Below are 71,585 nucleotides of genomic sequence, written 5' to 3' on the forward strand. Positions count from 1 at the left end.
ATCTTGCCAGTGGCTAACTTGCCTGAGGCATAGGCAAGTCCTTCTAGGGAAAAACAAAAAATCTTCTGTACTGACCTTCAGGCTTTTGTGCAGCTTTCTGTAATCAACAGACGTTTTCTTTTGGGAACTAGCTGGGAATTCCCTTCCTCCTGCTACACTGGTAATGCCAGATCTAGCAGAGCTGAAGCTTTTTGCTTAATAAAACTGGACTTTGCCCCATGGTCCTGACCCTTGCCTAGTTCCAGCCTTTCCTATGAAACTGCTATTTACTTCCCCACCCCTTCACCCCCCCCTCCCCCCCCCCCCCGAAAAAAAAAAGGTATCTGGAAGCAGTGGGTCTCTAGGATTCTCACCTTTGTGTAAGAGTTAAAAACCCAAAAGGCTTGGGCAGAGCAGCTGGAGACTTCAACACCATTAATTCATAAGTACTGCTGTTCTTGCATGCCTATGTGCTGAGGAGAGTTTTGACAGAAACCTGCTCAAAAGGGATTCAGATGCCTCAGCCTCTGTGTGTCCCATACGTGTTGCCTAGGAAGATAGGCCCATATGGAAATGGTGGAGGGTAGTAGTGGTAGAGCAAAGAATAACCAAGTGCTGTGGAATACAGAAATGGTAATCACTGAAATAAAAAAGTATGATTCTTAATAAATTCCCTCTGTTCTTACCACCAGGTAACCTGGCAGAAGGCACAATTTAAGCAAAAACAAACACCAAAACCACACATGTATATATACTTTAAAAGAAATAGAGTGAAGAGAGAGGGAAGAAATCAGTTAGAAATAGGTTTTCATTATTAGTCAAATATTTAACTCTAGCTCAATAAAATAGTAAGACGAGCTTGTCATTATTTGCCTTTATTAATGAGTCAGATATCTTTAATTCAATACAGCATTCCTGATGGCATCAAGAAATTCTGCGTGGAAGCCCCTGATCTACATTCAGTGTTGTATTCAAATGAGCTGAGCTGGTGAAAATGTTCGCACTGTAGGTTGTTTAATATTCCCAAGGTGTGTGCAGGTTCAGGGTCTTACTCAGATGGTGTCAGGATCAAACAGCAGCTTTTGGGACTTGCCAGTAGGTTTCAGGTCAGGCAGGGTCATGGAAGGCCATGAGAGGAGCTGCAGTCACAGTCTCGAAACAAAGCTTTTCTGTGCCTGCTGTTGAGGACGATGGGACAGAACAACTGGAAGACATTGGCTAGAAGATCTCTGGAGCTGTGGTGGTTCCCAGAGCACTCCTTGGTGTTCCTCAATGCCACCTCCTCAACAACACTGGGGCCACTGAAGGACACCACTGGTACGTCAGGATCCCGTTCCTTCTTGGTGAAGCTCCAGCAGAAGCCCTGGCTGACCACCCAACCATGTTTCAGGACTCAGATAAAGTGGCTGGGCACATGTGTGGGGCTTGGCAGGATTGCCAGCACTGTGCTGAGTGAGGGTTGATAAGGGAGGTCAGCCCAACCAGTGGAAGGCTGAGCCAGGCAGCCTGGCTCCTGCTCCCCTCTCAGCCACATCTGAAAGAGATTTGCAGAGACCTCAGGATGAGGCTTTGAGACTCTCTCCTCTCCAAAAATATTAGAAAGACATGAAAAATTAGAGATCCCAGTGTCAATAAAGCATATGACAATTGCAGTGGGGTTTTGGCTACCCTAATTTCTTTAATTAAATTGCAGTAAGCAAGCAAGCTGGTAAGCAGTTTTCACTGTGATGTAAGTGCATAGCTGAGTGAATTGGACCAAGGTGCCACATGTTAGTCATTATGGGATTTTGTCTGCACAACATCAGTCTTGCACAGATCTGCTTATGAAATCATACCTTTCCCATTAAACACAGTTTGAGTTTTGAAAGGGAATTCAAATTGCCTTGGCATGAGCCTTTGTATTGGGCTAAGAAAACCTGGAAGAGATGGCCCCACTTTAGGTAACAAAAAAAAAAGATAATAAACCTGACTTCTCTTTTGTGATGCATTGAAAAGTCCCTGCCTAAGGACTGTGGATTGATGGAGTGGCCTGAAGTGGGAAGAATATTTAAAAAGATGTCAACATGCCAATAAATGTGTGTGCCAGAAATAAATACATTATATGTTAGTCCGTCAGAGCAAGCTAAAGAAAGGTGTTCTTTTATGGAGAGAGACAGGCTGGTAGCTCACATCATTAAGGAAAAAAAATGATCAAAGCAGAAATGAGCTCAAGTTTCCAAATGTCATCTCACCTTCAGAGTTCATTACCTCAACCAGTCAAAGGCCGGATATTTGACGGATAAGATCCAGGGGGGATCTCAACTCTACATAGAAATTTGGGTGTACATTTTTCTTTAACTGTCCACTGCTCTCCCTACATGGGCAACCTGAAGCCCTGGATTAGAAGTGGCCTTTAGGAATTAGTCGCAACATTTTTCCCTGGCCCAACAAGAAGAATAGCAAAATCCTAAAGCAAAATGAAAAGAAAGTGGATCAAGGTCATAGATTTCATTCTCCAGCTTGAAAGCATGAAGATCCAGACTAATGACAAGCAGATGGAAAGTTAGGCACTGGTCTAAGTTGGCTGCCTTGTGCAATAGCAGTAGGGCTTTGTCTATGTTTCTGGTGGAGGTATGCTGTCTGGAGAGGAAAAAAAACATCACATCTCACAGAAAGCTAAGCCAAGAAATTTTTTGGTTTAGATAGTGTTTTATCAGCCTAGCAATGCTGTTAGTGGAGATAATATAGCTCTGCTGGCAAGAAAAATCCTAAATTGGTACATGCAAATGTCTGATGTGATGTCTCCAGTGGCATGGTCTTACCAGGAGCAGTTATGTCATGTCAACAAGCATGGGGATGAGCCTCTAGCTGAGGATGTGCCTGAGGAGCTGGGGCAGGAGGTGGGAGGACCTGCATTGTACCTGTCTCTAGCTCTGTTCCCTGGTACTAACACAGGCACTGGGGCAAGGGATGGGGTCTTTTATCTGATTTGGCATAGACAAAACCCTCAGTTAGGGTAAGTCCTAATGCTTGTTGGCATATGAATCATATCCTGGAAAGCTCTCTGGCACACCAGCACAGGAAGTGGACAACTGTCAGCAGTTTATGGTAGGTGTTTGTGTAACCTCCACTCAAATTTCAGGTTCTCAGAGTTCCAGTGAGTACATTTGAGGTTCATTTGTCACACAAAAAGAAAAAAAAATAATTGGAGAACTACCAAAAAAATCCTCATGTGGAAATATCTCCTGTCTTAGGAAATAAACACATCCCAGTCCTGTGGCAGTGCCCGTCTGGCAGCAAGCTCACATTACTTATGATATGTTGCATACACCAAATAGCAGGGAACAAGCCCCCTCCTTTATTCTCACAGTCTAGCATGGCGGTGTCTGCCTTGCAGCTGTTCAGAGCATATATATCAACACATCTCAGCATCCCAGTGCAAATGGAGGTGCTGGAGATGCAACACTGGAGAGAGAAGCTGTGACAGAGAAGTCCTGATTTTACCCTTAAACAGTGCAGAACCATCTTCTTCCTTTCACAGGCTGATTTCCTTCTCTTTAAATGCAAATTTGGTTATAGTTCTTCATAAGGTTTTTATCCTTACAGCACCAGCTGCCCTTCTGCCTCTGCACCAATTCTTCCCTGTCACCATCCTGGACCAAGTGTAAGGAGGACCAGCTGCTGCATTGCCACCAGGCAGGATTATATGGACAGTGAGGGGAAAAATGCCAAGAAACTTCAACACCTCTGGGAAGTCCGGTCTTGAGCATCCCAAGCATATGTTCCTCTTCTCCTGTCTTTATTTTCCCTGGTGAAAGGCTCAGTTATACCTCCCAGCTCTGTCCTAGGCTGGGGACAGAGCAGAAAATCTCCAAAGTGCAAACAGTTTTTGCAAAAGTCAACTATTTTTAAAATTATGGAATATTTGTAGGAAAAAAAAAAAAAAAAGTCTTGCACAGACTGCTGAATCACACAGTCCCACAGGGAAAAGCCTAGGAATGTGGCCCCTCAAGGCCATGGGCCATGGTACCCAGAGCCATGGCCACTGTGCCAGGAAGACCTGGGGAAGATGCAGGTCTGGAGGACCAGGATAAAAACCCAACCAGAAAGCCTGGAAATGAGACTTTACCAGTGTTCATCCTGGCTTTAATTAAGCTCATTGTCATTTTGATCAACTCCTGCTCTCCTCTCTCTCTGTGTCTTTCTGCCCTGAAAGTCTGTTCAGCAGGCTGTTCCCATCTCTCAGTTCAAATTTTAATTAAACTCATTCAGCAGCTTTGAATGACTAATGACCTCTTATCAGGTATTGTGCTACAAATAACAGGCAAATGACCTTCCCTCCCACTCGTCATTAATACACCATTATATTTTTATACTGTCTGCCCTGCTAAGACCCCTTTTGCTCTAAAATAACATCAGAATAGAGAAACTCCTTGAAACACATTATAGTTAGGTGCAAAGGGCACAAAGAGGTTAATGGATGAAGATGCACCTTTACAGACACAGCTTGAAAAATCTGGCTATGAAGGGGTCTACCTTATAATCCAATTTTCAGCAAATTAAAAGCAAGTTCTATTGAACTTCTAATACCAAGGTCTGTCTGATGGGTATTTCTGTCATCACTGGACAGCAAGATTCGGATGCTGGCTGGGCGAGTGTGACTCAGGTTTGGGTATCACTCAATCATCTGGAGTTAATCAATAAGGCAGTAGGAAAGAAACATTTCTACTGGAGCTACAGAAAAGGTAAGCATTTAGGATACAAAGAAATAAGTAACATTTCCATTTTGCCTGTGTTCCTAGCTCTCTCCTTTAGCTGCTGAGAGTTTTGATAAAGGAGGAAACTCTCTGTGATCACTGTCCTGAGCAGCCCCAGGCCCCATGTGAGGAAGAAAAATTGCTGAGAGGAGCAGAAGTCGTTGGTGGGTCTTGTTCTTTTGTCAGAAAAAAAGAGATAGTGAGAAGTAAGAAGAATTAAAAACCAGAAAACACAGTTTCTTTTCCCAGTGGCAGTTCTCCTTTTGGGGATTGGGTTGGGGGTGGCACCTGGATGTGCTACCTCCGGGTAAGTTGCTTCCCTGAGCTTCACTGCAGTGCTTTGGTTGCTTGAAGCAATAAAATTTGTCTTCCTTCTGTGCTTCTTCACATCCACTGATGCCAGAGACTAATGCTTTATGAAGTTTCAATGAGTGTCCAAGGCGTGAGCTGAGAGCACAGGAGTCCTCTTCCAGACCTCCTCCAGGCTCCCACCACTGCAGTGGTGGTGGTGAAGTTGTTGAAGAAGTCTGGTTTTTGTCTTATTGAAGTTCTCTTATAAACAAACAAAAAAAAAAACAAAAACCAAAACCAAAAAAGGTGACTTCATAGCATAAATCCTCCCCCATAAATGACACCAGCAACTACTTTCACAAAAGCAAATAAGTATTGGTCTGGGAGGGTCTTAAGATGATTCCTGATATATGTTTATGCAACCTGCTCATAAAACTCAAAGACTTCCAGCTTTCTATAGATAACCTGGCCTAATGTGTGATTTCATTCACAGTTGGAAAGGATATGTTTTTCCCATGAATGCCTGCTACTAAACTCTGTCACTAAACATTGAGCTCCTTCCTTTTTGGCCTCCCCTTGGTAGCTATAGAGAACAATTGACCCTGCTGCCCTCTTCATAATAACCTCTTGCATATTTGAAGACTATAATCAAGTTCCCATTTGTCTTCTCTAGAATACTTTGTTAAATTTGGGAAGTATCACAGCTATTGTTTGCCCACATTCATTTTGTAAGACATCCCATTCCTGGCTAGTAGGAAGGGTAACACTCACCCGGCCTGAAATGTATGGGAGCCCATGGTGCCTGTGGGGTGTAGGCAGAGCAGAATCCCATCGCTGACAAGGGAAACAACAGGCACAGTCCTGAGCCTGCCTCACCTCTGCTTGGCACGCCAAGCAGAGGGTGTTTTGGAGCAGGCAGTGATGATCAATATACACAAGGGAAATGCCTCTGTGTTGCCCGATGACTGCACGATGCCCTGAAGGGGAAGGCTTGATGGCTTGTTTTACAGTTTTTAAGAAGCTATCATCCCCTGCCTCTGTGCAGGAACTGCTCTCTCTGTGGCATCTACCTCTTTGGAAGCCAAGTAAAACTGATCAGGAGCATGAACTGCTGAGTTTTCTAGCCCAGCTGAGCCTCTAGAGGAAGAGGTTCCCTTAATTGCTTGAAATCCATCACCTTTCTCTCTTTCTCTGACGGTGGTGTACCTTGCTCTTGGAAAAATAAAGAAAATAATAATAATAATAATAAAAGCATATCTGATTTTCCTTCTCTTCCCTGAGCCTTTCTGTGTCTTCTCAGCTCACCCCAGCTCCAGAAGCAGCCTTGGTGCTGGCTCTTCAGGGGATAGAAAAAGCTCTGGGGCTCCTATGACCAAATTTCAGTTGCACCAATACTTTCAAAACCGTTAATGCTGTCATTATGCAGGAGATGCAATGCAGGGTAACATCCCAGGGTGCAATGCAAGGTATGCAGGGCTAAGTGATGAAGTGATAGCTAGACTTTTCATGGAATCATAGAACGGTTTGGGTCAAAAGTGACATTAAAGGTCATCCAGTTCCAACCTTTCTGTCACTAGACTCACACTAGACCAGGTTGCTCAAAGGCCCATCCAACCTGGCCTTGAGCACTCCCAGGAATGGGACATCCACAACATACATTTGGGCAATTAGAAACCTTGTATCATGAAAAGATTAATGCAACCGTCTCTGTGCAGCCCTGCCGGGAGCAGCCTGCCGTTCAACATTGTAGCATCCCCACCTTGTGGTGCGGCGCTGGACTGCCTTCATGCTGCCCAGCCGTGCCAAACAAAGCGTCCCCCAGACCTTCAGGGATACTAGGCCATCAGCCTTCAGCCTCAAACCCTGACTGCATGTTCATTGCAAGCACATACATTAGCATGTGCTCTCCCTCTTCTTCTAGACAGGCTTTAAAGGGTATGAAAAAAATTCCTGGATAAACAAGGATAGGTTTGGTGGATTTTGTTGTTTTTTGTTGTTGTTGTTGTTGTTGTTTTTGTTTGTTTTTTTTTAATGTGATGTTGCTTCCATCTTTCCTTCTGGAAAGATGAAACTTGTGGTTCTGATGCATAAATATGTACTATGGAAATTCAAAATACTGCTAAAGACTTCCCAAAAGTTTTACACAGCTGGCCAGTACCACCTTTTTCCCAAGAAAGCGTCTCAGAGGTGATCTGTAAGCTTTACTGAAAGCATATTTTGCAAATAAAAAAGGCATAGCCATTTGTGATTCCTCAGTTAGTGCTGTGAGTAGTCACTGGTCTTCAGAAAAAAAACAGATACTTCTAAACTCCACTGATTCACTCAGATGAGTGAAATAATCCATCATCCATGATGAGGTGATACATCTCTTTTAGGGGTAACAATTCAGAGTAAACCAGACATTTTTCTCAAAGACCTGGATGTTCTTCAGCCTCTGAGAGCATCTGCAGGAGGATAACTTGAGAACAATCTCTCTCCTCCCAGATCTGATGCTGCGAGCTCTCAGCATGGCACAGCAGCACAGATGGAAACCTGGAACCTTCCAGTCCTATGTGGGGATGAAGCAGCTTCAGTCCTTGTTCTTTGAGGGAAGGTGACGGAATATTGCATCTTGTAAGGAAAAAGAAATAGAAAATCAAAATTGTGTTATTTCTGCACACACTGACTGTGACAGGTCCAGGTAGATGTCTGGTACCCAAGGGCTGCACTGCATTTTCTCCAGTGCTTTTCAGCATTCTTTGGATAATTCAGTAATGATCAGCACTCTTTGGACAGCAATGATTTATAAAATCTTAAAGCCATTGGTGACTTTGACTAGCCCAGAACCCCTTTCTTGTGTTTCTTCTTTGTGTATCAAAGAGTGAAGACTATTTACATCTACTTAGTGGAGGAACCGATGGCTAGCAGGAGCAAGTGGTGACCTCCTCCCAACCACTTCCTTCTGTGCAAAGAGATGATGATCTGCAGGGTCTCTCTTAAAAAGCTTCTCCCTGGGCACACTAACTTTGCAACCTGCTGATGAGCTAATGTCAAACAGAGCCCTGGAAAATGCAGGGAGTGAGAACAGCAACGCAGCCCAGAGCTGTGGGCTGGATAAATCATGGGCACACTGTCCGGGATGGGAGTTGCAGGGCTGCAGAGCCATAAAGGCTGAGCTTGCTCTATAAGCCTCTTGCCGGGTTGCTCCGGAGCTAGCTGACAGAGCTCTGCCTTACAAGCTCAGTCTTCAAAGCATTCCTCTCTTTACTGTCGAACACACCAAATGTCTCCCACAGCTGTTTAGTTGGTTTGCAAGCCTTGTTAAGTACTGGGTTTATCATAGCTTTCCTAAGGAATGCATGCTCCCAACAAGTAGCTGAAAGATATTATCTGGTTCAGGCAGCTGAGGACTTCAGGCTCCTTAGATCAGCAAAGGCTTATTGGAGACTAGCTGGGAGTGTATAACTAGTTTATTGATCCAGATGAATGCTGGGCAGATTGATTTGTTTAATTGAACCTGATTTTCCTTTGGGCTATGTTCTGCTGGGAAGAGAGGTGTGAGGATTGATTCTCAGCATTATCACCCTCATGGTGGTGGAAAAGCACTAAGTAACGCTTGGGAAGCCATAAAGGTAGTCATAGCCTTTCAGACATGAGGCCCTTAATCAGTATGTTTATACATCACCGTAAAGAAATACCCATCACCTAAGGCTTGCCCACTTTCAGCTGCCAGAGCCCCCTGCACAGACAGATCTAATGTTATCTGCACCTTGCATCCCCTCTGTGGTATAAGCCAGAAAAATATCCCTTCAGTGGCCATGGCTGCATCCATACCAGGGCTTGTTTTCCTGTGCAGCAATATCAAGCCATGCCCATCCTTGTGATGCACGGTGAGAGGCCTGCAGCCTGGTTTGAGAGTCATACCCAAATGCAGCCTGCTTCCCTGTGGATTAAACCTCACCCAAACTACTGGCTATTAAAGTTCCCTCAGAAGCAACTCTAAGCTTTTTTTTGAAGTTCACTTTAAACGTCTCTCAAAGCCCTAATGGGTAATGTGAAGCTGAGATATATAATGACCACAATAACCTTATAAAGCACACAGACAGACAGCCAAAGTACTTGAGTACTGAGGAGTAGTGAAGCAGTGAGTAAAAAAAAACACTGCTTAAGAGCCTGCCTCTCTCATTTGCTTATTCAGCTGATTGATGAGACCATAAGCTCCCCATCTGCAAGCTCTCTGGGCTCTTCCTAAGCTGGGTTTGTCCATGACACACAGTTAATAATATTATTTTCTCTCTTGTCTCTGGGGAAAGCAGTGCTGTCTGAGTGAGAGCAAAGGGAAGCCCCTCCGGTCACCAGCTGCAGCCAGGGCACAGCACAGAAGCAGAGTAAAACAGGGGAGGTGAAATATTAGGGAGAAACATGCCAAGGTGGGGTTTCCCTCCTTTTGCAGGCGAGTGCTGTGTGCCCTTGGATGAAGGATACAGGATAGAAACTAAGTAGTAATTTAAAATCTTTTACTGGAGGATGATAAAATTACAGTCCAATATGATATGAAGGCATGGAAAAGAAGAACAATAAACTAGGAAATTCTACAAAACAGATCTTGAGACAATAATTCAGCCCTGCTTTGAAAGTGATATGAAGTTGCATCACTGATGACAGTGACAATACAAAGCTCAAATTATTTTCAAACCCCTGTTTTCAGTGTTGTCTTAATATTTCAAGTGTGAAATTCAGGATCAGAGATACACATTTGCATAAACTGAAACAAATATTTTTTAAAAGATAGCCTGAAGAAGTGAGTGGCAATCCAAACTAAGACCATACTGAACATATGGAAAAAGAAAGAATTCAGCTGAAAGGAGGAAGTGTGAGAGTGCAAGGGGCAGGGGGACACACTCCATTTCCAGCAAAGAAAAAAGGTTTAAGAAAAGAAAAGCAAAAAAGGTTTAAAAATACAATATCTGATCATGCTTTTTCTCCTTTGAGGTGCCCTTGACATGAATGTTGCTGAATGTCAAATTGACACCACCAGTTCAGGTGTCTTTTGTTTTCCCTGGGAAGCTGCTGTTTCACTGGCAGTATGAAGAGGGGCATCACCCCTGACCAGACCCTGTCCCCAGCCCTGCCAAACTGAATGGACACCTTCCTGAAAGAGTGGTTGAGAAGCTGGAGGCATCTTGGCTTGCCCTGGGGTCACATTACAGGCATCAAAATTTTCTTATGAGGTTAAAAATTATTTTTCTTCCTTGGTATTTGCTGGTGTTAAGTCCCAGCTTGGACCACCTTAAATGAAAGAGGGTTGCCGTGGCTTTTTTTTTTTATGTATCGATCAAAATAAGAGGAATTGAACTGGCTGCAATAACTATTGCACTTTTCACTTGATCCTAAACTTAACTATGGTTACAGAAAAATTTAGCCATTCTTTCAGTGGTCCTACCAAGCAATATTCTTGGCATAAAGGTGAACTATGTTCAGAGAGTCAACTCCGTTGATCGTGCCCCAGCTTCTGCCTCTGAAGACCATGGACCAAATTCTTCCTTGACGTAAGAGTTAGAGAAAGAATCAGCTTGATATGATGAGTCAAAAGTTTATCCAGCGTCAGCATGGGTTGACAGTTTCATTTCAACAAAACCAGATTATTTTGGATATCTATTAAACTAGACCGACTGGTATTCCCATTCCCATGTATATACACACATACCAAACAATAGTCTCCTTAACAACACACAGATGAATTCCTTAGCTTATGAATCTGCCAGAAAGCACATAATTTTCCCCATCAAGGAATGTTGCTTGGCACATCTTTAATATATCACTTACACAGCCCTCAATCAACCTAAATGATTCATCTAGCAACATCTCTTAGGCAAGGCTTTACGTGATTGAATGGTTTATCTTCACTGAAAAAGCGCACACCATTCAGTCCCACGTATCAACTATAAAAGTTATTAATAACCTGGAATTATTTAGATAAGAGCCATGAGACCAGCTTTAGCTTGGGTGATTGCAGCTGGCTGGATTTGAGCTTCATCAGTAAAAATGAGCCAGAATTTGCTCCCGTGGGAACAGATCAGAGGCTCACAGGCTCAACACCAACCCATGCATCATATTTTATGTTGTGTTTTACAGTTTATCAGCCTTCAGATTAAGATTTATTGATGTTGCCTTGCTGTTTAGTGGTCGTAATTCATGACGTGCTCTTTGCGTTACAGTACTGCTGTTGCACCGATGCCTGTGACAGAGATGCTGGATCTCGATGTGGACATTGTACCAAAATACAGCCCCATGCAGGAAAACTGCCCCAAGCAGCAACACACAGACACCACCTTATCTGTGCCTCTGTTAGGCTGCTCATCCTTTCTACATGGTGGTTCACATCAGTAAGAAGACAGAAGACAGATATCTTCGTCCACTACTGTGATCAGGTCCATAGCTGCCATTACCAAGACCATGTTATATGCTTGAACAGCTCTTGGATGGAGACATTGACAATTAGTTTGAGGAGAGTACACAGCAAGCTGTTTGAGCCAGCACGGCCAACACATTGTCCAGAGCACCTGGGAAGTAATTTGTCATCCCCGATATCTTCTCTTCCCCAGGGCTGGATGAATTACATAGTGTTCCTTGGACCCCAGACAGGCAAAATGGGGTTACAGCGCCATGTGATTTCAGCTACATTTCCCAGCCTAGCATCCTGATGTTGGGCTCAGACATGGTAACTTGGCTCCTTTCCTGCTTGAAAATATTTGTTTGGATGTTCTGAGGCTTTCTTGAGGCTGTGGATCCCCACCATAGGGTGTTACATGGCTTTAGGTAAGAAATCTCCATAAAACTGTAAGCAATGTGTCTTCTGCAGTAAATCTTTTTTCTTAGGCAATAGTGAAGCAGTCACATTACGTTTCCTCACATTGCAGCCCACCTGTTGCAAGGAAAGTGCCAAGAAAATTATACACCAGTGGGAAAGTATGGATTTCATGGATGGCTTGGGCTCAGCAAGAGTCTGTGTGGCTATGGGATACACATTTAACATCACCTCCCATCTATGAAGCTTTCTTTTTGCAATCAGAAGGGAATCCATAGCTGTATGGAAACAAGTGATTGGCCAGCTCAGACACCATAGTTGGAGCTGCTATCTCCCCATCGAAAGGAAGGAAAACTAACTGGGTGTTGGACAAACAGCTCCTGCATTGCGTGGCACAGTGGCAATCCTTGGAGTGCCTTGAGGCTTGATGAACAGCCTTCGTTTCCCTGCCTGAACCCGGCAGCTCCCTTCTGTGCTGTGTGGCCATGAGTGAGGAGCTGGCTGGCAGTGCTGAATGTGCTCCGGGGTGCAGGACTGCCTGTGCATGCTGGTACAAGCCATCCTGGTAGGTAAAATGATGGGTTTGCTGTCTAACCAAGAGGTTTACAAGAAAAGATCTGTTGACACCGAGTGGTTTAAATGCTCTTTCTTTATCTACTGAACAACTACCACTAATTCATTACTTCTGAAAAGATTTTAAAAGCCCAGCAGCTCCCTGTTCTCTGCAGTGTGGGAGCACTTTGATTTTGCATGACCACCTGTACAGCCAACATGGGAGTGGATGGGACCTTCATGGTCCTGCTATTTGCTTCCTACCATCCTCTTTAGAAAATGGTTCATCTTTCACACCCCAGTGGGGATATGTCCTACCCACTTCAGCTGAGAATTTGCTCCTGCAAGTCTCTGCTGCAAAGGCTGGAGATGACCCTCCTGCTTACAGCACAGGGATGCAGCTTCTGCCTCTGCACCAACACTGCCTTTGCCCTGCTTCTCACAAAAGTACTTTTGGTTTATGTTTTCTTTGGAGAACTATCACCAGAGGAGCTAATGAAAAAAAAACCCTGCGGTGTTGCATTAGTTGCTAAGGCAGCAGTGCTGGGTGTTGTATAGGGAGCAAACACTGATCTCCTGCAATGACATCAGCCTGGGAGGGCTGACACCGGTGACACTTCTGCAGAGTGTTTTCTCTCCTGCAGGACTGATGCTTACACCCATTCCCTAGCCTGAGCTGTATGTGAGAGAGGAATCCCACAAAGCAAAAAATACACATCGATAGGTAAAATAGATGATAGATAGATAGATAGATAGAGAGAGAGAGAGAGAGATAGATAGATAGATGATAGATAGATAGATAGATAGATAGATAGATAGATAGATAGATAGATAGATAGATAGATAGATAGATAGATAAATTTAATTCGGGGTTCAAACAGCAACCAGCTTGTGGAGCAGCTTGGTTATCCAGCACAGCAGGAGGAGCAGCGTCTTGGGGTGTGGAGCAGCTCAGCTGTGATAGCTGGCGAGAGCCGCAAGATGTCTCTAGAAACCAGCATTTGGACTAAAAAGGCATTAATAATCCCGGGAAAGGGGGCGGGCTGTTTCCATCCGTAGTGAGCGCTGAGCCCCAGCGGTGTGCGCTCCAGCGAGCCGGGGCTTGGAGCACTGGGGCTGTGACAGCCCCACTCACTGAAGCCCCCTCCCCATCACCATTTACTTCAGGTGAGAATTTGGCCCTTGAGGCGGTACCCATGGCGTTTCCTCAGTGCACAGATGAGAATTGCGGATCAGTAACTCACAGTAGGGTTAAAAGCTATATTGACTTCTGAAGTCACGGAACTAACAGCAAGGAGTGCACGGTTAAAGAATAATCACAGTGCAGCAGGAAATAGTAAAAACAGGAGAAGTCGTCTCTTTGAGCCCTTCTGCCATATGTTCCCTGCACACCACAGCGGTGTCAGCCAGCTTTGAGTCCCTCAGGGTCCATGGCCACTGTGGGGTGCAGCACAGCAGTGCCTGAAGTGAGTCAGGGTCTTGGCATTGGCCACCTCAGCCCAGAGCAATTGCGCATAACCACTTTCTCCCTTAGGCTCCTGCTCCTGCTGCAGGTCACTCCTGAGAGAACTAAAGGAGATATTTTCAGGTTCTAAAATGTTCCCTGTAGGCAGCATAGGCCTGGGTTTACAACCTCCAAATGTGCTAATTCCTATGGATTTCATTACCTGCACAGTCACCCCCAGGGACTGATGAGTACTGAAAAATCCTGCTGTGGCACACCCACAGACAGACTTTATGGGAATGAACTGTCTGTCCCTGACACAGGGAAAAATCCTGCTGAACATGACTCAGAGCTCAGCAGAGTGCCTGCACATCCTGATCCTGCATCCATGTCAGTCACTCAGGGAACTCCTCTCCCTTTCACCAGCTCCTCTTGGCTTCCTAGTAAACAACTAGAGAATTGCAGGGTGGAAAAGGCCCATATAAGTGTAAAGTTGTTATTAAGAAATCGGCAAAGCACAGTAACTAGTGACTCACAAAGTTTAATGTGAGAAAACAAAGCTATCCTTCAATGAACCACATAGAGAGACAGCAATTACTGTAAACTGAAAAACCTCTGTAACATCCAACTGCAAATGTGTGGCAAATAAAATCCATTGCCCACCAGGCTCAGTGATTCCAAGCATCGTTTGTTTTAGGATTTGTTTTCCTTCTCACAAATCATAAGACAGTCATTTAAATTAATAATAAGCAAGTTATGGGGATAATGGTATTTTTAATGAGCTGTTTCTGGTTGGGGGGTTGTCTTCACAGAAGCCCATCTACTGCATTGCAAATGCCAGTGTTTAGCATGAAGGCTATGTGTCAAAAAGCCCATTAGTCTAATTCTGCCTGAACAAAAGGACTAAACTTTGTTCTTGCAGTGTGTTTAGGAAAACTCAACAAGGACTGAGCTATCTTTACATCACTTGACTTGAGGCACATGCATTCGGAAAGAGCAGGATGAAAAAAAAAAAGATGTAGTTGGTGTCTGTAGCATGATTGGAGGAAGGATGGCTATCGCTGCACAACCAGCCCAGCAAAGCCTGCCTTGCAGCAGTTGAAGGTCCTCCTTGGCCTTGCAAGAACAAGTTTAGAGTCTTTTTTTCCACAGAGACCAGCAGATTTCTGCCTAGTGCAACTTTCTGCAGACTGAGAAAAGAAGATGCTGGATGCTGGGGTGACCTGAGAGTGCCATGTGGGTGACAGGGTCAGACCCTCTGCAGCACCCAGGCAGCTCTATCAGGGGAATCACAATGGACATGGTGGCTTGGTGGCACCTGATCAACTGTGCTTCAGGCCTGTACGTGAAGGGCATCCTCAGTGTCTGTGCCCTGAGCCTCCCCACATCCACAGATCTGGTGCTGGGGAAGGGAGGTAAGGCTCCCCAGATTTTTTCCATGTAGACTATGAACACGGGAACTTTTAAATCCCTGCTTCCCAGTGAACCAGATGGGAAATTATATATACATATATAAAAGAAGTTGCTGGGATAGTTTTTGCTTTTGTTACACAGATAGGGAGCTTAGAGTTCTTACCAGTACAACTGTGTAGTAATGAGACAATTTGAGGCTGATACTGTGAACAGTCACCAAGATCTAGTGGGACATTTCTTGATGAGATTCAGCTTGACTTCTACCTCCTCTTTTGTCCGAGATGACTATTCTTTTTGGTCAGAAAGTATCAATTTTGCCCTAAAACACGCAGTAACTAAGAAGACCTATTCCTGAATTGCTGAATTGCTTTCCCCAAAGAACCAAAATCCCACAGCACATTTAATTTTCTGCATGGATTAAAAAAAAATAATAATAAAAAAAATAAAAATGCTGTGGTCCTTCATTTGGGATCTGTGTCTCTCAGGATGTCTGGGCTGAGGCTTGGGGAAGCTGAGGCATGTCGTGTATCCAGCTGGAAGAACCCACCTCAAGCCGCAACCACCCCTTCCCGCAGCCAGGGCTTTGTGCAAAATGACAGAGAGGGTAAAACGGCAAATGCGAAATCTCCTGAGTGAAAAGGAATTAGTAAAACCCCATATTCATGAAATATTGAGAGCTAATTATATGTGCATCGGAAACCTCTGGGGGAAGGGAGATGGAGGCCTTTCATTAGACAGTAACTGGAACTTTTTCATCATTTGTCTAGCTCAGGAATGTAAGGCTGCTGTCTGGAGAGGGATGTGGGATGTGGCTGCAGGGCTGGGTGTGCAGGTGAGGTGCCATGCTAGGAGTATTTCTATTGTACTCCTCCGGTGTGTCTTGGAAAAGGCTCTCAGCTATAGCAAGTCAGTGGGGTGCTCCATATCTCAGCACTCCCACACGACCCCTTCTGTTGGATGCACAGGCAGGAATCCTTGGTCCCAAATAATTTTTTGCCATCTTTCTCCCTTCCAGGCCCCAAATGGGTCCAAAGTCCTGTCCCTCACTTCAAACTTGGTTGCAGTTTCTCTTGGTGCATGCAGACCCCAATTTCCAGAAAGTTCTATTTCTTTGCTTGTGACCTGTTTTCTGCTTTTGCAACCAAAACAAATGCCATTGACCAAATTCAAGACCAAGACAGAACTGGTGAAGAAGGGGGAAAGCTTTTATTGGGGAGCCAGAGCTAAGCACATGAAGGAAATGCTACCCACTGCAGGGTCAGCACTGCCCAGCAACCACAGAGCAAGGGACCAAAAATAAAAACGGTGTGTGGGGGAAGCAGTCTGCAGTGGGGGACTGACGGTTTTCTCTCTCAAAGCTTTACAGCTATTTTAGATACCGACAGCTCTTTGCCCCCTGACCCTGGCAGGGAGGGCAGAGGCACCGAGGTTCCTTCCGCCAGTCCCTGCCCGCACCCGCTGCCCTTCTGCAGCCGAATTTATCCTCCCCCCCGCCGTGATGTCCAGGGGATCTCGGCCCGGGGGAAAAGATGCGTGTATCTCCCCATGCAGGGCAGCAGCCTCCCGAGGAGCCACTGCTCCGGGCGGTGCACAGGGCTCCGCTCGGCCCGGCCGCCCCCCGCGCAGTCCCCTCGGAGCCCCGCACCCGCGCAACGGCGCGCCTTGCTCCCGCGGCGGCGGAGCCCACCGGCCTTCGGCACATAAATCAGCATTAGACCCATTCCCCCCTCCGATCCCTGGTGCCACCATCTATTACTCCCCCAGTGCTTTTTCTATCACCTTTTGTTAGAATTACACAGCCGGAAACTTAATTTACCCGGAGCTTTAAAGACAAATAAACACAGGCAGGCCGGTATCCCCGCGATATGCCTATTTGCTCCCGCAATCAGTAGATTATTATGAATTGTTGTGATTTTCAGACTGCTGCTGTTTTAAACATCTTCTCAGACACTCTCCCCGACTAGAAAGAAGAAAAAGCGAAGCCGACCACCCTCCCCGAGCAAGGGACAAAGAGCAAAAGACTATGGCACTTATGCTGGGCTTTATTTACTTTTGCTATTATTGCTATCATTATTTTTGAAATTTGGAACGAGCGAGGTTTTTCAATTGTTGAAATAATTGCCTGGGAGAAAGGTTGCTTAATCTGCTCATACATTATTGACTCGGGCTCCAATATTTGGCTTGCTGTTTTTTATCGCAGGAAGATCACGTACGAGAGTCTTTTGCATAACAATTTTTAAAGAGGACACATCCTTATATCAAAAGTGAACGTGACTTGAATTTTGCCGGCGTTTGTCCCTAAAATGACCCAATTCCGGTTACTGCCACTGGGCAGCAGCAACATTGCATCATTTCTCCAGGCAATAGACACATTTTGCTTTACTCTCTGTCCTTTTCCCTGTCGCTTCCCCCCTTTTTTCTCTTCCCCCCACTCCCCCCCCCCCCCCCCCCAACCCAACGCGGAGTTTTAAAGCTGATTATTTTGTCTTGCTGCATTTTAGCCCTACACACAGTTTCCTCTCCCTGGGAACGGATGAGCAGAGAGAAGCAATCCCGGCTAGTCGGAGCAACATGGATAATTAAACCCGAAAGTTTCCATCCAAGGTAGAAATAGTGCCTTCAACGAAATGTTGCTGTAAGCCGCCGCATAGAGACCCCGGCACCAGTACCAGCGCCTGCAGCCACTTCCCCGAATATCATTTTCTCAATGAGAATCAAAAGAGCCCCCCTCTCCCCTAGTTTTTCAAATCGAAATCGAGCTGCCTGCCAACCCCACTGGTCAAGTTAATTCCGGAACAAAGGAGGACAGAAACACAAAGCATTTCTCCCCCCCACCCCTTCACCCCTACTTCCCCCTTTCTCCCCGCTCTCTCCTCCTCACACCTCCCTGGTGCCTGCACCCCAGACCGGCGAAGGCCGGGACAACCCCACCCCCCGAAATCGCCTCCCAGGCCCAGACCCTGCCTGCAGCCTTGGTGATGGGAGTTTGTGAAATAGAACGGGGAAGACTGGCTGTGGTGAGGGGCACAGGACTCGGTTCTCGTTCAAAGCATTGGTATTGGGAGATAGCCCTGGGTTGGGAGGGGAGAAATGAGGACACCCATGTCCCCCAGCATTGGTGCTGTTGTTTTGACCTCGGGCTAGTAAATACATATATAATTAAATAGAATAAAATTAAATAAAAAATAAAATTAAAATAAAATTTAAAAATAACAAACCAAGACTGGATCTGCTCAAGTCGGTGGTGGGCAGTCCGGGCCGCCCCGTAAAGCAGGCACCCTCAGCGGGCTGCAGAAGACGTGTGCCTGAGGGACGGGAGAGGAACCGGGAGCATCCATCCGTCAGTGGGAGAGTGGACCAAACTTCCTACGAGCGCTGCCACCCGGCTCCAGGGAGCTGGGCGGTCAGGGAGAGCCCCTCGGGGCTGTGAGGAAGCCGGGGGTGGAGGGGGAGTAGTGTCCTTGTGCACCCTCCGAGCTAACAGCCTCACCTATTTGCACACATTGATGTGCAAGAGGATACTTCTCTGCACACCCGTTGTACCCACGTTCAGATGCCCAAATGTAAGCGCAAATCCTCACACGCAAATGCACGCCCAGGAGCGCTGCCCGCGCGGGCTGGGAGACACGGCTGTTCCCTGCGCCTCTTTGTCAGCCCAAGTTCCAGAAGCAGGGGAAGTCTTTACTGCCACGAAGAATCCCGCTATCACTCGAGGTGCAGAAAGTCGTAAGGGGCTGTTCCCAACACCGAGCCCCGGCACCCGGCTCGGGCAGCGACCCTCCCCACCCCCCCGCAGCCCAGCGGAGCAGCCCCGACCCTGGCCCCGCTGCCCCGGAGGCGAAAGTGTCCCCGGCTCTTCCTCGGGCTACACGGCTCCCCGAGTAGAGACAGAAACAGGGAGAGACATAGGTAGTAGCGAGAGCAGGAGGAAATTGGAAACACATTTAAAAATGTAAATGGATTGGAGCCAGCAGGACACTGTGAGAGGGGGGAGAGAAGGCGCAAGGCGAGATCGGCCCGGCTGCGGACCCAAACCCTGCACAACAACTTTCAGCCCCTCTCCGTAATGTATTTAGCGAGGGGACGGAGGGATCTGCCCTGGAGCGGGGTAGAGCAGCGCTCAGGAACATCCAGAGTAGCTTAAGCCAGGCTGCAGGGAGGCGGCCAGGCTGGAGGTTGCCGCTCGGACAGCTCGCCCGCCGGAGGGATGTCGCTGCCCGCCCGACTCTAGCGTTGCCTGCGACAAGCGCCTGCGACGCTGGGGCTTCTTGAGGCCGATCCAGGTGACTTGTGCTGCTCGCAGCGAGGTAGGGTGGGCTGCAGATGTGGGTGGGAGGCGGGAGGGGGCTCGGGAAGCAGATGGGAAGGGGGTTGCAGCCCGGCCACTGGAAAGCAGCGGGCTCTTCTCTCTCCTATCTTGTCCTTTTCTCTTTTTTTTTTCCTTTCTTTTCTTTCCCTTTTCTTTTCTTTTCTTTTCTTTTCTTTTCTTTTCTTTTCTTTTTCTTTTTTCTCTTTTCTTTTCTTTTCTCTTTTCTTTTCTTTTCTTTTCTTTTCTTTTCTTTTCTTTCTTTTCTCTTTTCTTTTATTTCCTTCTTTTCTTTTTTGTTTTTTTTCTTCCTTTCATTTTCTTCCTTTCCTTCCTTTCATTTTCTTCCTTTCCTTTCCTTTCCTTTCCTTTCCTTTCCTTTCCTTTCCTTTCCTTTCCTTTCCTTTCCTTTCCTTTCCTTTCCTTTCCTTTCCCTTTTCTCATTCCTTTTCCTTTTCTCATTCCTTTTCCTTCTTTCTCTTCTCTTCTCTTCTCTTCTCTTCTCTTCTCTTCTCTTCTCTTCTCTTCTCTTCTCTTCTCTTCTCTTCTCTTCTCTTCCCTTCTTCTCTCCTCTCCTCTCCTCTCCTCTCCTCTCCTCTCCTCTCCTCTCCTCTCCTCTCCTCTCTCGTTTTTATTTTCCTGTTTTCCATGCTTCTTCTCTTTTTTCCTTGTCTTTTCTGGTTTATGTCTTTTTTCTTTTCCCTCTTTATTTTCTTTTCCTTTTTCATTTCATTGTCTTGGTTTTTCTTTTCTTTTCTTTTCTCTTTTCTTTTCTTTTCTTTTCTTTTCTTTTTCTTTTACTTTTTTTCTTTCTTTTCTTTTCTTTTCCCTTTTTTTGTTGTTCTCACCCTTTCCCTTTTTCTTTTCATTTTTCTTTCCCCTTTTGCTTTTTATATTTCTTTTTTCTTTCTTCCTTCCTTTTTTTTTTTCTTTTTTTTTTCCCCTTTGTAAAAGGTGAAACAGACCAATAATATCTCTGAGAATGAAAAAGACAGTTTTCCCTCCTCTTCCCAGAAACTTCTGTGGGATGTTTTCGTCTCCGTCCCCCTTGGGAAGCTGGGAGAGACAATGAAGTAAATAAAAAAACTTTCCTACAGTTCCCTGTGACTTGAGATCCGGTCTGCATTGCTGGGGCAGGGGTGGTCCCGGATAGTAATTGATTCATAACCGTACACCAGGACTCCAGGGCACCACGTTCTCGGCGCCCCGGGAACTTCTCGGGGGAGCGGGGTGGCGGTCCTATCCGCCCGGGTCGGAACTGCGGGGCTGCGGCGACACCGCGTCTCCCCACAGCCCGGCCCTCCTTGCCCCTAAAACCTACCACTTCTTCCTTCCCTGCGTGTGTACGGGTGTGATTTGGGTACCCAAGAGATATAAACCTGTGCCCCCCAAAAAATGTTTCGAGCGAGGCTGCTTCCAATACCTATTTACCAACGAATTATACTGCTATTATTGCTTTCAATGAAGACTGAATCCCCAAGCGATAATTGAATTAGTCTATTGAAGAGACTGTCAGGTACAATGACGTGGTATATCCCGCGCCTTTCCCAGGGTCTATAGGCTTTGGGGACCCGGAATGTATAGTCTGACCTTACAGCTCATAATAATAATGCTGCACTTGTAGCAGAAATCTATTCGTATTCACTTTTAACAAAACCTCTGGTCAGCCAGTCCCTGTAGGAAGGATGAAATCTATTGTATTAGAACAACTCATTTATGTCCTTCAGCAAAGGCCCCAATGAGATCTGATCTAGACCTAGAAATAGGATTACCACAGCGTATATTAACCACGTTTCTATACTTCCTCCTTCCTATAAGGGCGCCGGAAAAAAAAAAATGGTGCGAAGGAATTCTGATACTCTTTTAATTTTATTTTTAATTTAAATTTTAAAATCTCCTCCCTTTGGTGGCCTCTCTCAAACAGAATAAAAAGAAAAGAATAACAAGAAGAAAAGAAAGTAAATGCAACGAAATCGGAGAAATCATTCCGGCCAGTTTCCGAAGAGGCTGAGGTCGCCGCAGAGACGGGAGCAGTGCGGGCTTCCTCCCCGCAACCCGGCGGCTGGCACCAGGGCCCGGGTCCCCGGCCCCGCCGCCCCTCGGCTGCTTTCACCCTCCTGGATTTCATCTTCTCTATCTACGCCAGGGGGGGGACGGGGGGACGACAGACCCAAGCGCCGCAGCTGGGAGCCGGTGGGGACATCGTCCTGCAAGAGGCTCAGACCGCACCAGGGCACTTCCGAGGGGCAGCGAGCCCCGAAGCCCAGCTCCCGGTTCCCGTGCGGGAGACTGCTCCGTACGCTAAGCCCCACGACGGCAGAGGGCGTGGGGCTCCGCGGGGCCGGATCCCTTTGACGGGCACTCCGAAACCCGGCGGCGCCCACAAGTCACAGAGTGAACTTTTTTTCTGAGAAGGGAGTATTATTTGTTTTAAGCCTCCGTCTTTACGGCACGGTGCAGACATACTACTCCGATTACTGTATCTGCAAACCGGAGAGTAATATTTATCTATTTCGATAGGAAGAGTCGCGGTGGAAAAAATATCCATCCTGGAAATGTATATCGTCTTTTCCTTTAACCCCTCCTTATTCATTGAGGCGATCCCCCACCCCTTCCGTACACAAACCTACTCGATTTATAGAGAAGCCTTTAAAATCCAGACCAGTTTCTAGAAGAAGGGAGGATTCCAGATGAAATAATTCCCCCCCTACATACACCCACACATACATACACGCACACACTTCGCACCCCCCCCCCCCCATTCCTTCCCTCCTCCCCCCCCCCCCCCCCCCGCCCTCGGGAAGGCAAATTAGATAGTTAAAGGCTTCGATTTCTCTCTCTCTCCCTTTTGTTACCCAATTTTGGAACATTTAAGGATGGGTGTGTGTATTGTATTCAATAATAAAAGCTATAGGGCCGCCAGGACATTTATCATCCTATTACTGTAACAAATCCGGGCTCCCAATACATGAAAGGTAAAATGAATTACCGACGTTAAGCCGTCAATAAAGTCATTTCTGTAAATGGTGTCTCCGAAGGACTGCAGCATTATTCAACTAGCTTTATCAGCAGCTGGGAAATTACGTGAAGAAGCTCGCAGCGTGTAATATGGCCCTGCTTACTTTGATTAAGCGTCTTGCCAGGGAATAGTGACAGTGCTTTTGACCAGGTTTTATTCGCCGTCCTGTGATGAACGCCAAGCTGATCAGGCGGAATGAAGAGTAATTAAAACCTATAAATTATCTTTTGCAGCCCTTCTCAAGGCGTCTCTTGCAGGAGAGATAAGGCAGCGAGCCCCCATTTACAGCTCTGAAAGGGACCGCGGCTCACAAAGGCTACGTGGCTAAATGGGATATTGATAGTGTCCTAATTAGAATTTAATTAAGTACCCACGCTCGCTTTTGGGATAAAGATTTCAATTTTGCTAACTTAAATATAAATAAACCCAATTTCGGTGCGAGTAAATGATATGATATTGTGAATGCGGGGGGGGGGGGGGGGGGCTAACATTCATTTAATTGCGGATGAAGCTCTTGATTCTGGGGCTGATTGTGTTTCGCCAGCTATTATTTTAGGGGATTATTGTATGACTGGAAGTAACAATTCGGTAACGTTTTCCCGGTGGGGAAAACAACTATCGTGCTTCGGAGATAGGAGCACACACACGCTGCCCGGTAACCGGGGGAGCTGCTGCCGGGCCCCGGAGGTGTCTCCTCCAGCTCCCGGTGCCGGTTATCTCCCGAAAGCGGAACACCGTGCCGGGCCGCCTCCCGAGCGGCTTCCGAGGAAGGAAGAGCCGGGCTGGGCCGGCGGGGCGAGGAGGGGACCGGCCGCTGCAGGCACTGCGTCTCAGCCTGCCGGGGAGCGCCGGGACACAGACACATGCTGGTATGGGGGGTTGAGCACGCACTCGTGCACACACAGAATACATAGGCGGCGGCGAGTGACGCGGACCGGCCCACGGAAGGGCGCGGAGCGGCGCAGAGCAGAGCGCGGGACACCGCGGCCTCCTCAACCCTGCTGCCCGGCCGCCGTTTTGAGGAGGGGAAGAAGATGGGGATTTTCTGTTACGTCAGAAGGAGAAAACGCCGGGAGTTGCTCTTCCCGCATACCCGGGAAGCAGCCGCGGGCCGGGGAGCGTCTCCGGCCCGGAGCAGGTGTCTGCGGTCGTCCGGGAAGCGACCGGGCCTCGGAGCCCCCGGCCCGTCGGGACACGCTGTCGTGTAAAACTTGAGATGTCGTGGGAGCCCCACCCCCTCGTGTCCGTTCGTGGGGACACCGACATTTTCCCTCTCCAGGGCAGCAGAACCTCCACGCAGGGAGCAGCCGGTTTGGAGGTACCGACGGCGGCAGAGCCACCCTTCCTATGGCGCCTAGCTCGGCCCTGGCAGTCCAGCAAAATCCAAACTGGGCTCAGGGCATTTGTACTTTTTCTTTTCTGCAAATTATTTTCTATAAGAGCTTCATCAGTCCCCAAAGAGTGGCTTTTTGCTTCCAGCTTCTAAAATCCTTTGAATTTCCCTTCTGGCTCTACACGTGAGGCGAGGTGCTCACTCTTTGCCGGGCAAAAAAAAAACCAACCACCCAAAACAAATACAAAAAAACCCCACCCAACCCCACCCCCCAGAAACATCCAGGGAAAAAAAAATCCCCCCAAACCCCCCCAAAAACACAACAACAAAAAAACAAAACAAAGAAACAAGAAAACATGAAAAAGAAAGCAGCAAACCTAACCCAAACAGACGATACGAACTGAGCTGTGACCTGTCAGCTAATTTGCTTCATATTCCGAAGAATGAAAAAAAGACAACCCAAAATCCCAACAGAGGAACAAACCAGTCGAGCGGCTGCAGCTGTTAAGACCAGCTCACCCCGGCAGCGGCTCCTGCCTTTATTTATTGTTATTACTATTGCTATTAATAATAATTTTCATTCCTCAAAAAGAAGTTTTGATGCCTCGCAACCCTCATCGCGCTCGCCACCTCTCCTCGCTGCCAAACCCGGCTGCGGGGGAGTAGAAAAAGAAGCGCAAAAGACGAAAAGAGGACTCAAGAGATTTCGGGAGAGGGGGGTATTATTTGGGGGGGGGACAATAGGGAAGCGGCCGATGACCAACTTCAGCGCAAGACACGACGCGGCTGGAAGAAGTTGTTTACAGGGCTGGGCGGGGGTTGGGGGGTGCCTGTACACCGTTGTCGGCGGGGCCCGGTGCCGGTGCCTCCGCCCCGTCGCGCCCTGTCCCGTCCCGTCCGGTCCGTCCCCACGCGGTATTTATCGCGGCGGCCCGACGGGCGCCCATTGGCGGCTGCGCGGGGTGTCAGCGGCGGCGGCGCCGCGCCATTGGCCGTCCCCACGTGCGGGGCCACCTCACGTGCTTCCGGTGCGAGTGAAAAAAGTGTGGCTGAGGGATTTTTTAGGGAGAGTTTGTTGCACGGACCGGAGCTGTCAGAGATTTGGGCTTTTTTTTTTTTTTTAATTTTAATTTTTTTTTCAAGGCAAAAAAAATACCCAAACCACCAAAAAAAAAAGGGAAAATATATATATAAAAAATTAATTACTAATATCCCGGCCCGGTCGGCGGGCAGCAGGGCGCTGGCAGGGACGGGCCCCAGCAGCCGCGGCGTGGGCAGAGCGGAGCGTGACAGCGGGGAGCGCGGAGCAGCCGCGGCGGCGGGGCGATGGGCAGATTTTGACGGCTTTTGTTGGGGCGGGTTTTTTGGGGCCCGAGCGGAGCTGCCGCCGCACACTTTTGTGGGGTCAGTGTAGGGGGGTTTCTTTTTTCACTTTTTTTTTTTTTTTGATGGAAATATAAGCTGATCGGGAGAAGGGGGAGAGAAGCTCTCGAGTGTCTCCCCGGTTTTGGATCCATCCGTGCAAGGGGGAGAAAAAACATCTCAGCTCCAGCCCAACAAGTGGATTTTTTTTTTCTTTTTTTCTTTTTTTCTCTCCCTCATTCTTTCTTTTTAATAGATATATTTTTCTCATATTTTTCTTCCCCCTTTTCCACCCCGCCACCCACCGGCAAAGTGGGGTGGGTGTAAAGCGGGTGGGTGGGGGGGAAAGGAGGCAGCGAGCTCCGTGGCGGGGGCTGAGCATGGAAGAGCCGCCGGAGGGGCACGGCCACCGAGAAGCGGCGCCTGGCCCGGCGAGCAGCGGCAGCGGCAGCGATGGAGAGAGCGTGCCTGTGTCCCCGAGCCCCGCGCCCGCCTCCCCCGCCGCGCCCTGCTCCCTGCCCCTGCCCCGTCGCCGCCACCCGCCGCCCCCCCCACCGCCGCCCCACCGAACCACCAACTTCTTCATCGACAACATCCTGAGGCCGGACTTCGGCTGCAAGAAGGAGCCGCCCGCGCCGGCCGGCAGCGGAGGAGGCAGCCGGGAGCGGGACGGAGACCGGGGGCAGAGCTCAGGTAGAGAAAACGTCAACCCGCTGCTGGCCCGGCCGCCCAACCCGCCCTCCCTCCTGTGCCCGGACTCGAACTGCCGTCCTGACGGCCCCGCGCCGCCACCGCCGCCAGCAGCCGCCAAAGCCAGCCCCGCCGCGGCGACAGCGGCGGCGGGGGCGTCGGGGACGGTCAAGCCCCCCGCTGACGGGGGCGAGACTCACCCGGCGAAGTACGGGGAGCACGGCAGCCCCGCCATCCTCCTCATGGGCTCTAATAATGGAGGACCTGTTATAAAGCCCGACTCGCAACAGCCGCTGGTGTGGCCGGCCTGGGTCTACTGCACTAGGTATTCAGACAGACCGTCCTCGGGTAAGGAACCGCGGCGCATCTGGGAGCTGTTAAAATCGTGACAAGGTCGTGTCCCCCCCCCCCTCCCTTCCCTCTTCCCCTTTGCTTTGGCTCCCGGCCTGCTAAAGACCTCGCGTGGGGCGGCGCGGGGAGGGGGGATGGTCTTGGGTCACCCGGGGAGAGAGGAAACGCGTGCTCCCCCCAACCACCCCTCCTTCCTCCTCCGAATCTCCCAAATTTGAATGTGACGCCGGGGCTCCGATTCGGCCGCGTTTTCATGCGGAGACCCGGCGGGGAGCGACCCCTTCAACCCCGCAGCCTGGGTTCTTTCGCAGCGCGGCGGCGTGGGGCGGGAGCGCTGCGAAAAACGGCCGCGGATTCGGCTGCTTCCGTGTCTGGGGGCTATTTGTCCCCTTTTATTTTTTCCCTGGGTGCTAGTGGCCTTTCAGGGGTGGCGGCGGGGGCGAGTCCTGAGCCACATGTTGAGTGGCTGCTGGAGGTACGTGCCGAGATCTGTTTGCTCAGAAAGAGAAGAAAAATATTTAGTGGGTTTTTTTTAGGAAGGTGGCGGAGAGGCTGTTTACCGGGCCCTCTGCAACGAGTCTGAGGCCCTTAGGCCGCGCTTTGCCGCGGAAGCCGGTGCTCCCGGCCGTGGTATGAGGCCCGGCTCTCGGGAGGGGACGTGCCTCTGCCTGGGGCTGCCCCCGTGGGAGCCGCCTGCCCGGCTCTCCGGCCTCAGCCCGTTCTGTCGCCCCTTCAAGGAACTTAAAACTCCCCCACATGCCCCGGCAGCCCCTTGTTTCATCACCGTTAGTTTCTGTTTCCAATTTTTTTTTTTTTTTTTTTTTGAAAGAAGCAGAAGGCGAGGAGAGAGGGCTCCCCTTTGACTCCTGAGGCCAGCAGCCAGGGATCCGCTAGCCGGGGCCGGGTTCGGCTCCCCTGTGCCTCGCCTGGGACACGGGGCCGGCTTCCCCGGGGTCGTTTCAGGACGCGGAGAAGGCGGCTATGGCCGGCCCCAGCTCGGCTTTGCGGCTTGCTGGTTGCGGTCAATGCGGCGCTTCCTACCTAGCCATCTCCATCCCCTGTTATTGACACGTCCAGCGACTTGAAACTCAGAAAAGCCACTTTGATTGACCCCTGTGATTGATGGAGTGATAGAGCTGTCAGACAGCGTGGCCGTCGCTCCCGGCCGGCCCGGCCACGGCTGTTTTGCTACAGATTCCCAGGGCCTCCGTGCGCCAGGCGTTTTGCACTTGCGCCTTCGTTTCCTCTCCTTCCCTTTCTTCGGACATAGGATTATTCCTCTATATCCTCATTGAAGCTTTCTCCTTGCCCCAGTCCGGAGAGGAGAAAGAAGGGCGAGGGCAGGTTGGTGCGGCTCGGCTTTGCTCAGTCGCCCTCTTTGTTGTGCTCAGAGCTGTCCGCTGGTCCCAGCCGCTTCTCCCTGCTTCGGGGACTAGCGGGCTGCAGTAGTCGGAGGCGCCGGCACCCCGCTGCAAGGTACTGGAGCACAGCGACTCCCTCCCCTCATCCTCTGCCCCTCCGCCGGCCAAGCCCGGGAGCATCCCTCCGGGCCCCTTCCCTCTCCCTGCCAGCAGACACCACCGAGACGCGGGGAACTCCCCTCCTGGGGAAGGTCTGCGCCGGGAGAGGAGGAGAGAAGCTTTCGGCCTACTCGGCGGCCAGAAGGCCTTGCCGGCTGCGGCTGCTGCTGGCGGGGGGCTGAGGACCCGGGACCGCCCGCCGAGCCAGGCATCTGTCGGGTGATTTTTGTAGATCATTCTCTCCTCCTCTTAAGGGCTCCGACCCTTTTCTGCTCCCCCCTGGCCGGGCCGAGTTGGCGTGCAGAGCACCTGGGGTACCTCCCTCCCCCGGCCGGGGACTGCCATCAGAATGCGGCCCGGAGCCGGGCTGCTTCCCGGCGAGCTCTGTGACACTTCGCACGGCCCCATCCAGGCCTGGGGCGGGGGTGGCACTGCTTTAGACTGAGGTTCGTGGAGGGAGTCGCAGGCGGAGCCGGGGCTCCTTGGCAAAGATCGGCCGCTGGCCATCCCGGACCGGGCATCGGCTGGACTCTGGAGTGGTGGAGGAGCAGGCTCCCCCGGGACTGGGCCGCCCATGCGGTGGGGGTTGTTCCCCCCCGCCCCACCCCAAAGAGACTGGCGCAGCCCCCGGCCAGGCTGCTGCTCCCGGCGGCTCCGCGGTGCCGGCTTGCGGGGCCCTCGCCCCCTGCGCTGCCCGGCGGAGTGCCCGGCCGGCGGACTCCGGTGTCGGGCCGTACAGAGGGGAGAGCGGCTCGTCCTGCCGAGGCGGGCGGAGCGGCTTCCCGACTTGTGTCGGGGCGGGGGGCGATAGGAGCACTGCAGGTACCGGCGGGGCCGGCTCGGTGGGGGGTACGCGGTTGGTGCGACGCTCTCGGCCCCGACCTTGCCTCTCCTTCCCCATCCTTCTCTCCGCTGTAATGGGGACTGCGGTGCCGGGATTAGGGATATGTGGAGGACGGGGTACACGGGACCGGCATAAATTCGCCGTCGGCCATTTTTCCGGCGGCCGGCGGTGGATGGGGGGGGGGGGGGGGGGGGCGGCGGTCGGTTGGTCGGTCGCTCGGCGGCGCGGCCCTGCCCTGCCCAGCGGCATGTGTGTACCCTGCCCGCAGGCCCCCGCACCAGGAAGCTTAAGAAGAAGAAGACGGAGAAGGAGGACAAGCGGCCGCGGACGGCGTTCACAGCCGAGCAGCTACAGCGGCTGAAGGCGGAGTTCCAGGCGAACCGATACATCACGGAGCAGCGGCGGCAGAGTCTGGCCCAGGAGCTCAGCCTCAACGAGTCCCAGATCAAGATCTGGTTCCAGAACAAACGAGCTAAGATCAAAAAAGCGACGGGCATCAAGAACGGACTGGCGCTGCACCTCATGGCCCAGGGACTCTACAACCACTCCACCACTACCGTGCAGGACAAAGAGGAGAGCGAATGACCCCCCCAGCCCAGAGCCGCGGCGCCGGCCCGCCGGCCGGGAGGCAGACAGGTGTTATTTAAAAGCAGATCTATTGTCTATCCATAGTATAAGGACTCCAATCACGAAAAAAAATATGAACACTTAAAAAAAAAATATATAGCCAAACAGCATATGACCTTGTATATATTTAATTTCAGGTAAGAAATATGTGTAGCGATCTCTATTTGCTGGAAAGTTTCCCCTTCTATCTCTTCCCCCCTCTTTTGTTTGTTCATTTTGTTTGCTTTCTTTTATTTTTATTTTTTTCTCTCGATGTCCGTCGCTCTTGTTTTACAGCAATTGTCCGACTTTTCCGATCTTTCGTTTGATCTCATTTCTTTTGTGTGCGTGTGTGAATTTGTCTTTTTATTTTTCCTGAGGAAAAAAAAATAAAAATGTTCTGATCCACAGACTGCGAGACTGAACCCGCCGCTACAAGCCAAAGATTTTATTATGTTCAGAAATCTGTAGTCTGAAATAAAGTGTAGACTGTGTTCAGGATCCAGAGTGCCTGTAATTCTTTGTTTTAGTGTGTGGACGTTTGTATATATGTATATATATACAAAAATATAAAAAATAAATATATATATATACACGATATGCTGTGTATATAGTGCCATTGCAGAGGCGTGTTTAGGTTTTGTTTTCGATAGAACAGTGCGGCAATTTTTAAACTGCTCATCCTTTGCTTAAAACCTTGAGACCTTCGTTTGTTGTTTTTTTTTTAATATTTTTATTTTCCTACCTTCTTAAAAAATGAATTCTTTTGCTGTTGCGGTCTTGCCTCACCTCCCGCCATCTCCCTTTTTAACAAGAAATAAAACCCACCCTGTAATAATGGTAATAATGTATCACCAGCTCCTGCAGGAAAAAAAAAGCCTGAATCCGTCTGGATGGTTAGAACTCCGGGATACGATGAAAAGGGATTTATTTGCCTGGAAGCTCCTTGCCTCGCACCGAGGGGGTCTGTCTGCTCCCCGACTGAGTTTCCAGCGAGGATATTTACCCGGGTAGGGCAGAGCCGGGGCGAGGAGAGGAGACGCTGCCGGAGCGATTGCCGCTCGGCAACGGTAGCTTCGCCACCGCTGCCCGGGAGCGCTCCCGCTTCCCGGCGCTGCCCACCGCTCCCCTATCGGAGCGGTGCTAGGGCTCACGTTTGCCCGTGGGAAGCGCGGGGTCGCGGAGGGCCGGCGGCGCGGCGGGACTCCCAGCTGCGGCCCCTGCTCTGCTTTTTCACCCATGCCAGGTAAATTCGGGGACGCTCTGCTCCTCGTCCGGAACACCGACGAGCCCGTGGCTTTGGCCTCGAGCCGTCGAGGGCCGCCGTGCGGGGGCCTTACGGCCACGCGTGCTTTGCGTGGAGCCCCGCGGAGCCGCAGGAGTTGGGGGTCCGCTTCTTTCGGTCCCTACAGAAGCCGGGCTCCCGGGGGTGCGGAGAGCTGCCAGGCGCCCGACAGGGGTGTCTGTCGGGTTTTATTCTCCCTTCTTTTTCTTTCACCTCCTCTGAACTCCTTCCCGGGTGCCGCAGCAGGCGGAGCGGAGGGTAGAAGAAGACAGAGCTAGAGCAGGGGTGCGACCTTATTCTGCACCACTTCTGGAGGACGGGGGCGAAGTCGAGGCCATGCCCGGGGGAGAGGGACAGGGTGGGCTGGGGCGCGGAGGTGAGCGAGCAGCAGCACCCGCGGCCGGCACAGCCTGCAGCTCCCATCAAATCTGCAGCTTCGCCCCTCCTTGCCCCGTCGTAGGCACTAGGGGGTTTCCGTCTGTTCGAGGATAAGGGGAACAGAGATGGCCTCTCATTTTTCTGTGCTTTTTAACTGTTTCTCCTTAGGGCTGCCGTCAGTTGACAACAACCGAGAACGGAGGCGCAGGAGTCCCCTGCCGTCCGCCCTCGCTGCCAGCTGAGCAGAGCCCCTACTTAACGCCATCTCACCCCATACCACCGCAGCGCATCCCACTCCAGCGCATCCCCATGCATCCCCGCCCAGCTCAGCCCTCCTCTGCTCGCAGAGGCCTGTGCTCCTCTCTGCAGGCCGAGCAGCTGGGAATACTTGGAGGGCTTAAATAAATGTTGTACAGCGCCATCTAAAGTTCTGCATTTCTTTCTCCTATTTTTTTGTTGAGTTTGAAACATGAATTTAAATCTTCCTCACTGAGGAAAACAAACCGTCCTTCAAAGTGAGAGCTGGGGGGGGGGGGAGGAAGTGCTTGCTGGGGTCCCCGCTGGGGAAGCTACAGGTTTCGGGGTGCGCGTTAAGACACACCCCCGTCCCCCTACCCTTCCCTGCTGTCGGGGGAACGCAGAGAGGTCATCGCCCCGCCCCGCTCTAATCTCAGTTCAGTTCTCTGCCTTCTCACATACACTTCGCCTAGCAGTCCCCCGGAGCTGTACAGGAGAAAAAATGTAAATTCTTAAAAATCGGGTAACGACGCTCCCCGAGAACGTTCCCCGGCCGGACACAGCCGGGCCATGCAGAGGGGACAAGACACCGGCCTGTGGGACACGGGTGGTGCTCAGGCTGGTTTTCAAAGCTGGGCCGAGCGGGGCTGTCAGGCCCCCTGCCTTCCACCACCCGCAGCTAGGGCCCCGGGCCCGCTGTCTACCTCAGCCAGGGGCAGGCTGCCGGGCGCGGGGATCGCCCTCAGGATGGGGGGCTCCGGAAGAAGAGGGAATGAAAAGGGGGTTCCTCAGGCTCGGGGTGTCCGGCCAAGCTCAGCTGAGGCGGACAAGTCGGGAATAAAGACGACCAGGGAAATACAGGGCAGATTAAGAGGAGCCTAAAGAGGATTATTTAAACAAATCAGGGGTTTTAATGTAATTATGCTTTTAGGATTTCTCGTCGAGAGCAGCTGAGCAGGGAATATGAGGGGACTGGTGCAGGCGAGCCTGGTCCAGGTCTGCTCTCGCTGGTTCCCTGAGAGGCCTCTGTCCCCCGCGGGTTGCCGAAACACGCAGCCCCTCGGGGGATGCCCTTCGGCCAGTAGTCGTGGGGGCCCTCGCCCCTGGCTCAGCACCAGCCCCGCGGGAGACTGCGAGGACCTCAGAGGTAAAAGCAGGGGCCGCAGCACCCTCCCCGTTGGAGCGGGACCAGGTGTGAGCACAGCAGAACAGGGAGGTGTGGGACACACGCTGGGGCCACCGGTCAGATAGCTGGGGACTGGATGGGGCGGATGGGACGAGGGAGCCCCAGCTTCGGGAGGGGGACCCACAAAGTCAGGCGGAAAAGTCCTGGGAGAGAAGTGGTAACTCCCCGTCCCTTCTTGTTAAGGGGTTAGCTCCCCTTCTCCCTTCCCCCTCCCCCGATTCCCGAGGCAGCAGCACGTTTATGCGGTGTGAATCTCAGCCAACACCCAACAGATGACCCCCTGCCCCCCTCCCTCCGCTGGACGCTCATTTCTCCCTCTAAAGCACCCGGAGAGCCGGGTACAACCGCTTCCAGAATCCCGGCCCCGGGCCGACGACCACCCTCCGGGAGGGGCTGGCCGGCAGCCTGCTGCTTTGCATATGCAAATGAGGTTCGGGGAAGAAGGAGGAGGCCACGCGTGTCCCCCCTGTCGGTCCTCTCGGGCCGGGGCTCAGATCCCGCTGCCTCCTGTCACGGAGCTTGTTCCTTTGTGCCGCCTTTCGAGGAATCAAAGCAGACACGGTTGTGACACGTAGCCGGGCGGGTCAGAGGTCAGATTTCACAATCCCAATTACAATGATTTCTAATGGTGTTTATCTTGCGGGCTCCACCGCTGGGAGCTTTACAAGAGGGCTCCACTTCCCTCCCCTCTGCTCGGAGAGCTGTGGGTGCGGCGGGGCCTCGCCTCGGCCCCAGCCGGGGGGGATGCGCTCCCCTGTGCACCGAGTGCCGCGCCTGTCCCACCGAAAGGCGCTGGCAACCGAATGGCGGCCCCAGGGGGGGGCCTCAGGGGCCCGGCCCCAACCCCTGGCTCCCTCTGTACCCTCCTGCGGTGCTCAAGGCCACGCCAGAATTAAGCGGTTGAACATCACAGTGGTTTACGGTGAATATTGCCTATTGCCAAGAATTGCACCTCTCCTGCCCCGTCAGGTCCGAGGGAGCACTAATCAGTGACTAGGCTGAGGTAGGAGCTCTGCTCTCCAAAGAGGCGGTGGTCCGGAGTAGGGGCGGGGGGTGGGGGGTTATAGGGACCGGCCTTTCCCCAGCTGCACCCCCCACCTCGAACCGTCGAGCCGCGTCCGAAGCCGCCGGCGGCATCCCGGGGGATCTGAGGTCGGCGGTCCCGGCAGGGAGCTCACCCCTTTCCGCCGCGCCCCGGGAGGGTCCTGGCAACGGAGGCTCGGCCCTGAGCACACCCCAAACCCCGGGCTCCGGCTTCTTGTCTGTGAAACCGGTTCGATTTTACTTTTGTCTTACAACAAATGAAGGCAAAGCAGTGGTCGGATCAAAACACACCTCAAATGGTTTCCGATTAAATCCAAAACCTTTTGGAAAAAGCTTTGCCGAGTGTCCAAGGGCTGAAATTTGGTGAAAAGGGTTATAAATTTTGACTTAAAAAAAAAAAAAAATCTGCTACTTTGCCTCTGTGGGGGAGTTAGACACGTAGCGCCCGAGCCCCAGCCTCTGGCTGGGTGTTGACAGCAGTGCAAGGTGCATCTTTATACCCTACATCAAATGCCTTTGAAACAGATTTAGAAGAGTGTATGTAAAATAGCTAATGGAGCTCTTTCTTCCGGTTGAGTAAGCCGGGAAACCAGACTTTGCTGGAAGTGGAAGTCCTTTGCTCTGAGAACTGACCTTTACTGCACCAGGTGAGCAACCCTTACATTAAAACAAGTTTTTTGTTTGTTCTTGGTCACTTTGCCAGTTTGGAGATAACGAGGATGAGAATAAAAACTTTTGTTAGCAACGGCAGCAGCACAGCCGTCGGGGGGGGGGGGTGGGGGGGGTGGGGAGGGTTGGAGCGGGTAGAGGGTAAGGGGCAAGGGGATGGAGAGCCGAACCCGCTGTGGCCCTTGGCCAGGGCGACGCCGTAATGGTCGTGGGGGGCTCCGAGGGGCTCTTGGGAGCACACACTGGTGGCAGCTCCGTTCTGCCCCAGACTGCTGCTGAGGGACTTGGCGGAGCACGGCAAGGAACCGCCACACCAGGGCAGTGCGGGAGCACAGGCGAGCCAGGCGAGCCCGGGCACCTTTTCTTTATTTTTTATTGCCCCTCCTTCCTTTCCCGTCCTCGGTTGGGCTGCCTGGAGCTGCCGGACTCGGGAACAGTAAGCGTTCGGCAGAACTGAAGGCAGCCCCGACGTCAGGCGCTGCCGGGGTACCGCGGGGCTCTGCTCCCCCTCGGGGCTGCAGCCGAGCCTCCCTCGGCACGTAGGAAGAGCCCTCCCCGGTCAGCGAAGCCCCAGGCTTCCCCGGGGCCAGGCAGAGTCACCTGGCATCGGTCACCCGGGCACAGCACGGGCGAGGGGAGGGAGAGCAGACAGGGACAGACAAAGAGGGGCAGGAGCACCCCGGGGCGCCGGCTCGGGGTCCCCATTGGCATCGGTGGAGGGCGGCCGCCTCCCACCCACCTCAGCCGTCGCCAGCAGCTGCCGGGATATGTTTGCGCGCGTGGGGTGTAGGAAAGGGCTACGCTGGCCACGGGGCCGAGCCGTGCGTCCCGCCGCCTCCGGTGTCGATGGAGACGCTCCCCGCCAGCTCGTCGGGGTCTCCGTTTGCGAGGGCAACGCAGGGCCCCGAGGAACGGTGGCAGCAATGGGGCACTTTCATTATCTGTCCGTCTTCCTTTCTTTGATTGCCAGATTAAAAAGCCCCCACCTCCTACCCCTGCCTCCCTCCCCGGGCGGCAGCTGGCTCCCCGCTGTGCCTCCGGCAGGGCACCCAGTCCTCCGGCGGGGACCGAGGCTCGGCGACCTTGTGGGGGATACCGGCGCGCTCAGGTGCCTCCTCATGACACAAACCTTTTAAGAACTAGGTGGAGGAGGAGATGCGTCTGCATAGCCTTGCCGGGCCCAGGAGGCAGGATGGGGAGAGGTTAAGCTTAAACCCCCAAATTTTGAATGGACGGAGCCAATGAGGGTTGTGCTTTGGTGCGTCTCCTCAGTTTATGAAAAGACTGAAGAAGGCATGGGAAATAACATTAACTTTAAGATCAGCCTTATTTTTTTTTTTTCTTCTCCCAGAGAACAATGCATGCCTTATCTCCCTCTGAATAAATAAATCATAATTGCCCGACAGTTACCCGTCACAATAAACTTGACCGTATCTTCCAACAATTAGTTACACGTTCTCTCTGCTCTGGTAAAAGCCTTGTTAAATGTGATGAATGGTAAAATAAGCTACCCTTGAACATACTTTGCAAGATATTTATTGGAAAAGTACAATTATTTCAGCCTCTTAAGGAGACTATTCTACAGTGAAGGAGGGTGGCTGGTAAAAGATAAGACTAGAGATAAAACTAGATTTTCAGATACAAAGTTAAATACCAATTGTATCATGGCCTTTTCATGGGGCTTGGTGCTTTATTGATGCCCTGGTGAAGGTTTAAACAAAAATACTTAAATGTATACCCTTCGGCTTCAGTACCAGGGGCTGGGCACTGACTCTAGCAGCAGTTTTGCTGCAGAGAGCCGTCAACTTCGCCCTTTCCATTGGCAGCTTCTGTTGCCTAAAACGTTGCCTGGGAGTGTCTGCCACATCTTGGATACTGCTGTGGTCCCCTCCTGTGGGACTGTTGCAGCGACACCTGGATCCCAGCTGAGAAGATGCTTCCCAAAAAGCCAGGCTGGGGCAAGCACATGCTGCCCATCAGCGGCAGGAGACAATAGTCAGTGCCTGGGGTGGTTGACGGAGGCTCAGTATGAAGGTTGCTCCTGCTTCCCTAGCAGAAAGAGGGGAAAAAGAGTTTTGAAGTTTCCTGACCGCAGCTCCCCATCCGTCAGATGCTAGGGCTGTCACAAGAGCCCTAGGCTAACTTTGTAGTCAGGAGCATCAGTCGAATCTGCCTCCAAAAACATAGCAGGGCAAGAATAGAGAAGACTGGAGGACTTGCATGCAAACTGGCCCAAGGAGATACCCTGGCTAGTAACCAGGCTAGACCTTGCCACATTTGAGAACCTTTAATGGGATTAGAAAAATGATGAGTATCTTTTGTCGTTCTCCAGGAAGGGCTGAATTTTCCCTTGGGAATTCCCCATTTGCGTGTCCTAGGTTATTGACCTGGCTGTACTTGTATGATGGGTCTTGGGCTGAAAACTCAGTTCCTCCCTTGGGCAAAACAAGCTGAAGCTGCGCTGAAGGCCCAGTCTAGAGGTGCTGTGAATCAGGATCAGGCCCTGGAGTGGGCAGCGCAATTTCTGTTCATGTTGATGCAGAGCAGGGCATTGAGAGTTTCGCCTGAGCCAGGTAATGCTCCTGGGCCACAATACGCACCAGGAGGCAGAACAAGAGAATTCCTTACAGATCTTCCAGCTATACCCACTGCACAGCAATGGTTGTCTTGATGCAGCCCAGGTCTGGACATTTGTAGCACTGTGTCGTCTCCTCCAGTCCATGTTACTGGAGTTGCTGGTGAGGCTCCATGGCTGTAGAAAAGCAGGTAGGGAATTTCACGATAGAAGTCTGCAGCTTGGAACATGAAGGACGATAAATGTTAGAGCAGTAGCCTAGAGGTTTCACATGCAGCCTTTAACTTCCATAGGTTTTTTTTTTTACATGCAGGGTTATATAATTAAAGTGGATTTTTTGATAAATTTAGGTTTTTTTTTGGCTCTCTTTCTTAAGTAAAAACACACGAGGGCCACACTCTCTTGTGGAAATGAGCATAAATATGGATCCATCTCTGTAGTGGTTTACCATGCAACTGAGTTTGCCCCAGAACACATCTGTTATAGGATGCATCATATAAATATATATTGAGTCACATTTCAGATACTGATCATGTCCTCCATAGACAACAGTATCAGTCTGGGGTTATTACAGGTTCTGTGATGTAGATGTTTCATATTTGACTTTTTAAAATATGTTCCACTTACTTGTAAGACCACACAGGCTCTGTTGAGGACACCTGGTATCTATTAGATTGTTTCAGCCTGTGGAACAAAGCTAATCTGATATGACTAGTGAAGTTGGGAGTTTTGCCATTGATTTCAATGGCAGGAGGATGGGACTCAGAAGGCTGAGCTGTAAAAACACAGCTCCATATGATTTTATTCACATCTAGCCTGTCAGGAATAAAACCCCACCAGCCAGAGGTCAGGGGAGTTGCCCTGTGCTAGTGTGTGTGCATGCAAGATTGCAAGCAGAGACAAACGATACACAAATGCGGATTTGTCAGCTTTCCTGAGGTTGAATTTAAAAATGAGCAGCAGCTTAGCCTGAGCTACAACAATAGATTAGTGGCTTGAATATTGCTGTAGATAGGATAAATCTTGGCAAAAACTACAGGCATGTATCAGTGCCAAGAGAAAGCAGAGCATTCTTCTTTGCCTTGCATATTGTACCTTTCTGAGTGTCCAGGTGAAGGCACAATTACAGTTCATAGCCTGTACAGTACAGCCAAGCACCTAATCTTCCCACCTGAGGTCTGAGTCTGGTGGGAATGCTGAGCCTCTGTAAGCTGGCTGAGATGCGGTGTGGTTGGTAGTAGGGCAGGGGCAAGCTCCAACTTCCCAGGGAGTTTAGTAGCAAAGCTGAAAGATTTTTTCACCAAAAAAGTGAAACCCAGTGTGCTATAGAAATCTTCAGGATCTTTCAGATTCTTTTTAATTCACTAATTTTTAATCACTGCCTGAAATTTCTCGGTGCTCCCCTCGCTGCCCCTGAGATCCATCACAGAATTGGTTTTGAAGGAAGTGTCTTAACTGGAGAACTGATTTAGAGTTGTTTAGCTCTGCAGCAAAGTGAATGCAGGCAGCTCGAGCTCCCTTCCTTCGTATGCTGGTTTACACCGGCTCTGGGTAAGTCCCTGCAGTGGTGATGCTGAGTGAAGAGGAGGACAGAGCACCCGTCCCCTGCTTCTGCCTTTCAAGAAGGCTTACACCTCTGCTGTGGATTGTTGTGCTTAGATACACATTACTCAGTGGGTTTCACCACCCTGAACTTGAAAAGTTACTTGAAAGCTTTATTTTAAATTACAGAAGCTTGTCACACTTCAAGCTCTTCTTTATATCCAATAAATTATTAAAAATGATTTATGAAAGCATGTTCATGACTGAACATGAATGACAGCATTATTGTTATTAATACATATTAGGGGCCAAATCCTGTGTGTGTTTTATTTTATTTATATTTTTTTCAGGGACTCCTTTATTTTGGGTTCTTCATATATCCATTCTTACAGCAAAAGAGATTCTGAGAAATGAATTCACAATTTCTGTAAGTCTGGCAAAATCATCCTTGAAATCACTAGGAATTTTGTGTGTGTGAAGCTGAAAGTAAATCAGGGCTTCAGGATCTGTTTCCATGCAATTCTAAAGAGTCTTAAGAGTTTATTTAATTTGGATGGAGTGAGTGCACTTGCAGGGAGAGTTCAAGCACTAAAAAGGAATATGACTCTTCCCTATGCATAGAATGAAGACAGGTGTGGAGACAACTTCTTGAGTCATCTGGCCCAACCCTTTGCATCAAACAGAGTAAAGGTTGCATTAATCCAGCCCTAAATTTCTCCATTCTTATCTTATGCATCTCTACTGGTGCTTTAATTATCTCAATAAGCAGTTACTGTGTTTACCAGGAAAGCAGTGATCAGCTGTGCCACTGCAATTCTTTCTGTGTTTCTGTTTCTGCAAAGGTTCTTTCATTCAGAATAAGACCCAGGAAAATGTTTGTGTTAAATGGGTTTTCTGGTCAGTTAAATAAATAACTTAAAAATATAGTTGTGTAGTAATCTCAGTAACTTTTTAATATTTAGTTACATAATAGAATTAACTCGGTTCTAATTTTTGTCAGTGTTAAACCATTCACTGAATGGCGAATGTTTTAGAATGATTTCTGAGTAAGCCAAGACAAGTGCTAGAATAGACTTGTATATCAAATTTGTTAGAAATCCTTTTTTTGATTTCTGTATTTTGGGTAAAAGAATATAAACCTAATCCAGTTTTAAGTAGAAAACTACTTACAAATTCACATAATGAATTATTTGCATAGAGTTACTGAAATTATTACACAGCCATGAAAGAAGAAAAATCTCTGAAGCCAGAGATCAGAGCTGCACCAATTTTCATCGATCGACAGGTCCTGGGAGCACAAAACCATCCCCATAGCCAGCCCCAGAAAAGCTACAGCTCCTGCATTCCTGGCACACCACAACAAAAGGCAGTAAATGGAGTCAGGTTTTGTCCAGTCCAGTCAAGCCCTCTCTGCTGTGCTCAGTGGCTTGTTCACACGAATGCTGGACTGGACTCAATATGTGCCTGCATTTTTCATTTATTTATTTTTTCCCTCCTTCATTCTGCCTGTCCACCCCTTGCTTTTCATTTTAAATGTATGTAGAAGGAAAAAGTTGCTCCACAGTTTTCGGGTCCAGATCCCCTCACCCCCCACCCTTATGCATCTTATGGTGTCTCTTTGCTTTATTGCACATAAATATGTCCCAATATTAATTTTAATATTGTAACATTAATATTGTTACATTTAATATTGTAACATTAATGTTACTGAGACCCGGGGTTTTGCAATATTACTGAAAGTTAAAAACCTTGGGGCCTGATCCTGACCCCTTTGAACTTAACAGGAAGTGTTGCATAGGCTTCAGTGGAAACAAGCTCATGTAGTCTACGTGCAGAAGCATTATACTTAAAAGCAAGCTGTGTAAAAGGCTGCATTGTTTCTTGCTTGTACTGGTAGTTTCTCATGTAAAGTTCTATATATTCTTTCACAATAAATACATGAAACAGTTAATCCAATGTTATATTGTTCAGTAATATTTTACTTGCAAATGACCATCATTTCTTCTCTGCTCTGTTTGTTCTTCTGAATGTCTGTTTTATATTCTGGAAATGGAAGAGCTATTCTTTTAATGCCCATTTCTTTCTGATGATAATGTTTCTTTCTGGCAAATGCTGTGACTCACAGCTAGTCTATATTTTTGATCAGTAAATATTGAACCACAATGGCAAGGAAGGTCTGAGCTATGATACGGCTAAAACAAACAAACAGAAAGTAGCCCACTTTTTTTGTTATATTTCTATTATTTTCTGGATAGATGTACCCTTCTCTAAAGTAGTTCTAAATTACTGTCTATCTTGTCTCGGAGGGGATGTAAACCTGATTTTTGTTTGATAGCAGTTACAGTGAGGAGGATAGGAGACTTGTGGTTTGGTGGCTAACACCTTGCCTGCTTTATGCCTGCTCTGTGGGGCAAGCTGGGTGGCAGGGCTCCCTGGGGTGGCACCATGGGGGTATCAGGGTGGTGGCCCAAGGGGTGATGTTGAGCATCACTCAGCACTGGACACTGGAGCACAGGGCTGTCATCAACAGTGTGATATTACTGTGGGGTTTTGTGTCTGGAGGGCAGCTAGGGCATGAAGTCTGGGGAAAGTCAGTCCCTAATGTGGGCTTGGTTGTGGTAATTCCCTTCTCCTGGTGATGCCCCATCACAAAGACAACTGCTGGGCCAAATCCCCGGCTCTTACCGAGGCAAAGTGTTGTTGACTTTAACAAGGGTTTGCAGTGAGGTTTTGGATAAGTCAATGTGGACTTCTGCCTGCATGAGGACTGAAGGATTTGGCCTATGGTCTTTTACAGTATGAGGTTAATCAACATGCAGGAAATTCTCACACCCTGTCGAGGGCCCTATTATACCTCTGTTCAACAGAAATCTCTGCTAAATCACACAATTCTCTGCTAAAAAGCTGTGGTGTGATATGAACCAAAGTAACAAGTCAGTTAACAGGATCGTCCCAAAAATGTAAAAAAATAAGGCACCTACGAATAAAGCAACCTGGATAATTTGGGGGAGTAAGTAGGGAAGTGCCCATTCCTGCCCTCATTAACATCCATGGGAGTTTCCCCACTGATGAAGCCCATTCAGTGGGAGAGGAATTGGGCTCTATGGTAGCCTTTGAAATTATATCCAAAGTTCACTTAAATTATATGGTCACTTTAAAACCATGCTCCAGAAACCTCAGTAATATTTAGTTATGCTGGGCACTTGCCTGAAAGTGTCAATTAGGATCTCTTTGGATATATTCACTTTTGAAAAAGCCAGTTGGCATCAGCAGCTTGCTGTAGTAGCTGCTGCAGTCTAAGGTGCTAAAATGAAGCATTTGTTTTTGAAATGACCTATAAAGCCTGTCAGCATTTGCAATCCAGCTTGTGAGAGGTTGTGCTAGGCAGACTGTTTGATGTCCAGGCAGATAGTTTGCCACTTTGGGCAGGATCCAAGTTTTTCAGGGAGCTGAAATTATCACCAGGCGCTACAGAAATACTAGCGTTTGGCAACATGAAGTATTGATAGAGGCACCACCCTATAAGGATCTATTCCTTCTCCAGTGGTATGATATCCTGGAAATAATATTCCCTATTGTGAATGAAAGGTGTTGAAGAATAGGTTAGAAAATGTGAACACAGCCAAAAGGCTTACCTGCCAATGCAGGCACAGCTAGCCTTGTAAGTAAGTTAGCTGTGCTTTTCTTGTCTGGTTTTATATCGACAAGAAGTCATAAACAGACAAAATAAAGCATTAATTCTCAGCCTTATCACTTATGGATCCATTATGCCTTCATATAATTTTATAATATTCATCTAGATGAACTAAATGTTACAGAAAATTTAAAGGTGGTAAACATGCCGTCTGCTGAATTATTCTATGAGTGCTGGGAAAGCAGCTCATGGCAGAATTGAATTATTTAATATTATTTTCCAGTATCGTGTAGTCGAAGTATAAGCTTCATTTTTGGATTATGATTTGTATTATGAAATGCTTATCAAGTGTTTTCCAAAGATTAGTTTAGTTTTAATTAAATAAACCTTTCTCAGGAGAAAGCCCCCAACTACTCTTCGTACCCAGAGGCTACCGTACTTGTTGTTTTTAATTATTTTTCACTGTTGCCCAAACTGCTTTGGGTACTCCTGCCCAATTAAATCAAAGACACGGGCTTCTTATACACAATATGTTTAATATTTAATTTTAATTAAATTAATTAAATTGTTTATTTAATTTTATGTGCATTATTGTTCATAGAGCAATGCAAAATTTATGATAGGAAGAATTTGTGGGAGCTTTTAAACAAACTAATTACTGAGGTAAAAAGAGACTTTGCTCTTTCCAGGGAATAAGCATTTCACCATAAGGAGGTAACAAAACCAGAAGTTGTTTGGGTAAAATAATAGGTGGTTGCACAGCATTAAGAATGAGTTGTTTTACCTTACTTTATCTTGTAACTATTGCTTGATCATATTATAATAGATTTGACAACAGCCTTCTCCCCTAGTAGTCGCAGGCAGGTAATCAAGTATTTATCAGGGTAAATAAACCTAAAGCTACATTATAAATTTATTAGGAGCATTAAAAATCAGCAACTCACATGCCACAAATATACATTTTTGGTCACACCCTGAGTCTTTTTTCTTCCAACAGACACACTTATCTCCCAGGTAATCTTTAAGAGAGCCTGCTGTTTATCAGAAGGAGTAGCAAAGAGAACAGCCCTCTTTTTTTACTAGGTGGGTGAAGATTATTTCTTGTGATAGATTTTTATTTGTTTTTTTTCCCTAATGAAGATTTCTTTTTCATCCACAAAGGAGCAGCAACATGTTTTTGATGCTGTTTTAATTTAGTAGTGTACTGTTTTGGGAAGGTGACTGATGCTAGGTATAGGCAGAGACATAAAGATACTTTGCATGACCTTGATGCATGTTATTTTCTGCAGGAAGTTAATAAACAAGACAAGCATAAAAATGTCTATTTGTAACATTGGTTGCTGTGGCTTATATGAAGGTAATTCAGAAGCCTTTTCTCCATGCATGAATATACCCATGCAGAGGCAATGGGGACCCATCTAAAGCCCACTCAATTCAGGAGGGGTCTTTCTATCAATGCTGGTGGGACTGAAACAACTGCTCTGGGGCTGATTTCTTAATACTCAAGGGGGCAAACCTACCATTATGGTCTCCCTGCATTTATCAGGAATACAGGGAGGACAGAGCAGGATCAGGCCTCCATGCTGCTTCACACTTGAAAAAGGGTCCTGGGAATGTAAACCAGGCTCCTGTCAAAAGCAGTGCTAGTTGCTCTTGCAGCTTTGCAGTTGCTGTGCTGTGTGCAGCTGTGAACACGACCAGCCTGGCTGAGCACAATGCAGGTCCTTACAGGGGATAAAAAAAAGAAAGGGAAATTGTTTTGGCATTATTTTTTTTCCCCCATGGAAATGCAGGATGCATTTTATGAACTTGATATGTGTGCGAAGTTGTGATGGGCATTTTGCCCTTCCTAGTTTCAGGGTTAAAAGCGAGTTCATAGTGAAATATAACACGTTATTTCTCTGAGTATTGTGGTAATTGAAACAAATACAAATAAATTTATTCACAGGAATTATTCATGTAATAACAACCCTTCAGCCCCAAGAGCAGAATGGCTAAAAACAATCTTTCTTCAATGTTAGAGATACTCATAGAGCAATAGTTTTACTTTAGCAGATTAAATGGTATCATAAAAGTAGCTGATGATGAAGTAAATTAAAAATCAGACTGGGGTTAACTTTACAGAAGCTGTTTTTAGTCTAATACAATTACCCGTTACTGGCTAAGCATTAGCTTTAAATCAACAGCAGTTGAAACAATTTAGTTTTGCACACCAGGTTTAAGTTATTACTAACAGAATTTAAAATGAGAGCAATATTATCAGATATACAAAGCCTAAAGAGATCTTAATACTGAAGGAACACACATCATAAAGAATTGTCTAGATATATTTTTTTCCCTGCAGTCTCTATTCCGGCATAGATGCAGGCAGAGCAATATGTGTGCACAATATGCCTGCCTAATGTACATGCATACACCAGGAGACAAATGTACTTGAATTCATAGAGATACAGCCTCACCTAAGAGTGGTTAGACTTAAAGGAGAGGCGTGAATAAAAAATGAGGCTGGGGCTAAGCCCTATGCAGCAGATCCGTGGTACACAGTGCTCACCACTTACCCCTGAGTGTCTGGTGCTACTTCGGATTTCCATATACACAAGTGTACACAGCGGCATTATTGAGGCAATAGCACCCAATTAGTTCCAGACCCTTCTTAAGATATTGTGTACAATATAGGAAAGCTCAAGAGTTCAAAGTCTTTGTATGCTAATGTGAAGAGGTTTGATACCATGAATAAAATGGGAAAGGGCCATGCAACGCTGGAGACTGGGGAGTCACTGGGGACACTGGGGAGGCTGGGGGTGCCACATGCAGCTCCCTGAAGCCAGCACCAACACAGCACTTGGACTGCTCCCATTTCCAGCTACTGTGATAACAAGAATGGTTGCAAAACAGGCATTTTTGGATTCTTGCATTTCCTTCCCTTCTCAGGAAGACCTGAAAGAAGACTAGAAAAAAAGAACAAGTGTATTGAGCTAATGTGGCATATTTAGAGTGGAACATTTCGCGTGTATAAATAGATGTTTTTTATCAGCCACAAAGACATGCAGAAGCTATAGTCAGTGCTCCCGTGCTTGCAATAAGGTGGGGAGAAGCTCGGAAATAAGGTTCATGATGTAAATCAGGGCAGGCAACTGCAAGGAAGAAATAGCTATATGATTTGCAGAGTAAATTACTGGCTTCACTAGATTTCATTATCTTCACCAAACTGTTCTTTATATTTCAGTGTGTTTATATTTTATTCAGAGATCTTTCTGGGGAAGGAGTCTGAGCATGCACACCATCACCATTTCCTGAGATGTGTGCAGGGTTCCTGGAGTTATTTATAAAGGCAAACTTTGACTTTTATAGGCAGGGCAAGATTGTTTTCCCTAGCTAAATATATGTTTTAGTAAGTGTGCTAAAGGTACTTTAATATATGTGCCTGTTATCCGATGAGCTTACTGCAACAGCTGCTATTTAACCATGACGGCATACTGTTCTAAGATTGATGGGTGGAGGACTTATAGGAGCCAGCACCCTGGAGACCCTGCCCTGGCACCCCAGGCTTTCCCAGCTGGTGCCCCGTACATGGCTAGCATGGCAAATAAACACGTCTGTCCATGGGCACTGTCTGACCGTGCTGCTTTGCTGTGGCCATCTGTGTCCAAAATGGATCTGTGGAAACCCTTTTGGGTTGGTCCCAATGTTTTACTTATTGCAAGGGGTTGCAAGGGACCTGATGATTAAGGGAGGTAGCGTTTGTACAGAGTGATGGGAAGATACCTGCTGTGAGCTTTTCTCAAACTCAGAACTTGGGTAGAGACCTCAGAAAAAAGGAGGCAAGGCAAAAGGAAAATGAGGGCTTGGAGGGTTTGATGGCAAAAATCTGAGCCAACTTCTGCATGTTGCTAGGACAGCTCATCCCTTTGTGTTGGTCACTCCTTCGAACATAACTATGCCATGTGTTGAGTCTGTGTTTAATTTCTTTTTAACTCAACACTGGCCGTTTTCCCTCCCTTTGTCCATATCATCAGCTGCAGCATTACCCAACTTCACCTGTCCTTTCTGCAGAGAAGTCCTCTGCCTTTGGCAGCACCCATTTCCCCAGGCTCTTTTGCAGCTACAGCTCCACTCCCACAGTTGTGATCATTGAGGGGGTCATCTTCTGGTGCATGAGCCATCCAAGTGACAGCATGAACTTCCAGGACTGTGCCCCAGAGCCATTGCATGATGCCTCCCCTTCCTCCTGCTCTGGGTCCAGAGACTCTCTGGTGAGATCATGATGAGGATGAAAGGGGACACTCTGGTTTTGGGGTACCATGAGCCCCAGGCACAGTTATTTTCTGCCCTTCCTTCTGAGGGCAGACAAATTTCCTGTGACTAGTCATCTGAGTTACAAGAGCAGGTATTAAGGAAGGGCAATGTTGACGAGAGCAAACCAGCTTCACTGGTGCTCTTCAGATCTATCACATGTGCCCCATCAGCTCCAGCATTGCCATCTCAAGCTGTGTGGGCAAATCTCTGTCATACCACACATGCAATCTACATTATTATTTCATAATTAAAAAAAAAGTATAGTGTTTTTATAGAAAAACCTATTTGATCATGTCTTCTTAAGAAAATAAACTTTGAAACTGGTTTAGAACAACACTTCTAGACTTAAAAATGCCAAAAAATTAGAATAGTAAGAAGGCTTACCTTTCTAGCTCTGTATCATTCCATACAGCAGATACTCTTCAACACAGACATTTCAGAGCATTTTGTAGTGTATTTATTATTACTGTTGTTTGATGAAGTAGGGCAATTTAATTATTCTAATTTTTCATTGGTGGAGCTGAAGAGTAGAGATCTAAATGATTTGCCCAAATTTGTACAAAAAGTCTGTGGCAGAGAAAGGCTTTGCCCTGGGGCTTTCCTGCAAGACATTATTAAGACTCATCTTCAAAGATGGGACATTTTGATACAGAAAGCAACTGCTTCTTCTCTAGGATGGAGTTTTGCCTCGGCTGCCTCAGGTTCAGGCCAGTGTAATTTGTGGTGGGTGAGTTAAATTTATTATTCATGGGAAAAGAAAAAAACACTCAGAAAAGTAGAAATTGAAATTAGTCTAAAACCTGACAAAATTAACAGGAAGGAGTCAGAAGATCCTGATCAATTTACTTCCTTCCTGTACAAGCAGTGTAGATAGGGTTATAAAATATACCACGAGGTTACTTGCATGTGTGTGCACATATATGTCAGTGTGTGCATGTATACACACATACACTGTGTCTCTCTGTTCATGTATTCCATTTGTTAAACCATTTGGGGCATGCTCTTTATATTCCCTGCAACAAATAAAATGTGGCCCCATGGGCAGAAGTTTTGCACACCAGATTTAAGTCTAGAAGTAATTTTGTTTTGTTCACACTGGCGTTATTAAGGTCTCGCAATACGGGTTTACAGCCGAAGCGATGACAGACTTAAATTCAAGAGCAATGTGATTAGGGCAATGTGTAAGGTAGTGCTGTAGCAGTGCTTACCTTTATTAGCTGTGACAGTAGTGTAAGCCCAGCCGACTGAGGAAAAAACAAAACTAAGGCAAACAAACAAACATCCTCTGCCAGCAGATAACTTTTGCTTTTAGAGGCATGCATTAGGAGATGTGTGATGCCAACCAAATTCCAAACCGGCGGAGATTCGCATGTGCTTTTGCTAATATTTATTTTATGACACATTATAACTACTGTGTGTTGCTGTTGCTATGAACCCTTGGGAAATAAAACTGGAAACTGTGTTGTGGTGAAAGCCAAGAGGCCACAACTTTATTAAACATGAAAGCTGATGTACAAGGCACAGGCAGGAACTATCAGTCCCGGCTGAAGGCAGGCAGCAACGTTGCCAGACTCCCTTCCCGGCACCTCCATGTTCTCACAGGGATGGGCAGTGCTGCTCCCGAGGGTCATGCTTTGCACCTGCTCATGTCCACCGAAAACAGCTAAAATGTCACCGTGCCAATATTAGCTGCGTGCAGGAAGCTGCACCCCAATCAGCTGGAGAGGGGGGATTATTCACTGATATTGCTCTGAGGAAAGCTGCGGAGGGAAGGGAAAATTAAAGAAAAACAGCATTCTGTATAAAAATTCTCTGTCAGTGTTAATCAGCTGCATGTTTTGTTCTTGGTTATTTGCCTGGCTCTTGCTCCAGGTTGTGTTTCTGCTTTGGTACCACAAGGCTGCCAGGGCTCATGATACTTGTGTGTGCCCCTCTTCATGAACACAGACGCTGGTAAAGCAAATGCAAACATAAACCTCTGTCTTCAAAACAAGTGGATATAGAATGTCATTCATTTTTTTATGCAAGATGGTAATCCCAAAATCTAATGAGTTTGCACAGTGTGAGTACCAATCTTGTGAAAATGTTCTTTTCCCTTTCTTTTGGATCAAAATCTACTATAGTCCTTTCCTAAATATTAGTAATTTGCTAGGACCATCTTAATTTTCCACTTTGTTCTTCTACCAGCATTTTTAGGGACTGAATAATTACTCTCTGGAAACAATTATAAACCTTGTTAACTCTTCCCTTTCTCATCATCATCAAAGTACATTACTTTGTCCTGGTTTTAAGGGACATGAGTCTGGTCCTTCATTCCCTCGTTGTCTGGGGACTGGGAACTGGGGAAAAATAAAAAAGGAAGGCAAATTAATACTTTTTTCAGCGTTTTTTAAGTGAGTGGGTTTCTATGGGAGTTTCTATGGGACAATGAAGTGAGAAATGTGAGGCAAAAGTAAACAGCGTGCAAAGACTGAAGGGTCGGACTGGTAGGCTGTTACCGATACTTGTTTCTAGATAACGTGCTTGGCAGCTCTCCGTAGTCAGAGCACTATTATTTATTTATTTTCCTTTTAATCTAATACGTAAGACAATGGAGTTACTTATTTTTTCTAACTCAGTGGATGCTTCCTTCAGATTCACTTGTGGAAAATGCCTCTCTGTGCAGGAGTCACTACTAGAAGAGGGTGAGTCACAAAATTCCATTTTGAGTAAAATGCATAGCCAGAAGCAGAAGATGTAACCTCCATCCTACTATCTCTAATTTTCAGCTCTAATATAGATGTATTTTCCCCACAGTTAGAAAAGAACAGCAATATGAAAGATGATTTGGTGGTAGAGGTCTTTGCCTGAGTGATGCTAATAATATTTTGCTAAGAGATAACATGGTTATTCCTTTCCCTTTTCTGTGGCAAAGACAAATGTTGTTTCTAAAACTGTGGAGTTAAATTCCCAAACTAAGTAATTGTGTAGCAAAAAGCACTCTGAAGTTTCTGGCTCTTTGGTGTTCAGATCTTAAAAGCCAAAAGTCAGATCCAATAAAAGGAATTAGGAATTTCAATACTAACGAACTATTGTGGGATTCAACATTCTGCTCCTGGGGTCTTGCTATCCTAGGGAATCAAAGGATGTTATAAAGCTACTGCTTTAGTTTGTCCTCCTGTTAGCAGAAGGATATCTCTGCATTGACAATATACTCTTTTGATATTTTGATTAAAATTTATGAAGTTCTGTAATCATCTGTTCTTGCAGCTCATTGCCATTATCATCCCTAAATACCCTCTTCTGTCATTTTCCCATCTCAAAGGCTTCTGTGGTATTCAGATCATCTCTCTCTGACAAAGTGGGAGGACAGAACATTTGTGAAGGCACTCTAGCTCCTAATTGGAGTGATGGTAGCATAAAGGGTTATGGAAACAATACGTTGTGTTTAGGAATGAGGCCAAGAACTGCTGCCATGCCCTTCACCATAATGTCAGTAAAGTTGTGAATAGCTCAGTGGTTGTGAGCAGTAAACAACCTGGCTAATCAAGGCTCTGCACATGGTGACAGTTGAGCATCTCTTACTGTGGGGATCTTTCCAATTACTGTCCTGATAAGATTATTCAGCACCACACAGTTTTTTTCTTTATTTCTGAAGATGAAATAAGTTCTTGACAGTCAGATACAATCTTTACTACAATTTTGGACCATAGGTCTTCCTGGAGGTTATTCCTTCAGGCAATACTTAGGATACTGAGGCTACATCCCATCTGAGTCCTGTGAGGTGTCACGCAGGACCCACTGCTTACCAGCAATTTATCTTCTTTGTCAAATAAGCAGTTGCTAAAGTCTTTCTAATAACCTTTTACTGCCTCCTTGGAAAGTCTCAGCTTTATGGAAGATCCAAAATATTTGGATTGCTTGGTTTCTTACTGAAACTCACAGGTTAACCTGGTAGCTAGGCAGTAGGTGAAGTTGAAGTTGAGTGGTGACATCAAGCTGGTCTTGCGTGCTGAACTCTTTTTTTGTCAATGTAGCATTTTTGATCAGGAAAGCAGAAGTCTGTTCTGGAATCTAAACATCAGACTGGCCACCTCACCCTCAGTTACTGCCACAGCGAATGTGATCAGCTAATGCCAGCAAAGCATGATGTTGGATAGGTAGACTCGGATAATGGATGTTGATAGACTTGCTCGTGACTCCTAGAGGAGAGGCTGCCCAGTTTTGTAGTTCAATTGAGGACTTTTATCTGATCTCTTTTCTTGCTTTGGTGGACTATCTAGGGGGCACAGATGACGTTTTGGGCTTTTTGCAGTACCCGGCTATTCTTGTTATTTGTGCAAGCATGCTGCATCCTTTTCCCTTGTGTACATACCCTGTTATTAATCAGACCTTGCCTTGATTACTCTTGTAGTTCTCCCCTTAGAAACAGACATTTTATATAAGGATCACTTATAGATCTCTGGGGTTTGTGAAGAGTGTGTGTTAGCCCTACCTATTAATGTTTCATGCAGAAAATACTGCACCAGCTGTTGGTGGTGCATTTTGAAAAGCTGAAGGACAATGGTGTGTGGTCTGGACTTCAGCTACATGAGGGATCTGGTCTTTTGTCTGGTAGCTGAGGAAACCTGAAGTATTTGTACAAACTGCTTTAATGAGGTACACTTGGGCAACAGGACACTCTTTACCAGGGTATGTTGGAATGGGGGTTAATTTTCCCTCAGATCTTGCACAGCTGCTTTCAGTTGTCTGATGTCTCCCAGTCTGCCAGCATGGGAGGGATGGTCTGGACATGGCTTGAAGACCTGGAGGACAGGGAGGTGGACAGTTTATCATTCCAGAAGGCATCTCTCTGAAACCTTTGAGGAGGAGCAGGCAGGGTTACAGATATCAGTGAGTACAGCCCTAAAGGCTGTCCTGTTGAAGGAGAAACATTTTCAAAATCAGCTGTCTCACTTCAGGCTTCAAAACCATTAAGTGTAGTTAACTATTGAATAGATTTTGTAATGACTTTTACATATATGTATTTGGCCTATAGAAAATTGTCTCCAATGGTATATATCTACAGAGCTGTCAAGACTTAGTGCTTACTCCTTTTACCTTGCTCTGTATCACTTAACCACTTCCATGACTGTTGTTTTCTCTTGGTCTTCATTAACATTTATTTCAGTGGCTTTCACTTTGGTCCCACATTTCCATCACTTTTCACCATTTTTGGCAGAAGAATCAATCATCTTCTCTTGAAACTCTCTAAATTCAAAGTATCTCATCTAGCATCGCCTGAATGTGCTTCACGTGGGAAATGGAGGCAAATAGTGCTAGTTCTTGTATTCGAAGAAGGATCCTTTTATACCACAGCAATCTATTAGAAAAGATAAATTAAACCTTGGCATTCTTGTTCACTGTTTTTTTTTGGTTTTTTTTTCAGACCCCATTTAGACTTCTCTTTTACATATATCCAACCATTTAATGGATACAAAACAAAGCAATCGGTAGTGCTGATGCTGTGTGTTATGAAATAGGTCTACATGGATTATGTACTGGGGAGTATATCAGTGTCTGTATCCATTCAGACTTTGGCTTCTCTGCAAGACATAGAAGATCCCAAATATTGGTTCTGCACACATAATAACTTATTCATAATTTCTTTATATGCCACTGTTCTTCCTCATAAATATACTAATAAAACTCATTATAAGAATCAAAGACAGCTATTACAATATATCTGATGGACAGCTGTCTCTGGATGTATGAATTATGATTGCATGAAGCAAGATGGTCTTATTATGCTAGGATATCTTTGCTCTGAATAAATTTCTGTTACTGGTGTGTAATCTTTCGACTCATGCCAGATAGGAACTCCCCCAAACAAGACCCATACAGCATTATTATTGAGCTCTGCTTTCACTTTGTAGAATTACAATTAGATAAATGATGCTGGAAGTTGTGTCTTTGAGCAACAGTGGTCTCGGCAAGGTTGAGGGCTGGGGGGAACAAGAAGCGTTCATCATCTGAACTGGTCTTACCAGTCTAGCCTGCTTTCAGGCTATAACTTAATGCCATACACTGATTTAGATGTAGCACTTGTCAGCCAAAAGTAAGACTATAAGATACAGACATTCTAGGACTTGACCCATACTTTATTGTGAATACCTGATTGAACTCTAAGCTGACAGACAGACAGAGACAGCCATTAGTATGGGAAAGAGAATTTGTTCTGCCATGTAAGAATTCAAAATATCTTAAAGTCTGCTGTGTAATTTAAGCTTAGGACTATCTTAGCAAATTTCTCAATAGTATTTGAGTAATCAAGTGATTTTTCTAAAGTTTTCCCCACTTTTGCTTCTGTACTTTACTAATAAAAATGGCGGCATCTATTTTTGAAACATCTTTTGGGACTCTCTCTTCCTGACTATCTTTATTTCAAGGGATTTCTCTCCTCACGTCTCCAATATTCATATTAACCAGAACAAACTGATACTGAATGCCAGAGCTACAAACCTTTAATGGGTCCTTTTGCTTTAAATTTGAGACAAGTTAAGACATTTGCGTGACAGTGATGGAACACTGGATATCTGATTAGGCTGAGCTGCAAGAGCAAGGACTAGAAAAGGGCAAACTACCTGTGGATATTTGCATTTCTTTCCCTGAAAGTGTTCTGACCCTTCTCCAAGAAGCTGTTAACACTGAGCAATGCAGACATAAAAGACCTGGAAGAAGAGTTTGTCTTCAGGAACGTTAGAAAACACCTACAAATGGGAAACTTTCTCTGAAGGAATTTTCTTGTTTATATTCCTGATCTATTGGACAAGGTGCAGCACATCATGTCAGACAGTCTTTTCTCATGATCTTCTGCAGATGTTGAAGTAACAGGGAGATCACAGCTATTATAAGAAAGCACATGAGCAAATAAGCATGCAACATCACTCCCTCTTTTAACCTGGAAGGTTGTCTTGTGTATCAGGCAGAATCAAGAATATCCAAAGGACACATGAAATATGAAGAAAGTAAAGCAAAACAGGAGAAGAAAATGCCTGTTTCTTGACTTTAGGGTGTATTAAAAAAACTCACAAAACCAAAATAACAAAACCCCCTAATAGCTCTCCAGTCCTTAGTAGTCAATGATGAATAAATCAGATTTATATTTAGCGATAATGAAGGCATCATATGCACAGTGAGAAGCCTGTTCCTGTATTTATTATATGTAAGGTTTGATTTAAACTATTTCTCCTTCACAAACATAGTTAATATCAGCAACAGCAGTATTTACTCTGATTTTTTAATTGCAGGAGTTTAGTAATCTTTTTTTACGCTTGCAGTTTGACAGCAAGCAGAATTCTTTTTCTCTTCAAGTTTGCTATGTGAAAATGGTTAGGCAAATTGTTTCTGAGAACATATTTGAATTATGGATTATTTGTCATTGTGATTATCTGTCCATAGCAAGATATTTGAGGTAGCCAGCTGAAAATTAAGGACACACCTAAACTTGTCTTCCAAGTGCCTTTTGCTATTGAAGGGAGAAAACCTGGTGTCCTAAAAAGGTGTTTCATTCTATTGAGGATGAGGAAGGAATGAATTCCCTTTGGTTGTACCTACCTCTTTCTGTTCCCTCTGGAAAAAAATTCTTGCAGATCTGGGGCTTAAAATTTGGTTAAAGGTATCTGAGATATTTTGTGACTGTTTATGTTAACTCAGACACCATTTTTCATCTTCAAAAAACTCATGTAGCATTTATGACCTGTTGCTGCTGCTGTCTCAGACAAATTTCAAATCTTGACTAAATTGTTTTCAACTTTAAGGCAAAGTTCACTGTTTGTGAGCATTTGTATGAAAACACCCTAGGAAGCATGGGTTGTGGAAAGGAAAGAAGATCAATAAAACAACTTCTGGCCTGGTTTCTAGTCTGGTACCAGGTTTGTGAATACAGTCTTTCATAATTATTCAGCAATTCAAAGGAAATATGATATTGTCATTGAAGGACAGCAGAGCGATACACTGATGCAGCAGATAATGTGCGTCTTGTAATAAGAAATTACAAAAGTGAAAAAAATTAAGGGAAACCTCAGAAAGCTGTCTGATGTTTTAAACATTAATTTGTACTCAGTAAGCACATTATTATTATTATTATGATTATTTTAAGAAAAATTTAAAGAGAATCCAAGGTGTGATGAGTGAAAGGAGATCACTGGTAATTTTGTGGATTGTTTTCTGTGAGGATCGAGACTAAAACCAGAGAGCAACAAAGCTTAGCAGTCACCAAGGGTTGGGAGGAATGATATGGGGACAGTTCCTTTGCCTGGGGTGGCAGCTGGATGCCACCATGTCCTTTGTAGCACCCTACTCCCTCAGGGTTCTCACTCCCAAGCCAGGGGTTCATCCATAGCACGAAGGCTGAGGGACTGGGCTGACAGCTGTGATGCCTTGAGACATCTTTGCCAGCATCCTTGTTTGTGCAGAAGATGTAGCTGAGCTGCTGTTTCCAGGCTCACAATGTAAAGCAGAGAAAAAGAGAAAGTGTTGTACATGCTTTTAAACACAGAGACTACTGATACTGTCACTGCCCAGGTTTGACTGCAAACAATGCATCCAGCTGAGTAATTTATTCTCAGTGTATAATCTTTGATGGATGAGGAGCAGAAAAGCTGTTCAATACGTTTGGAAATGACTGCAGCTACAAGGAGCGAGAGCAGTATTTAATATCTGCTTTGAAACCAATACTGGAGACACCTGATAATCTGCCAGAAGATGGGGTTTGTAACACACAAAGCTAAAACCTGAAGGACCAACAAACACTGAAGCCGCTCATAGGGCAGTATAAAATGCCGTGAAGTTTGGACTCAATTTATTTTGCTCTTATTAAATGCAGTTGTCTGGGTTGTTTAAGTCTAGTAGGTCAACAAGTGAAGACTGAAAATTTCAGAATGGGACATTTTGAGTGACCTCTCTTTCAGGCGTATTGCAGAACATGGGTCTCTGATACAGCCCAACATGAAGCAGGAACATGAAACAACAAAGGAACAAAGATAACGGCAAACAAGGAACCAAACCTTTTTAAGCCTCAAAATAAGCTGTGTTTGGTTATGGGTGAAGCCTTGGACAGTGTTGCCAAGAGTCTTGCTCTCTTATTCACTATCCCTTTTTTGGAAATAGTGAGAGAGAGGCTCGAAATTATAACATTTAAAAATGGCATCAATGCACAAAAAAAGCTTAATAAATGCCGTTTTCACAGTTACCTTTGCACTGGTAGGACGGGCATTATATCAAGCATAAGACCAGGAATTAACAAAAAACCTAATAGGTTGATATGGGCAAAAGGTAGATTAAGTATCTTTAAATATGTAGCTACAGAATCTGTATGTTCTTAAAGCTTGATGGCGTGTCTTTCAAGGTCCATTAGTACAATATACAGGGCTAGAGAATTAATCTTGTAACAGCCAGCTTTTGGTGGCAAAGAAAAAGCCTTTCTGCAAATTAGGTCTGACAGATTGAAGTGCTCAGACAGCCTGAATCTGGGCACATTTTGTCCCCTTCAAGAAGCCAGGCTTATTGGTCCTGGGCTGAATGGGACATGAAGTTTGCACCCCATGTGTCCAGTGAGGCATGGGGCTGTCCTTAGTTTCCGTGGCCTGGGGGAACAGGGACCCTTCCCCCCCCAGGGGCAGGTTTCTCTTGCTTTCCTTCACCTGCAAAATGATACCGCTTGTATTTTCTTACTGATCCTCAGGTTTTTGTGAGTCTTGTCAGTGAAATGTATCAGGATCTCCAGGAGAAGGACACTAGCAGAGTTTCAATCTTCATTTACCCTAAGGCTAGCAACCATAGCCAGGTTGATGATGGGAGGGGCATGGGAGGGGTTGGGGGTGTCATAGATTGAGCGGGTGCTGAAATGTCATCACAACATGGGTTACTAGTAACCATGCAGCTACCTCTGAAACCAAAACATTGTGTTTTTTACAGTGGCAGTCTTGAACAGCAGAAAAGCAATAGTGAGGAAGTTTGCTATAGAAATAGAGCTTAAGCTTGACCCAAAGTGCTCTGAAGAGAAGGAGACACTCACCCAGCAATGGGCAGAGGCTACAGAAAACCAAAGTATGAGGATAGGTACAAGATTATGATAGGTGAGGGAGTAAATGGAGCTTTATATCAGCTATCAATTGTATTGCTCCAAAGATTAATGAAGAGAAGGTTTTAGGAGTGTTGTTTTATAGCTGCTAAGAAAGCTCTGAACATACAGAGGGGTATCTATGAGTCAAAGGCAATTACTTTATTGTGGTGGAAATGAGAAGTGAGACTTTTATTGTTGCAGTACAATCCAGGCTATAGTCAATTGCCTGGGGAAGAATATTTATAGTGCTAATGTAGGTTTGGCAAGCCCTGCTCTTGTGTGTGAAACCGGCTATGAGTGGTTGCCAGCCTGGTAGTGCTGAAACACGTAAACAGGAGCAGGACTTCTTCGAACAAGGTATCATCTAATCACATAACCAGAGATTATCTCTGCCCAGAAGAACTCATGCCAAATGAGTCCCACCAAAACCTTCACACACAGGTCATTCCTTGCCATGCTCCTGTTGGTGTCTATAGGAGACTTTTCATTCACTAGGCTGCAAGCACTTGTGAATCCTCTATTAATATGAACAGCTGCAAAATTCAGACAGAACAAACAATTGGGTGATGCGAAAGAGGAAAAAGGAAATTACAATAGCAAGCAGACATCTGTGTAGACTAGCGATGTGCCCAGCTGATGGTATTGCAACCAGAATTTTTAAAATCAGTAATAAGGGATAAATAAGCTGATAAATAAAATCCACCTCACAAGGCCACATGGGAAAGATGCACAGTCTTGATTACCTAATTATGGAAGGAATATTGCAGGAATGGAAATAGTACAATGAAGTCCCATAATGACTTTGAAATTGGAGGCTCCAAAATGGTTAGTGAAACTAGGTCTGTATCCCTCTCAAAGAGAAAAGATTAAGAGGGGACCTCACTGAGCTGCAGAGGGCTCTGGGGGGAACTGCAAAGAGCAATGCTGCAGTTATTAGAGCTAATGTCAAATAGGAGGACGAGGGACACGGCTCCAGTGAGGTCTTGCACTGTACAAATGTAATACATTTTTTTTTTTTCCAGAGGGTATATATTGTAAGGTACCAGATGCTGCTCTAGAAGTGACTGAACTGACCAGATTTCAAATAGAGCAAGAAGCATATGGAGAGAGAGGGGGAGAAAACCAGTATATTATGGAGAACAACAGTTAACCGGAGGAGAGGGTAGGCCTAGCTGGGCTTCCTGGCCTCCTGCCATTTTAAGATTTTCTTATGTCCCTGTGTAATCTTCTGACTTTTGATTTAGATGTTTCCTAAAAATGTGGCCCAGTGGTTGGTACATACTAGGCATTAGCCCAAGAAAAGAATGAAAAAAAATTGTACTGTATCTCATTAAAGAATTCTTAAAGGGAGACTTTGAGGCGCCATTTGCTTCTTGTTACTCATCTTTGCAAATATCTCTTGTCTTCCCAGGCTCTGTCCTGATGTGTTAGCGTTAGCAGCCTGTGGATTTCTGAGCCATGCTGAAATGGGAACTCAGAAAGGCCAACCTAAGTCAGTTGAGCAGAAATGGCAGCATAAAGCAAAAGAAGAATAAAAAATAAGATCGTACCAAGTAAATGATCTTTTCATGCGCATAAACAATATCAGGTGAAAAAATTTTGGCTGGTAATGGCTTTTCAGGCTGCTATTGGGAATAAGGATCACGCCTTTATTTGAAACATTTACAGTTCAATTAGCAGCATTTTTTCCCATAAAATGTTTTAGAAGAGAACAGAATTTATCTTTAATTATTTTTAGCTTTTTTTCAGCAAAAGATTCCAATATAGATATTGCTGTGGGTGCAGGGAACACCTAACACCAGAAAGTGGATTTCGTAAACAATTTCTCAAAGCACTACAAAGTTTAAATATTAATTTGGCCATAACTGTCAGAGAAGCAATTAAAAATACTACAAAGCTGAGTTTCTCCCTCCTTTACTTTCTCCTCCCTTTTCATTTAACCACAGTATAGAAAGTAGATGTAAAACAATAGGACCCTGAGCTGTACGGCGTTCTAAGCCTAGCTTGCCTTAAAGCTACAATATGGATTTAATTTGTATGCAAATGTAAGCAATAAAAAGCCAGGCACTGTAGAAATTATAGTATTTTTCATAGATGCTTCAGCACTGGCACACAAGCCAGCACCGATTTCAAAGAAGGAGCTAATTATTACTGGTCACTAAGCTACCTTTTCCTTTTAATATCTCTCTCTTTATCTCTCCCCCCTCTCCCCTTTTTTTAACAATGTGTAAATTATTTTCTTGAGTGAAGGGGGGTGGGGAGTGAGAGAGAGAAAGAAACTCGAATATTAGGAATGAGTGAATGAAAACAGCCAGAAATATCTCCTGTGAGATTCAACATCAGGATAATTTCACAGTCTCGCTTTTTGACTGCTGTGTCCTGAAGCTGACCAGCACCATGCAAGGCTGATCAAAGGCCATCGGAAACATCAAGTAAGCCTAAATGGGGCTAAAGTATGCTAATAGAGAAGCTAAATGTACTTTAATCCTGTTATAATACAAGGTAACCTAGAGGCAGTGAAGGGCCTTGTTGCTTTTCCCTACTGGGTCCAGGACCCCTGCAAATCTTGAATAGAAGTTGCTTCCTATTCTTTGCCGGCTGGGGTATGGCTTTCTCAGATGCACACACAGTCCCCTCCTCCTCCGTTTACTAAGTGTCAACAGTCGGCTGAGCAAGACTTCTCCGCTCCTTAGATCAGCACCCTGTGACCTTCCACATTTAAGCACAGACCATTAAGCTAAGCTTTCCAGCTGTTGCCTGAATTATGAGGGATTTTTTTTTTTTTCAGAGGAGGGCAGAGCTTAGAGGAACACTAGGCAACAGTTTTATATTATGGACCCATTGCCACCCAACTTGCTATGCAGAGCAATGCGCTTTCTGCAGGACTGCAGCAGACGGGTGACGTTCGGTGGAAATGGGGCTGCTTTGAAGTGATTCAGACCCAAGGTTGTCCAGCTTCAGCATCATTGTGCTCACTCGGGGAATCATAATCTAATTTTAGGAAGAGAAGGAAGCAAAGTAAACGTGACTGAGCTGTGCTGCACTGTACATGCTGGCTGGGACGGTGTCTCCCAGAATATGCGTGCTCACCAGGAAGCTTTCTTCTTCATTTTCCTTCTTCATTTTCCTTCTTTTTTTTTAGATACCGATTTTGGTGTGCCTTACACAACAGTTAAAAAAGGGTGGTAGTTCTGCCCATGAAATGATATGTTTCGGTGAATGCCCCAAGCTAACTACTGCTTGCAAACCCTAGATGAAAAAGAAGAGCCAGCCAACTGCCTTGGTGACTGCACCAGAAGATTAAAAACAAAGGTTTCATTGAAGCACTACCTCCCACTGTGCAGCTGAAAGTCTTATGGCTGAGGCAAATGGTCCTAAATATCTTTCTGTTTAGTACAAATTACATACCAGATATATTAAGTTGTAATGGTGCATTTTCAAGAGTCACTTTGCTTGTATGTAAGCATCAGTAAAGACTTAAAAAATGCTGACTTTACAACACATGGAAACAAAAAGGGATCTGCCTTTCACAAAAAATGTTTTGTTCATATTAAATGCTTTTTTCCCTCTGTCTGTTCCCATCCCCCAACTGAGCCTGGAGTTTCAAATGCCAGAACCAGTATGTACAGTAAGTCTTTTTGAATTCCATGGCAGACAAATAGTATCCTGGCCTAGCAAACTATTATCTACACTTACATTCCTAAGACTCACCCCTCTGTGTTAGTGCTGATAGGAGCCCTTTAGATCAGCTGAAATCTAACTGAATAAAGATGCTCCAGAAAATGACTTTTTAATGTGGAATTATCTTTCATTTACATAGGCAGCATCCCTTAACTCAGCACATATGCTATAAGATTTCACATAATAGAAACATTCATATAAAACTTAATGATTAGCATTCATTCTGCTCCCAAATGATCAATAAAATGCGAAGTTAATGCAGAATGTGCAAAGGAGCCTATGAAAGTGCATAAACTTGCATTACTATGTGGATATAGGTAAATAATGTCTGTGGGAACAAGAACAAGCGAGCAGTGCTACACTTGGGAAAGTGGGCACTGGTACTACTGCTGGTCCCACCACCGACTCCTTTTCCAGCCAGCCTCGGAGCATCTAATGTCACACATGCACCGCCATACATGCAAACATCCATGTGCACAGGCACACTCACACTCCTACAGCACAAGAAAAAGAGAACCAAACAGTAAAATACAATCTTATAACATCCTCTCTTTGCATTAAGTGTGCAGGATGGCTTAGGAAATAGCAAGATGATGAGATTTCTCTATGGAAATCATTTGCAACTACTAAAGAAGACAGATGCAACATAGATAGGAGCTGCGTATAAAAGCTAAACTGATGGAGTGATACACTTTTGCCCAGATACCCTTACATCTATCTTTTACAAGTTGTTTTGAAGACCTTATTTGGGCAAATTGTGCAGGATTTGAGAAACTATGTTTGGGCAGTACAGAGTTAATATCAGAAAAATATATTTGGCAGGGACATGCTTAACTTCTGCAGAAATATTTCAATTCGAATCTGGGCTGTTTACCTCTGCTGGAAATAATTTTTTCATTTTTAGGTGTTTACCTATTTATTTGCCATCCAACAGTTATATTGTTTGTCTGTCCTTCCCTTACAAGCTTAACTCAATTGCAGTTGTGTTGTAATTATCAACAGATTTTGAAATGAAAAGCATTTGCAGGACTCTTCAGTTCAGCTGTAATTTTCTGGATTTGTTTTTAATTAACAGAGATCCTTCCCAATGCATATAAAGTTTGACAGAAATCTTTTTGGTTTTATGAATACCCGTACACTGGTTTTGCTGCACAATACCTTTCCAAGTCTGTTTCTCCACTACTCTTTTAAAAATAAAACAATTTCAGTCCATAAGAGCTCCAGCAACAGTCTTTGAAATTATTAGAAGGTTACTAGTTCAAAGTAATTAAATGAAATGATGTAAGAGATTCCCTCTTAAATTTCAATTGCAAATTTCAATGTAAATTTAGGAGTTAATTTTTTTAGGTGTTCATAATTTACAAAATAAACATCATTTGAGGTCATATTTGACTTCTCAAATGCATTTCTACTCAAGTTCAAATTTTAGTACTTATTTAGATTTTAAAATACCAAGTTCTTTATTGCCACTGCAAGAAAACGCTATAGTGTGAGTACAAAGGAGCCATAAAAATAAGCCCAACATGATCTGTATATTAATAACAACGGTGAATTGACATATACGATTTACTTTGCTCTTTCACGTTTTCATAATTCTTTACATCATCTGTGTGTATCATCAGACTGTCTTTGTTTCTTCATCGAACATGTATAATTTTCTTGAGATGGATAATTTTCATTTTGCGTGGTTATTTCTGGACTTGGCAGTTAATGCCTCATTCCCATTTAGAGAACTAACGGAGGGTCTGGCAAGAGCAAAAGCCACTGGAAGGCAAGGTACAGCTTAGTAGCAGCACAAGAAGTTATAAACACGACTGGGAGATGGGAATTGCTAGAGCATGTAGGAAAGTTAAGTAAATGACTATCATTAGTTATCTGTTAAACTATATACTTTACTAACAAAGAATAGGTATGTGCACTGCCCATGCAATCTAATCTATAGTTAACACATACACAAAGCACACACTATGTGGGAGATACAGTACTTACTTTCTCACGCTAATCTTGAAAAATCATTAAAAATATAACAAAAAGTTCAGATGAGGCTGTGCCAAAATACACTTTCCTATGTTGTAAATGAGAGCATACAAATCTGAGTTTTGTATTTGGAACCTTTTGTCCCACCAAAATTTCCTAGGCCAGTTTTCACCTTATTCAACATTCCTGTCTCCAAGATGAGGCTGAAAGGTTGGCAACCTCCCCTCCTGATCTTGTCCTGAGATTAGAACAGACTCAACATGGCTGCAGAAATGCAGTTTTGCATGCTGTAATGCATGAGATTTTATATACTTTATTAAGACGGTCTTCTTCTGAAATGAAAAAAATGGAGAAGAAAACCATGCGATGACACTAAGTGAGTTTGCTTCTTTGTATTATGAACTGGGAGTTGAGGTGTGATGTTTACAATTTAGATGGGTGGCAAATTCTGGGAGGAAGTCACAGCTTTCTGAATTGTTCTTGGCCCCAAGTTTGAGATGTGGAAAGAGTCAATATATATTTGCCTGTGGAGCAGCTAATTAGAACAATTAACCTGAGAACTAGGACAAACTGTGAGACTATGAGCTGATTCAGGCGTGCTCTTTGCGAACTTAAATTTTGATCAATGTTTAAAACACCATGGAAAGGACTGGAAAGGGCTGGGGCCATGTGATCATGTCATCTGACATGGAGGCTGAGATTCAGGTTCGTTGTCCATACCCCTGTTGCTGTGGTGTGAGACCTCAGGCAGCGCATTTTCCTCTTGTCTCTGAAACACGCCAATGATATTCACTGCCTTGTTGAGCTTTGTGGGTATAAGAAGAATATAGTGAATGAAGTTAAGTACATTTCAAAGCCAGCCAAGACAAGAACTGCATTTTTCTCCCTAATATCTATTGGCTCAGAGCAACGGAAGAATCCCATTTGCCATCAGCTCCCTGGCCTTGTTTGGAGATGTGGAGGCAGCCTGATCATATCCATCAGATATTTGCTTTCAGGGTTGCATGAAAGTAGAGCAAAAAAAAAGATCTTTTGTGGGGATGACATGCTTGGAAATATACTAGTCCAATGCAAACAGCTCGTGTTCTTTCTTTAGCTAATTCACTGAAAAGATATTATTTCAGTCAAGAAAATAGTATCAGTTCTCCTTTTAGGCAGGATGGTGGCAGGTTTCCCATGTTGATTTGCGGAAGGTATAATTTTGACAGGAGCATCTGGCTCCTTTGTGAGTTTCACAAACAATTGCATGGCGGTGGCTTTAGGTCAGTCTCTGGTTGAACCATGTGGGCAGCCCTTTGACATGTCTGCGCTGTTTTCCCTGCTCCACTCGGTTTTGTTTTGACTCTCTTTTGAGCTTCCTAAATATGCAGCCTTGCTCTGCAGATTCCCTGGGACAGTTTCATTCATGGGTACTGACAAGGACTGAGGTTTTGCCAGGGCTCATGGATCCATTCTTACAGTGGTGCTGTGTATTACATTAGCCGACAGCTGCTTTTGGCAAGGCTTTTTTTTTTTTTTTTTTTTAAGAAATCCTCTTAAGGAACGCAGAAGAGTGGTCTCTGGATAGTGGAGCTTTCAATCTTTAGAATAAACTATGCCAGGTTGCTAGAGAATTTATAACCATTTGTGAGCCTCCTTGGTACAATAACACATAGGGTGTTTGTTTCTGCCCCCTTTCAACAGCCAATGCTTGGCTTTTATCTTCTATAGTTACAGTAAAAATAAAAACCAAACAACAAAACAAAAGCCAACCAACCAAAAAAAACCCCAAAACCTAACCTGAATTTATTTACTTATTTCCCTGGGTACTGAGTGATCTGAAAATGTGTTTTCAGCCTGATTTACATGAATGAAACCGCAGCAGATGCTGTCACCAAGATTCTGTCAGCTTGTTGCATTTGGCATAGGAAAGCAGTACAAAGGTGCAGGGTACCTTGACTTCTGCTCCCTAGATCCTCTGGGCAGTTTGGACACCATGCTTCAGAATGTGCTGTTGCTTCTACCGCTAGGAGTAACCAAGAAGTGACCACCAGATGAGCTGCTGCTGAACTTGTCTGGCCATGGGTGGCATGAGTGAAGAGATAGGTAGGTAGGGAGATGCACCTCCCAGCTGGAAAGACAAGGACTACTGAGCTCAGTCCTCTCTTTTCTTATCCTTAGGCTGTATGAAGAAATTTGCCTATGCGATGTGTTCAGGAGAGATCTTTTGGCTAAAGGAGTATACAGTGAGCAGGGAGAATGGAATAATATGGAACTGGCTGTTTGGACAAATCTGATGACTTTGAGAACAGTTTACAAACCAGAAAGCTGAGATGTCTTGGAACAAAGTAGTTTATGTTAAAATTATGAAAAAGTTTTGCTAAAATCAGTGTTTAAAGAGGAGACATAGGTGAACAAAGTAGTTCACGTTTACTAAAGTTTAGGAAGACGTACTGCTAAAATCAGTGTTTAAAGACCGTTGCTGGAGTGTATTGAAAGGATGGATGGATCTGGAAACCACGGTGTTACTGCACTTAAGTGCGCTGACTTTCTTTGTCATGAAAAGGCATAGAGACACGATACAAATACAGAATAAGAGGATGTGCATGCCATAAGATGGAGAGAGGAGACTGTGTATCTAGCAAAATAACATCAGTGTCAGAAGCATCCAAAAACATTACAGTACTGTTGAGAAATCCAAAATAGTACACTGGGGAAGGTGACAGCCCAAGTACACTATATCTGATTTTGTAATGCCAGTGGAAAGGAAGAGCAAAGTAGCTGGTTCATTTGCAGCCACCTAGTTGAAGGAAGAGCTGTTACTGGACTCTTCCCATGTGATGATAGATTCCTCAAATTGCTTTATTAATTAAGCATCAATAAAGCCATGACAGCTGTTTCTTTACAGAGCAGAGCTACTGCTAATGTGAGATACATGCAGCAGAGTGTATCAGCATGCCTAGCAGTGGAAATGCTACCAGGTAAATGTAGATGTTCCCCTACTCCCTGCCTCCCTCCCACCAGTGCAGAGTTTGGTTTCACATTGTTTTTGCTTTCTATATTGATCTAACTAATGTAATCAGTCAGAAATGCCCTGTTCCAATGTCACTAATGCCTTCCAAAGCAAACGGCCTAATTAAGGACGCTAATTTCATTGACTAAGACAAGTGGATATTAGAATAGGTCGTATGAATCTGTAAAACAATTAGCAGAGAAAGTCATAAGAAAACACCCATGTCAACTGGAAAAAAATACTTTGGGTCTTCAAAATTTACAGACAACGAAAACAGAATTATGAAGGATAGAGGGTAAAGTAAGAACAGAGAAAACATATTCCCAGAATGGAACCTATTGCCAGACTCAGAACCCATGGACAAATCAAAGGTTTTCCCAAAGACAATACTTCATGGTGAAAGAAGTAAATGGGATGATGCTCATTTTTTTTTGCTATTTTTGAGCCTACATCTGGTTGCTGAAAGAGAGAGCAGATCAAAGAAGAAATAGTACTGATCTGTATTAATGGGCCACAACGGAGGAGGTGTCCAGGCATTCTCCAAGACTGTTCACTTGCCTCAAGATATGCTTCACAAAAGGAAGGAGATGAAACCTATGGTGGGATCTCTGGGGTTGCAGTTAAACCACCATAAAGCACTATGACTGGAGGCAAAGTAAAAGCCAGATGAATGCTTCGTATCTGTTATTGAACTATTTTGGTTAGAATCAGCTGGGAATGTCATCTTCACCTCTGCAAAAGCTGTAGCCGTCTCAAATAGAAAGCTACCAAGAAACCATGCTAGGTTGAAAAACATTCAGAATAAGCATAATTCTCAGCACTAGAAAGAGCTCTCCTTAAGAAAGCCTCAGGCAGATTAACCAATCCTATATGACCTTAGACAAAGAGTTTTGTGTAGTAATTAGAGTTTTATGACATGTCTGGCCAAGAGCTGCTTCTTGGGCTGCTGTTGCATGTAGTTTATATCTGGGAGGGAATGCAGGAGAATCAGCTGAGGCATAACCTCCGTTAATCATGTCCAGTCTGCCTTGCTCACTGGCAGAGGTAGGAGTTGTGGGGTGCAGGAGATCTCTATGAATGTCTGCTGTCCTGGGAGAAATGAGTGTCTCAGCCCTCAGGAGCTTCCATAGGAATCTATCTGGTACGGACTATCTGATTTGGAGAGGCAAAAAGTGTATGGGACTTGAGTCACACTAGCTGAAAACCTTCAATGGGACACATGGGAATAGACATCGCAGGGCAAGATAAACAAGAGGATATGAGATACATCTAATAATTTCTGTAGTGCATAAATTGCTTATGGTATAATGTCTGAAATACTAAGAATCTGATGCATCTTTTTTATCTGCTATTTAGCAGCATTTTTACTGATAAGAATAATATGTATTAGGGCTTGAACAAAATCAGTTTAGGATGGAGAGACTGAAAGAAATATAAAAACTTCTAGACCATTTCACAAACACTGCTATCTTTGTCCCACATAGCAAGACCAGGTATCAAACGACAAACTAACAGCCTGCAGCTATGACGTTTTTTCATGTTGCCATTCACCATCATGCTGAGATGTAAAGAACAGGTTGTGAAATGTGTGCTAGTGAAAGTGTGTGTGGATGTGACCCAAGCCACCAGATGACTTTGGTCACCCGGAAGATTTCATAGCATCATTGATCATGCTTACAGTTTGTTTCCCCACAGTTTATAGCCACCAAAGTACATTATATTTCAATCCCTTTATTTATCCAAGTTAGTCATGTTTCAAAACCTTATTTGTAACAAAATCTGTCCTCTCTCTGAACTCAAAAAGCAATTCTCTGACATCTCATATTACAGCCCGCTTTGAGGTAGATATCTGGTTAATATAGAATACTGAATATCCCAGACATTCTAAATGTATGTTAATGGTAACCTGGATAATTTCATTTTCTTCTGTAGGTGTGTAACTGTGGCCATCTTCGTAAATTTTCACACTGGTGATAAAGTTAGAAACCCAGTACAGATGACTGTTCAGTTCCAGGAGCAGTGTCCAGGTCAGTATCATAGAATCATAGGATTGTTTAGGCTGGAAAAGACCTTTAAGATTATTGAGTCCAACTGTTAACCCAACACTACCAAGTCCACCACTAAACCATGTCCCTAAGTCTTTTAAATCCCTCCAGGGGTGTGACTCCACCACTTTCCCTGGGCAGCCTGTTCCAGTGCTTGACAACTCTTTTGGTGAGGAAGTTTTCCCTAATATCCAATCCAATTATCCTAATATCCAAGATATTCCTAGTATCCAATCCTAATATCCAATTTCCTAGTATCCTAATATCCAATCCCCTGTTACAACTTGAAGCTATTTCTTTTTGTTCTATCAGTTGTTACCTGGGAGAAGAGGCCAGCTCCCTCTATCCATCCTCCTTTCAGGTAGTTATAGAGAACAACAAGGTCTCACCTCAGCCTCCTTTTCTTCAGCTTACACAACACCATTTCCCTCACCCATTCCTCATAAAACTTGTGCTCTAAACCCTTCACCAGCTTCTTTGCGCTTCAGATAGTCTTGCTCAAAATACAAACTAAAAATTGCATGCTCATAATGCTCAAATTAAAACAGTGTTAGGAATAGATTCCAGGGGTTGTACATTGCATGACCCTAATTCTGCTAAGAAAGTTAATGCCAGTACTTTCTTAGTAATGAGTTTTTGCAAGAATGGTGTATTGTAAATAACCCCATGACTTATATTTTAACTGAACATATAGGCAGCTTGATTTTAGGAGAAATGCTCATGATCTAGTGTTTGTGCAATTACTTTCTGAAATTTTGTATTCGTTGCGTAAGGCTCACTAATTTATGATCTTTGCCTTAATAATTGTAATAATAAACATCACTTCCATTTATACAACACAGGACAAAAGTTCTGTCAATATCATCAAAAAGATAAAAATAGAGAAGAAAGTGTAATGAACAGATCAAAGGCCAACTGTCTCTCCTTCCCCAAAATATCTTAGATCTTGTGACTAACCCGACCTTAAACATTTCAATATAATTTTTTAAAAGCTATTACAGTCATGTTTCTTTGGCTTTCATTAATTTCCATGATATCCCCAATAACACAGCACTTTATTTCTACCATAAACCACCCTAAAATCTGAGCTTATTTTTATCTTGCAGAACTGCCAAAGATGCATTTTCATACAAAATGAAGCATTCACTTCGTAGCTATGACTGACACTTTTTTCAATTATGTCATAAGAAAAACTTCTGAAAGCACTTAAAAAATGTCTTCATACTTTTTAGATTTTATGCCTACAAGACCCAGCTAAGAACAGTCTCACACTCTCACTGTATGTCAATAGCTTTTTTTTGCATTAAGATTTTTTACCAGTCAGACTGGTAAGTGAAAATGTGCTGCTTTGCATGCATGAACATAGACATGACTTTCAGCAGGTCTGAGATCACTCTTGCCAGTAGCCCCGTTAAATTTTTTTTATCAGTCTGGTTGACTGGAATGTTTCAGTATTTACAATAAACTCAAGAGTATTAGGCTGAAGGTCTTTCTAATGTACTACCAAGTTAGACATGACTAAAAAGTTGCATAGCAATTTTCAGCTGCTTCTTCCAAAATAAAAAAAATGAAAAATGAAAGTGTAATGAAAAATATCTTAAAAAGTACATTTTAATTCAGGATCTTCAGGATTTTCCATTCCCATTTGCTTCCTGCCAGTGTTCTGAAACAACAGAGAAGGAAGTCATAAGTCATGTGGAGCCCTGTACTCATCATAAATCTGCTCATTTCTTTGGATGCTAAGCTACTTTCGATAACCTAGTACTTACTGAGGAATAAAAGCATGTAGCTGGACTATTCCTGTGGTTTGCTGCTGTGCTGAAATGGTGGCTTGTTCATATGCTCATTCATCCCCTTAGTGTTGAAGGCACCCATCTGGTCCCATGCATTGTTTCTCATCTATCCTCTCGTATCAGGATAGTTCTTAGAAGGAACAGAGGAAAAAATTAAACTGGAATGGAGAAAACAAGTAAACAACTTCATGTATTTGTCAGAAAAAAAAAATTAAAACTAACAACACTTAAATAGGAAAAGATAAAAGATGGTTAAATAGCACATTGCAAGCTATTGAAACTGGGATAACTGAGGAGCAATGGGGTGAACTGATGTAAAAGAAGACTGTAAAAAAAGACTGTGTGGGGAATAGGGTTTGACCTCTGGAATTTGTCAGGTTTAAGTCTCAAGGCTTGTCTACACAAGACAGATGAAAATTAAGAAAAGGTCTAACTAAAAACCTAAAGAGTTACTTGGGATTCACTCTCTCTCTCTCCCCCCCCACCCCCCACATCCTCCCGCATACAATCCCCGTCTGGAATAAGAAATCTCTTTCCTTCAGGGTAGGGCATAATATGGGAAAAATCCCCCTCTCATTTAAGCCCAGGACAAGTGGCATTCCAAACTATCCCCATTTGAACCTTCAGATGCACAGAGGGAAATCCATTTTTCAGCTCAGGCAGAAGTGGCTGGTCACACTGTAGGTGGCACAGCTACACATAGTTTCCGCTATCTCTATGAGCCCTGATTTACACTCAAGTAGGAATCACCAGCAGTAGGCTTGAAACAGTAGATTACAGACTAGGATGAGGGTTTGGGAAAAGGGTACCCCTCAGAAGACTGTATGGCTGTGCTGTAATTATTAAACCTGTCTGTCAAGGGAGAACACTGGATACTTAATTTGTTGGTAATTTGAGGAGACAGGAGGAAGGATCATGTCTACTTTTGAGTATTACCTGGCCATGGGTCAGTTCCTCAGAACTTGGCAGGAAGACCTCAGTTTGATTTAGTTTAAATCTTTCAGCCATTTCTCAGAGTGATTACCTTTTGAGCTCAGATTGGCAAGGAAATAGAGAACCCCTTTTTAAGAAGGTCTGCACTTGTTCAGTGAGTAGTGGCTGTGCAGTAGGACACGGGCATCTTAGGCAGCTCTTCACACAGGGAAGCGTTGCACCACTCAGTTGAAGCTTGCATCAGCTTGTGATCAGCTTGCATATAAAATTTGATTCATCACTACTGCTTAGCTTGAGATCTGGCAAGGCAAAGTACTGTTTCTTTTCTTAGTTCTCTTTGCAGAGACTGTTTGGGAAGCGCTTGAGCTAGAGCTTTTGTGGTACATGAATGCTTTTCCCTATATTCTATGGAGTCGGGAATTTTCTCTGCCCAACACCTGGGTGTTAGGGCTTGTTAGGACTCAGGACAGAGCAATGTGGTCTGCCACAGAGCCTCCCCATTGATGTGGTGGGTGGGGCAAAACATGCCTGGGAGTTGCCTGGTATTTTTGTGCTTCAGGTGGTGCTTTAGTTTGGGCAGCATTTGTTGCCTGTTTGTTTCCTGGCTTGTTCTTTTTTGTATGTCGAATCTTCATGAAAGGGTGCAGTGCTCTCAAGTAGAGCAAGCAAAAGAAACATAAATATATACATACAAGTTGAAAGAAATATGGGCATGTACTGAGGCCTGAAGTCACCAGGGTTTTGCTCCCCTGGTTTGTTTAGCTTGTTCTGCTGGGGAAAGAGGCGTCTCTGGAGAGAGAAGACCTCCCCATTCCCACTACAGCCCTCAGCCTCAGGACTCCTTCCCCTTTTGCACCCTTCATTCATGCCAGCAGGCAGCTGCTGCAGTGCACACCAGGCTTCCCAAATCCAATCTAATGCATCCTACAGACCTTGTCTGAATCCAGCACTACAGCTTTCTCCATTGTTTTTACTATCCTTTTAGCAAGAGCTAAAGCTGAGTGATCCTCCAGGTGACATCACCCAACATGTGCTGCTCATTGAGATGGTTGCTAGCCAGAATATGATATAGATTGATTTAGATATGCTTTGGGTAAATACAAGTCATCAGGCTCAATAGAGTAGAGACTGGATGAAATTTTATGTCCTGACTCATGCTGGAGGTTGGACCAGATGTTCTAATGAATCCTTCTGGCTTTAAAATCCACACATGCAGCAGAAAATGCTTACACTACTGTTGACAATCTTCCTTTTTTTTTTTTTTTTTTCCAGTTGGGCGGCACCATGGGTGTTTGTGTTACAGAGATGCTGGGAGGCTCTGCCCGGAAGCATATGTGCATCTGTAGAAACTGAATTTTGGACTCTTCTGGTTTAGCAGTTTACAGAATTTGATTTCTTTTTCTTTTTATTCATGCAAATATCTGCAACAGCCGTGCTGAGCTCATCCAGTCTGGGGTCAGAAACAGCTTCATGCAACTCATCTATCTCTTCATAACTGAGTTAATAGTTTTTTTGTTAACTTGTAAGAATGAAAATTGTAGAGCAAAAATAGAAAAGTAGAACAACAAAAACAAACTCCAAATCTGTGAGATAAATCTAAATACTGAATAAATTTGGGGAAATGGTGGTATGCTCATGGAAGAGCCACGAGCAGAAAAACAAGATAAATTAGTCAGATGATTTATTTGTTGTGAATGATTCACTCCATTACTGGATGCTTCCTCTACATGCTGTAGAAGCTAATATATAAAATGATAGAGGAAGCATGGGATTGATAGAGAGCAACCCCTCTCTCCCCTCCAAGGAAAATATGTCACCTGTCCCTGCTATGCTGCTCTCTGGGCATGGGGTGCATCCCAATAGCCTGAGTATTCATTTTCAGCTAATGAAGTTAGTTGTTTTTCAGGACAAAATTCTCCTGAGAAATGTTTCTTTTCTTTCCATCATCTCACTAGCCTGCATTTGCAGTTCGGCTGGCTCCCTTCCCCCGTCCTGACAGCT

At 45.6% G+C, this 71,585-nt stretch overlaps 1 protein-coding gene and 1 long non-coding RNA gene across 2 annotated transcripts; one reads left to right on the forward strand and one right to left on the reverse strand.

Moving 5' to 3' along the window:
- Window positions 1–21,358: 21,358 nt before the first annotated feature.
- LOC133274610 (uncharacterized) lies at window positions 21,359–26,248 on the reverse strand. Its single transcript, XR_009745309.1, has 2 exons — window positions 26,113–26,248; window positions 21,359–21,715 (listed from the first exon to the last, which is right to left on the reverse strand). It is a non-coding gene; the product is annotated as an uncharacterized LOC133274610 (long non-coding RNA).
- On the forward strand, window positions 25,490–29,451 carry EN1 (engrailed homeobox 1). The gene is made up of 2 exons (XM_061463192.1): window positions 25,490–26,260; window positions 28,896–29,451. Exons 1-2 carry the CDS (start codon window positions 25,603–25,605, stop codon window positions 29,210–29,212), a joined length of 975 nt encoding a protein of 324 aa, XP_061319176.1. The 5' UTR covers window positions 25,490–25,602; the 3' UTR covers window positions 29,213–29,451.
- The last annotated feature ends 42,134 nt before the right edge of the window (window positions 29,452–71,585 follow it).

This window comes from Pezoporus flaviventris, unplaced genomic scaffold (genome assembly GCF_033815535.1).
Source record: "Pezoporus flaviventris isolate CSIRO_AGI_PZ_B2104156 unplaced genomic scaffold, CSIRO_AGI_Pfla_v1 ptg000001l, whole genome shotgun sequence".
Lineage (NCBI taxonomy): Eukaryota > Metazoa > Chordata > Aves > Psittaciformes > Psittacidae > Pezoporus > Pezoporus flaviventris.

Coding starts and splice junctions, on each gene's coding strand:
- EN1 (XM_061463192.1), top strand. CDS start 25,603: ATGGAAGAGCCGCCGGAGGGGCACGGCCACCGAGAAGCGGCGCCTGGC. Junction 26,261..28,895: donor TTCAGACAGACCGTCCTCGG/GTAAGGAACCGC, acceptor CCCTGCCCGCAG/GCCCCCGCACCAGGAAGCTT.